General features: G+C 40.5%; 1 protein-coding gene and 1 long non-coding RNA gene across 4 annotated transcripts; one reads left to right on the plus strand and one right to left on the minus strand.

Moving 5' to 3' along the window:
- Positions 1-16,181: 16,181 nt before the first annotated feature.
- On the minus strand, positions 16,182-19,670 carry LOC128837658 (uncharacterized). Its single transcript, XR_008445010.1, has 3 exons — positions 19,499-19,670; positions 17,793-17,904; positions 16,182-16,235 (listed from the first exon to the last, which is right to left on the minus strand). It is a non-coding gene; the product is annotated as an uncharacterized LOC128837658 (long non-coding RNA).
- A 123-nt stretch (positions 19,671-19,793) lies between these two features.
- On the plus strand, positions 19,794-45,709 carry MAP9 (microtubule associated protein 9). 3 transcript variants are annotated; one of them, XM_054030375.1, is made up of 14 exons: positions 19,794-19,911; positions 20,138-20,303; positions 22,136-22,220; positions 24,197-24,580; positions 26,922-27,154; positions 28,830-28,941; positions 32,127-32,386; positions 33,325-33,383; positions 35,132-35,297; positions 36,731-36,820; positions 37,700-37,864; positions 38,338-38,483; positions 39,611-39,743; positions 44,778-45,709. In XM_054030375.1, the coding sequence occupies exons 1-14, from the start codon at positions 19,805-19,807 to the stop codon at positions 44,898-44,900; spliced, it is 2,229 nt and encodes a 742-aa protein (XP_053886350.1). In that variant the 5' UTR covers positions 19,794-19,804; the 3' UTR covers positions 44,901-45,709. The 3 variants fall into 3 exon arrangements, with proteins under 3 accessions (XP_053886350.1, XP_053886349.1, XP_053886351.1); XM_054030374.1 differs by having other exon boundaries at positions 19,795-19,911; positions 37,700-37,867; XM_054030376.1 differs by having other exon boundaries at positions 19,795-19,911; positions 24,272-24,580; positions 37,700-37,867.
- The last annotated feature ends 26,380 nt before the right edge of the window (positions 45,710-72,089 follow it).

Here is a 72,089-nt window from a genome sequence, read left to right on the forward strand (position 1 = left end):
AGTTGAGGATTATTAAAACTAATGTAATTTTCTCTAATAATCTCTGCAAATTTCACTAATTTGGCTCCTCCAAGTTACAGAGAATCCACCATTTACACTAGTTTAAACCTGTAAGTGATCCGTGCCCCATGCTGCAGAGGAAGGCATAACAACACCCCCCCACCCCACCCCCAGATCTCTGCCAATCTGACCCAGGGGAAAATTGCTTCTCAAAGCCAAATATGGCAGTCAGTTGGACCTTGAGCATTTTGGCAAGACCCACCAGCCAGACACATTGGAAAAAATTCTCTGTAGTAACTCAGAGCCCTCCCCATCTAGTATCCCATCACTGGCCATTGGGGGGTAGCCTGAGATGTGGAATTTGGAGTGGAATTGAATGACTGTGCAGGAGAGAGGACTGGAGCTGGAGCCAGCACTGGAGTGACAGAAGCTTGCTGACCAGGACAAATGCCACCAGGTCAAACAGGAGAAGAGGGTCAAGTCACATCCATGGGACCCAGGAGGAGGAACACAAGGGGATCAATATTCTTCCTCCTTCCCCTGAGAAGCTGAGATTATGCTGTGCCCCGACTTCCAAGGATGTGGGACAGAAAAAGGAACTGGGCTTTGGGGAAGAATGTTTTTGTTATGTGAATTGTTGTAATTTAAAATTATAGAAGGTATTGGCTGCCACACCACCCAGCATAGATGACTTGTGCCTCCCCATACTGCAGGGGCACAATCTAAAGGAGGACACGTGACCACCCCATGTGTTTCCTTTGGCCAGCGACTCCCCCCAATGCTGCGCCAGCTCAGGGCCGCTGCGCTTTCCCTGCCCCATATTGCCTGCAGGGGGACTCTGTCCTTCTCCCGCTGCGCCTCCCCCCCAGCATGCTTGGCTGCTCTCCCCGGCAGCTGGGCTGGGGTGGGGAGCAGAAGTTGTGGAACAGAGCCACTTCTCACGCAGCTCAAGTTGGCTGCTCTGGGATGCTACTCTAGGCAGTAAAGCAGCTGCCTGAGAGAGCCTGGCAGGAGCGTCAGCAGCAAGCCACCCTCCCCACCCCCACCCCTGCCTGGGCCTGGCTGCCACAGACAGGAGCCAAGCAAGCTGGAATCATGCTGTGGGGGTGAAGGGACCCTAGCTTCTTTACCGCATGCAGTAACTTCAGGGACCACTGTATTAAATTTATGAATGGTATATGTATGATTGTGTTCTACTCCATGGGAAAATTTGGTCCAGAGACAATGAGGCAGATTGTTCTCTGTTACTCTGGATTGACACTAGTGTAACTCCAGTGGCTTCAGCAGATTTACTCGTGATGTACTCCACTATAAATGAGAGCATCATCTGGTCCTCATGTGGCATCAAAAGATTAAGAATATGCAGGCTGCAAAACTATAGAAGTTTTGAGAATTAAGACCTGAATCTCAAAGAAGCTATGCACTTCTCATAAGCGCACTCAGAACCTCATAGGATCAGGCCCTTATTATCTGTTGAACATACTACTTTAGCATATTGGACTGCGGTTAGTTGAAAATGTCACACTGTTTTGTTTATTGACTAGAGTTCAATTTGGCCACTACAATCAGCATTATCTTTCCATGAGAGTTAAATAAACAAACACTGCAAATCATTAAGCATTGCCATTTGGGCATTTTTATGATTAATGAAGAAGATGGAATTTTGCCTCTAAAACCTGGTCATGCAGTTTTATAGATTATATTTTGATTTTTTTCTTCCTATAATATACATCTTTATTCAAGTCTTATACAGACTGTAGAGAACTGATGTAAAGACAACCTCTGGTAATCTCAAAACAAATCATCTAGAAAGAACCAGCAGGCGAAATGAAAGATTCAGTTAAACAAGGGCAGGATAACATTTTCAGCTTAATCTAAACTGAAGTTGATCCAACTAGACAGCTGCAAAACTTCAGATCAGTCAGTGGGGCTATAAGCTTAGTTACAAGATGGAAGAAAGGAATCACATTAAAACATGGAAGACCAGGAATGATGAACTCCTAAGCTTCTTTTGCAAATACTGAATTGGACTTAATGTTTAAGATTCTTTACTTGGATTATTTACTTTCAAAGTGCTTGGGGATAATTGCTTTTTTATAATGAATCCGATTGGAAACTTGTTTCCATGACCTTTTAAGCAGTGATGACAACACAGTGGTGGTGGTGGTGGTGATGATGATGATGATGATGATAATAATAATAATAATGGAGGAAGTCAACATACTTCTCAATCTGAGAAAAATATCATCATGTGGGATGATCCTCATAAAAAATTACACAAAATCCAGGCCATGGAAGCCTCTCAAGTGTTACCATTTTAGGGCACCATCCTGCAATCCTTAGAAAGAGTGAGTTATGTTGCCCTTTAGAAGCTAGCCCACAAAAAAGAGAAGGATCTGCAAATACCATCAATTAAAATGGTTCTTTAGAACCAGGCTTGTAAAGCTCTCTCCCCATCTGTATGATTTGTTATAATTATATGTGGTGTTTGAGACTTATGCAGCAAAAGTCCCATTGACTTTAATAGAAGCATTGCCTGAATAAGCACTACATGCTTGGGCCTTTAGTAGGTCCTTGCCTCCCCAATAGGTTATTGAGATGTCTTGAGATATTATTTTTGTTGTTGTGTGAGTGGTAGCCTTACCAGCCACTGGGCCAATGGCTACAATGCCTCTAAATTCCAGCTTTTCTAGTTTCTCTATTGTATAGGGAGAGGCATCGAAAGTGATTTTTAGTCACTGAAAAATGCTACTGTTTGAAATAGCAAAAAAAGTCAAAAGGCTGCATGTATTGCTTTTCAAAAAACAGTAATAGTTAATAATACTAATGTCTACAATAGTATTCTAGGAACCTCACACATACAAAACAATTCATATTCCTAGAATACAATACATGTAAAATTCAATCATATCAGTGCATCAAAACTAATAGCTGGCATCAGGAACATGGGCAGTTGGCCATTCACAATCTGCCTTCCAGATGTTACAGAGTTGCCACGCTACGAGTCTCCATAACAGAAGCTGAAAGGGTTATTTGGTGTGATAAGAAATGATTGTACAGGGAATGTGAAAGGTATGCTGTGTGTGGCTGCTCATAGCTTCATGATCCAACTCCTATCAAAGTACATGTGATTGCAATGGGAGCTGGATCAGGCACCAAACAGAATGTTGTAGTGTATTAATAAATAAGGGGGCAGTGTGGCCTAGTCAATAGCATACTGCACAGGGACTAAGAAAATCTGGGTTCTATTCCCAGATCTGCAACTGGTTTCAATATTCTCTTGCTCTGAAGGACTAATCCATGTGTGCACACACACACATGCATAAACAAAAATGTGTGGTCAAATTCTAACATTTTTGTGTGCGTGTGCACGTGCATAGGTCTAGTCCTTCACAGCAAGAAAATATTGAGGTACAATTGCTCAACAGAAATATTGGTGAATGGGAATACTATGAGAACTTTAATTTGAACCCCTAAGATCCATTTAGGCATTTATTATGCTCCTTATACTGATCTATCTGAGCATTTCCAACTTCATTTTAATCAGTAGCAGCAGCCTCAGACTCCTGGTAATGAATATGAATAATATTTGTCTAGCATTGTAAAAGTGCAGATATACTGACAAGGAATACATTTCGCCTGTTCGTTTTTCTCCTTGGTTTAAATTTTGTCATGCAGGTTTGTGTCAAGCGCAGACAACAGTGATATGATGCATGGTAGCAGGAGCTAAGAAAGGTAATTAAGAATGAGAAACCCATGTTGTGAAGTGTTTCCATAAAACAAGATTCATAGTGGGAAATGTTTTTGCTCTTGCCCTTGAAATGGAACTCAAAAGTATCAAACACTCAGAGATCCATGTAGTTCTACTCAGATATCTTTACAGTTTTCAGCAAGATTTCTTTCTAATTTGAATCTACTCTTTTTTTTTCTTAGATACAAATCAAGGAAAAGAAAATAAGTGCATCTGCTTGGTCAGTGTCAAGGCTGGATCCCCACTTTGAACTTTAGGGTACAAATGTAGGGGCCTGCATGAAAACTTCTAAGCTTAACTACCAGCTTAGCTCTGGTTCTGCTGCCACCATTTCAATGGATTCCATTCCTGGGAAACCTTGAAAAACCTTCACCAAATCCCTGGTGAATACAGATCCAAACCCCTTGGATCTTAAAACAAGAAAAAATTAACCATCCCCCCTCCTTCCTCCCACCAACTCCTGGTGAACACAGATCCAATCCCCTTGGATCTAAAACAAGGAGAAATTAACCTTTCCCCCTCCTTCCCTTCACCAACTCCTGGTGAATACAGATCCAACCCCCTTGGATCTAAAAACAAGGAAAAATCAATCAGGTTCTTAAAAAGAAGGCTTTTAATTAAAGAAAAAGGTAAAAATCATCTCTGTAAAATCAGTATGGAAATTAACCTTACAGGGTAATCAAACTTAAAGAGCTCAGAGGACTCCCCTCTAGTCTTGGGTTCAAAGTACAGCAAACAAAGATAAACACTCTGGTAAAAGGTACATTTACAAGTTGAGAAAACAAAGGAAAACTAACACGCCTTGCCTGGCTATTTACTTACAAGTTTGAAATAGGAGAGACTTGTTTAGAAAGATGTGGAGAACCTGGATTGATGTCTGGTCCCTCTCAGTCCCGAGAACGAACACACTCCCAAACAAAGAACACAAACAACAGCCTTCCACCCCCCCAAGATTTGAAAGTATCTTGTCCCCTTATTGGTCCTTTAGGTCAGATGCCAGCTAGGTTACCTGAGCTTCTTAACCCTTTACAGGGAAAAGGATTTTGGAGTCTCTGGCCAGGAGGGGTTTTATAGTACTGTACACAGGACAGCTGTTACCCTTCCCTTTATAGTTATGACAGTCAGGGTTGGATATTTTGCCATTTCTACAGCAGACAAAATCCTATTGACATTTGCAACTGGGATCTGAGCTTCAAGAACCTGCATGCATCATTTCTGGCTTATTTATTCATTGTACGAACATCCGTCACCTCATTCATAGTAGCATCATGATAATGGAAAACAGAAACACAAAATGATTTAGCTAAAGAACAACAAAAAAAGCGCTGTTAAAAATCTAAAAGGAACATCAGAAGGTACAGTATTTAAAATGAAGTTACCTTTTGTATTTAAGAATATTTTACAGTAATCATAATTCAAGGTAATAAAAATATTTTACAGAAGACTCTTAATTTTCAAATTATTTTAATTAAATTGACCACGTAATGCCGTGACACAAATACTTATCAGACCATCTAGATAGAGAGAAGGATGGCACAGTGGCTAAGCTGTTGGCCTATGACTTGAGAGGTCTGGTGTCAGGTCTCTGCTCTACTACACATTTCTTGTGTGACGTTGGGCAAGTTACTTACCCTTTCTGTACTTTAATTCCCAACTGTAAAACAGGGATAATGGCACTTCCCTTTTTCACAGGAGTGTGGTGAGGATAAATACATTAAAAATTAGGTGGTGCTCAATAATATATTCTCCCCCCCAACCCGTATCATGATCAGTTACTTCAACAAACAAGTGGTGTTTATGATCAATACTTGATTTATCCATTATGGGCCCAATTGTGCCACCCTTACTCAAGTTGAGTAGTTAGTCTCACTGAGTAAGGTACTATCTGCAATGTAAAGTACTACTCAATATGAGTAAGGGTGGCAAAAATCATATCCTGCATTCAAATCTAATTTTAAATCTTCTAGTGTAGCCATAATAGTAAGGAAGATTTAGAAGAGAAATAAGGACTGATTATATGACAAGCAGAGGCAAACATCACTATCATCAGGGAGCATTAGTCAGTCACCTTTTTGACCATAAATCCATTTAATTTGGCTTAGTTTGTCATATACTTTGTTTAATATACTGGATTAATTTTAATGGTGACAGCATGGCTCTCTCCTTAGAGCTAGAAGGTTTTGGAATACTGTCCATGTCTTTAATCTGAGGTCCCGTTTATGCCTCTCTGGTGATTCTGCAGGTGAAAGTTTGTGGTACCACAGCACTTCTGAAAGTGTAGGTGATAATCTGACTGACATTCTCCCTCTGAGTGAAACACACTGTAATGTTAAGATTTATTGCTCAGCATTTAATGGCTGATGTTTCCCCAGTAGTATTTAGCTCATTATTTTACAGTGCACTTAGAGATGCTTTGAGTATGCAAGATGTTTATGAAATGGTTAGGCTTGTCTGTGGTTTCCATGCTGGCCAAAAAGTATTGGGCCATCTTAAGTCCTGTTCTGCAACCCTTTACTCATGGGAGGAAACTCTGTATATTCACGAGACACTTGTCTATAAAGGGACTCCATAGATGAGCAAGGGTTTGCAGGACTGGACACTTCCGCTACACTTACAGAAAGTCTTTTCTGCTGTCACAAACTGTCTAGTTTAAAAGTGCCTATTACTGTGACTGATGGAAGTCATTTCTTATAAATTGCATTACTTAAATCACATCATGTACTCTTAAGAAAAAAACTGCAGCCTAAAGAAATATAGCCTTAAAGTATGCGGGGGGGGACCTAAATTAGACAAACATGAAAAACTTCCAGTTCTTTCCTTCAATATATCTAACTGCTGACCTTGAAAGCAGCATATACAATTCTAGTTTAATGATCTGATTCATAAAAACTTACATTTCTCAAAATCCTTACTTGGATTTTCTATACCTGTTTACAAGTGAGGATAAATATGTAGGATAGGAAGAACACCATGATGCTAGCACAGCTATTATATTTGATGCATGTAGACCCTTCTCCACAGATCCCCATGATACCACATTATCATGCTGATATCATGGTTAATTAATCTGTACATACATTCACTGATTTTGCTGCTCTGCACTAGAAACATGGTGATGAAAACCCCGAAAATAGTGTCTGTCACATAGAAAAGTCAGGAATTATGTTTTTCCACCAAGAGACTCACTATAGGAACGACTGAAGATAAAGTTAAATTTAAAGTTGTTGGTTTTGAATTTGACATCTTTCCTTAGTTTTGTTTTCAGATATGCCTGAAAAATTTTATTTGTGCCCTACTGAAACACAAGCATTTTTCTACACAAGGTGGGGACTCAGCTGAGGTGTTACTCATCAGATAATGACACTTTCTTTTAATGAAAAATAAAAAGGAGCTATGTGTTTGGCCTTGAAGTAGTTTTGTTCTGCAGTTTTGCAACTAATATACAAATTTTAATTTAGTTTATCATATAATGAGACTAGATCGCAATGAATATGCACAAGGTGACAGAGGCAAAGTTGTTTTGGCAACCTTTCAGTTGGCATTTCCTAACTTTTGTACACTTTGTGCAACATTCACATTTCTTAACATCATTTTTTGTTTAGAATAATTTAGGTGTCCAAAGAAGACAGATAAGTCTGTCTTTCTAGAACCAAGTTCGGAGGAGCCAAAATTGATGTTTAGAAGGGTTGGCCCCTAAGTCTTTCTGCCTTTGCCAATGTAGTTACAGATTTGGTCAAGGTATTCACATAGAAGCCTATTAGTATAATTATCTAGGTCAGTCATTAAATACTGCTCATAGTCTGGATAAACCTTTCTTTGAGAATGAATGACTTTTACTCAAAATAACTGTGAAGAATAAAAGGATACAGTATTATTGCTTCTGGAATTCTGTGATAGAAAAAGGAAAAGATTACAATTCACTCAAATGCCATTTTGTAATTCAACTAAATTTTGACATGGATCTCACCTCAGAAAATGATTATTAAGGAAACTATGACAGAGTGCAGGGAATTAGCACCTATTGGGAAGCTGGGGATGGGTGGACACAAGCCTGCCCACAGCTAACGTCTCCCTGACCCAGATCCCAAACAATTCTAGGGGACAATTCTAATGAGACAACAGAGATGGGTGTGAGGGTCACAGGGTGAAAATCAGGGATCCATAGGGGTTCACCGATCAGAGAACCCCAGAGAAGGGAGTTAACACCTAGGTATCACTGAAGGGACTTCATTACTGGTTCAAATGGAGACTGGATCCCGTTTCATACTCAAGACCCTCCTGTTATTTCCTCACACCTAAATTCCCACTCAGGTAAATAGATGCCTAAAGAATCAGAATCAAGCCCTTAGACACTTTTGTTGTGGGGTTTTTTTTTCTAGTGAAAAGAACCCATTACAAGTTTTGTATAGGCTGCAAAGACATTAACAGAGCAATACTTTCCCTGCAGTTGTTCTTGAAAGAGATCATGCTGCTGAAATGTTAGGAAGTGCTCACTCCTTTAAATACTGAAATAAATAGGTGGAATCCCAATTAATAAGGTCTAGTGACAGATAGAACATCTGAGTTATATTCCTATCTTTGCCACTGATTCATATGTATCACCTCACGCTAGTAACTTAACCTCTATATGCTTCAATTTATCCATCTACAAATTAGATATGATAATAGGGCTTGATCCAAAGACTTTGAACTCAATGGGAATCTTTCCATTGAGTTAAATGGGTTTTGGATCAAGCCCATAATGCTTAGCTACCTCATGAAAATTATAAAGCTTAAAACATACTAAGACACAAGTTTCAATACAAACACAAAGTATTATAACAACACAGACATGAGATTATGTGCAGTTCTATTTATTATAGTACACAAATATTTGTCTTCAGGAAGGATGCTGCAATGTTTTTATACACCAAATGAAAAGGAAGGTAACTAAGTGTAATATATCAAGGTTATATATATTCTGCGAGAATGGATTTCCAAAATCTGATGTGTTATAGAGGAAGGGTTATTTTATATGATGCAGGAAGTGGTGGGAGAGAGAGAGTGTAATGTTGTATATTTGATTGTCATGAAAAAAGTTACTGAGAGATTGAGTAGGATTTAGGGATTTTAAATTTATTTATATTTGAAAAAAATAGTTGGACAATTGGGTATGGAATTACAAAGTTAAATCGAACAGGAGTACTTGTATATCTTTAAGATTCAAGTCATGCAACAACAAAAATCACTTTATACAGTTAGAAATATGCAGCTACTTAAACAGTTTATGTATCTTAAATCTCATTTCAGGTTAACTTTCACCATAAGGAAATAATATATCAAAGCAAATTAAACACTGCTCTGTCCAACACAGATATATATTGTTTGACTTATGATATAAGAAGTGAAAAGTTATAATCTGTGTATCATTGTTCTGACAAAATACTGGATCTGATCTTGCAATTCTTACTCACATAAGTAACTCTTTCACAAGTAGATGTATTTAATTACACAAGCGAGAGTGGTAGGATCAGAGTCTTTAAGTAATCAATACACATCTAAAAATAATCATCACAGCAGATTGCATTCTGGTTGTAACACTCCTTTGCAGATTTGAATTATATTGTATTTGTGATGCATCACTGTATTATTTTTTCTGGCCTTAAAAGGTTCTCTTTTTCTGCTATCAGACATCAATGGTGATTCACAAACGTTTGAGCAACAGAATTCCTAAATACTTCAGGTCTGTTTATTTTGGTTTCATCAGTGTAGTTTCTGGAATCACTTGGAACCGTTTTTTGTCAATGCTCCATGTAAAAACACCTGATTAACTTGGGAGAGAAGAATCCCTAATACTTTGGTATAGTGTCAGAAGTCTCAGGACTCAGACCATTGTTAAACTCCTAATTTTAAAGTATTCACTATCTAGTAATGAAGCTCATATGCCTCCATTATGCTTCTGCATTTAGTTTCCATTATGTTTCCATAATTTAAAAATAAGCAAGACCTTTAAAATACATTTACATTTGTGTTTGGATCCTGCAGTCTTTAGGCAAAAATCCCATTCGTCTCAATGTAATTTACATATATCGATGGGAGTTTTGCCTGAGTAAGGAATGCAGTTCTGGAACTAACAACTACTACTTTATGCTTTGACAGACACATTTTCAATCCCTCAGTCCTGGGAATTCTGAACTTTTTATTCAAATATCTTCTACATAAATTATATAGATTATTTTTAAAAAATACTTCTGATTTCAGACCTCTTTGTGTGACTAGTCCTCTCTCTTCTTTTTAGAATATGAAAACACCAAGAACAGATATTAACATGCATTTCAGGTAAAGCTTAGACAGCGGTGATAATGTAAAAGAAACATGAACAATATAGACAACTGGCAAGCAAGGCAATGATTTTGTCCCTTTCAAATCTTTTGCTGCCACCTTCTGGAGTTTAAGAACAGTGTCATTGTTGGGTTTTGTGTGGGGGTTGTATTTTATTTCATTTTTTAGCACTATGACATATTTTTGTTTTCAGTAACAATTGCTGGCATTAGTACAGACAAACAATACATACATTCTCTACTTCAAAATTTTTGCCATTTTAAACATGCATGCACTGATTTTATGTTCCACTGAGAGATGGAATAGTGCAAATCCAGGATTTTAGGTTATGCTTATAAAATAATGAAATAAGATGTAGAGATTTATCTTTATCAGTTAAAACAGACTGAGTACATGAGGCATCAGAACTCTCTCATCATCACTGCTGTACAGTGTTGACTGCTGTCAATTTAGAGCCTTGTACTAATACCATCCATTTTGAAGGGTAAACTATTCCAGTGTATTTGAGTAGGGAGCACTAACTAATCTTTATCAATATAATTTATTTCTTCTATATAAAGGTATCAGTAGAAACTGAAGATTGTCAGCTCACACAATTGAAAAACAAAAGCAATATTATCTCTGAGAAGGTTTGGAACTATGGGCTTTTAAGTATTCTGTCAACATTTGAATAACAAATGAAATACACCTCTACCTCGATATAAAGCTACCCGATATATCCAAATTTGTGTTATAACGCAGTAAAGCAGTGCTCAAGTTCAATATAACGTGGTTTCACCTATAACACGGTAAGATATTTTGGCTCCTGAGGACAGCGTTATATCGAGGTAGAGGTGTATTACTCATCACCACACTGAAGATTCAGATGGAGATGAAATGTACTAATATTTTATTACAGTATAAACCCAATCCTGCAGTCCCAGTTCAGGCAGGCCTCCCATTGACTTCAAAAAGTTTAATACTGGAATTAAAAAGATTAGTGCAAGATAACTTTTTATTAGATATTAATGACATCACTGATTTTGCATCTTAAAATTGAAGTGCACAGTGCCCCAACTTCATTCCTTATGACCCCTTCTGTTTTCTCTCTGCCTCAATGCCCATTACTTTTAAGAGGTTCTAGGTGGTTAGTAAATGCTGCACTGGCCTCAAAATGTTTCTCATTAAAGCTTTTTTTCTAATCAAGTTTGTGCTATGTTAAAAAAGTCACTTTCTCAGGTACTTTTGCTCCAGTACGGTATCTGTTTGCAACCAGATAATATGGCCTACCCTTAATTCAAATAACTGGATATGAATGTCTGTTATTGTGCTAAATAGATTTGAGAAATTAAATGACTAAATGCAGCACTGTGAAAAACCATTTTCCCAGAAGTTAAAATAAGAGCTTTATCAACTCAACAGAAGTTCATTTAGGGGCAAGAGCCTGGCATACGCCCTGGACCTTTTGTGCCACTCTGGGTATGCCAAGGGGCTGAAAAACTGTCCTAATAGGGCAGTTGAGGATTCCTTAAGCACAGCTAGTTTAGAGCTCTTATAGTCAACAGGCAACTCAGCCTGACAAAGAAAACTGCTGCAGATAAAGAAACAAGCCAGTAGATTTTCTCCCTCAGACCCAAATAAAATTGAACAAAGAACTGGAATCCAGATTGATGGAAGGAATGCTCATCTTTGCTTTAGAGAAGCCTGTCTTCCACGGCCTCAGACTTGTAAATTGAATAGGGGCTTTTTACTGCAGCAGCTCAGCAACATGAGTGAGTTGCAGCACACACTGTTTCATAGGGTTACCATATTTTAATTTAAAAAAAGGAGGACACTCCATGGGGCCTCGGCCCCGCCCCAACTCCGCCCCTTCCCCAAAGTCCCCGCCCCAACTCTGCCCCCTCTCCTGAACACTCCGCCCCCCTGCTCCTCACCCTCCCTTGCTTCCCGCGAATCAAATGTTCGCGGGAAGCCTGAAACAGGGAGGCAGCAGGTAGGCTGGGGCGGGGCGCGGCCCAGTCCGGCCCCCCCCAGCCGAGTGGCTCCCTCCGGCGGCCGGCCCAGGCCAAGAGTCTCTGGCCCCGGCGTCTCCCGCTCGGCTCGGCTCGGGCCCTGGGGCGCCGGCCCTGGTTCCGGCCAAGGGGCTCCTGGCCCCGGCCGAGCACCGCCGGCCCCAGCGGCTCCGGCCCGGACCCAAGCCCCACGACTCCTCCCTCCCTATTTTCCCGGACATGTCCGGCTTTTGAAGATTTCCTCACGGACGGGGATTTGAGGCCCAAAAAGCTGGACATGTCCGGGAAAATCTGGATGTATGGTAACCCTATGTTTCATTAAAATTGTACTTCAAGCCCGGGCAGATGCTCTACAGTGAAGCAGAGGGAGACAGAGGGAAAGGAGATATAGAGATAATATCTTTTTCTTATTCTAAAAAAAAAAAAAATCTTGTTCACTACTACAGGAAAGCAATCCTTTCTGAAATGCTTTACCATTCACACATGACAGAGATTGTCCTGGAATTGTTCCATTTCTCCCAGGGGGGTCTAAATAAGGAAGTCATTCCAGACAGCTCTGCGGCCTAGGGAGGTGAGCAAACTGTCAAAAGAATCAGTCTTTTTGGAGCACAGGCACTAGGAAGCTCATTTACATAAGTTTTTCTCTCCCCGGTAACTCCATAACTGCTTGCCACACAGCTGGAGGGTTTGTTTTATGTTTGCTTCCGCTGCACAATAGCCAATCTACTGCATAGATAAGCCTGCTGTGAAGCTAGCATCTGTGACTTTCTATGGCTATGCAGTAGCACAGGTTGAGTATAGTTTCTACAGGATTGCCTTTTGAAATTATTCTGAATTTGTAAGACTCCATCCAAGTTAAAAAGTAAACCAGGAAGCTTCTGATCTCCAAGTGCTAGCTTTGCTTATTAAAGAGCTAAACCAGATTTCATATAAACAACTCAAATAAAATGTGACCATTCCAGATTTGGATAAGCAATCACAAATTCAGGGAGAAAAAACTGCTAATCTGCCCATATTGGAATGCCCATTAAGGATTAATATTCAGGATTTGGATATACCTGAAATTTGGATAAGAAAACAAACCAGCCTATAGCAAGTAGAGTGCCAGGTGTCTGGTTGATAAGGGGACCTGACAGTGTCTGATCAGATCTACTGACACCCAAAGTCTGGCTACTGCAGGTGGGGGAGGCAGGGAAGCGCTGGGTCATCACTCGCGCCAACCCCTACTCAGCTGGGCCCGCCTCCTACCTGTGTCAGGCAGCTACAGCCCAGCCCTACCTTGGCAGGCAAGCCGCTCCCAAGCCGGGCAAAGAGAATGCAGGGGATGAGGGAGAAAGCAGCAAGTGTTGGGGGAGGGGAGGAGGAAACAGGGGGTGGAGCCTTGGGGGTGGGAGCTCAGGGATGGGGCGGGGCTTGGGGGAAGAGGCAGGGCAAGGCCTGGGGGGAAGGAGTGGGTCAGGTCAGGGCCCCAAGGAGCAAGAGGCCGAGCAGGGGAAATTCCAGCACTGCTGATAGAGTGTCTGGTTTTAAATATTACGAAGTTGTCAACCCTAATTCCCACCTATTCTCAACAGAATGTACAGACAATGCATATGGTCCAAATTTACCCCCTTTCTAGTGACATGACTTCATGGGTACCTGAAATAACACGAAGTGCATTCTTGTTGGTTGTTATAACCTTAATACATATTCATCACAACTCAGAGATAGATGTAGGTTTCATTTTTAGAAGGTACACACTATACATTTTTAAGTGATTTATTTTGAAACTTTTCAGATTAGTTTTACAGCTATATCAGAAAATGAATGATTGTTTGATAATTTCATTTATCAAAGCTAATTGAAGCAGATATTTATGAAGTCATTAGGAGGTGAACTATCTCCAATTCAACAGGTTAATCATTAATATTTGGAGCATTTTCTTGCCATGCTGTATTGGGAAGAGAACATCACCAGACAGACATTTAAATTTAACTAAAATAACAACATTAAATATTCTGGATTATTTTCTTGAACAGAAAACATACAATATTTTAACAAAACAAGCATATGAATTTTTGAATTTAGTTAAACATTCAAGTTTTTTAAAATCAGGTTTCTTTTTGTTAAAATTGTTTTAACTAAAATAGTTAAATATTTGGATTTTTTGTAAAATATTTCAAATCGACTATGTCAGCCAGGTCAACATGAGAAACTTAAAATATTGGCTTCTGCAGCTAACTCAGTTGTCTTCACCTTCATTTTCCTGTTTGTTCATAATCTGGAAAAGAAAAACAAGCGTTCCTGCTTTTTCAGGTCCCAAATGATTTCTCAACTTGGAATGAATTAATCCAAAGGAAAAAAATATTCTTTCTACACTGGCAGAAGAAGCTACTGCTGTTAAAAGTGAGATTATCACTTCAACAGTCTCTGAATCCAAGTGCTTAAGTGACTTCCACCAGTTCACTGGTGTGATTTTCTTTAAAATATCATCAGCAAATGTATATTTCTTGAATGGTTCACCCTTAGCTCTGAAGTTTATCATAGTTGGTATTATGGAGGGATGATTGCTGGATGTCCATGTCATAGCCAACTCCTCTTCTTCAGCATTTAAGGTTTGACCCTGGTACCGAGTATTGAGAATATTTTCAAGAAAATGAGCTGAAGATAATGCTTGTCCCATTCATTTTTTTAATGCTTGTAATTTAACTGTCATTGCATATGTCTCTTTTTAAGATCTCACTCAGTTCCTTTCAAATTTCAACAGCGTCAGCAATAGAACAGCTATTTCCCTGCATTTTGTTCAAGGCTACAGAAATAGGCTTCAGGATACTCAGCATATGTTCAACATTTCTCTTAAACTCAATATTGAGAACTTTGGCTGTGACAGTGCCATCTATTTTTTCATGATTTTCTTCACAAACTGTCATCAGATTAGGCCAGTTCTTGATATAGTGCTCAAAACAGTCCACTACTGAGTTCCATCGCACGTCTTGTGGGAGAGTTAGCTTGGTTCTTCCCACTTTTTTTCAGAGCAGCTGCTGCAAAGTTGTTGTCACAGAAGTATTTTGCAATTTTAACATTAGCCTTTATTTCTGGAACAATGAAGTCTTTGGCTAGGAGGTGCATCAAAGGAGCACTCCAACTGTATGTTACTAGCCTGGGACTCGCTTCACTCTCTTCTAAATAATTTCTTCTCATCTTGGATACATTTGCAGCATTGTCTGTGACCAAGCTGCGTACTAGACATTTGAATTTTTTTTTTCATAGTTTGTTATAGCTTTTACTGCTACTTCTTTAAGCATTCTGCTGTGTGTGCATTTCCTGATGTATCAATTGTTTCTGTAAGGAAGACATTCCCTTCTTCTGTTGTCACACAAGCACATACAACAGGATCATTGTGGACAATGCTCCGCCCATCAAGACTCAGGTTAGCAATTTCACCCTCTAGACCTTTTGCACACTGCTCAATTTCTCTTTTATACACTTTATCCAGCAATTTGCCTGCGACATCTGCTCTATTGGGTGGACTGTATCCTGGTCTTAATGACTGAACCATGTTAATGAAGTGTGGGTTCTCAATCATACGGAAAGTAGAGTTTTGCATAAACAAACTGGGTAATTTTTTTTATCAATTACCTCTTTTTGTAATCTGCTTGTTCTTCTCACAAATTTATCTATGGTTGTTTAGGGATGATGGATATTTTTTTTTTCTTTTTGCTACAGGTGATATACATGATGTGACTGAAACACTATCATTGGCAGATAACTCTGAAACTATAGAAAAACTATACATAACTCTGAAACTTGAAGATGGATAGTCTTCAGAATCCAGAATCCTGGATTCTCGTAAACAAAATAACAATGACAATGAAGTTATTTAATTATTATTACCATACTGTTCATTTAGTATTACTCATTGCATTCACTGACACTCAGTACTACTTTAAAGGTGAAATTGTAAAAGGAGGATCTGCCTATTTCAGCTATTTATTTTTTATCACAACTGCATCTAAAATGATAGTATCATAGAGTAACAACTATATTTTTTGCTCAAACATAAGAATACAAGAATAGTCCAGAAGGAAGACAGGCAGCCCTTAAGAAAGAAGTATGAAATAAAAAAGTTTACCAACCTGAAGATCCTACATGTTCACACATGTTCCTTTCATCATCTTCAATGCAGCTTCCTCCTGAGAAGGAACACATCTCATGATGTGGTTTCATTTGGGCAATCAGGCCTTGTATTTCTTTGTTGCACTGTTTGCATTTTGCACGCATGCCTGTCTTACCCACAGGTAGAGGAACTTCATTAAAATATTCCCAAACTGGGTCTCTTTTATGGCCTGCTGCCATTATAGATTTTCCCTTCTAGTGAGAGATAGAGATAGCCCTCAAATCAGTGAAGGCCACACTCTGAAAGACCTCAAGACTTCTGGAATATGCTCAACCAGTTTCACTTTTGTTTCTACTGCCTGTCCCTTCCTTCTCACATTTATCTCCAGACTTCTTCTCCTTGTCCAGATCTATTCCGTCCCCAACAATCTTCTATTCATTGAATTTAAGGGCATAAGATACAGAGAGGGACAATAGGGTTGAATCTGTTATTTCTCACCTCTATATATTATTTATCTAAAACATGTTTGCTGTTAACAAGCATGTTATCTCTGGAGAGACAAATCCACAGTTTGAGAACTGCAAAACTAAGCATCTCTGATGGTATCTTCTAGACTGAGTACTGAGTCCCATTGGGTAGATAGAAAGATTAACCTAAATAATCTAAACAGAAGCCCATGGAGCCCCATAAGATTGGATCCCTAATCCATGAACTATTGGAACTCATTTACAAAACCTTTCTTAAACATTACATGAATATATTGTCTCATACTACAGAATTAGATTTTATAATCCCTATTCCATGATGAGATCTCTTTGAGTTATAATGTATCTTAATTAAAACTATCTTTAGATAGGTTTTTTCCTCAAAAAAGCATTTTATCAAAAAAATCCAATTTAAATTAAAGAAATGTGATTTGATTTTTTAAAAAAAATCATTGATTTTTATTCACCCTCGTCTGCATTGGAATTAGCCCTGATTTCACATGTCAACTTAAGTACATTGATGTAAACCTTTAATGTAGACAAGCAAAGCAACAGTTTGCACCAGTAGAATTTACCCCTACTTCTACTAAAAGCAGCTTTCCTTCTTTATACTATGGGTTTATGCTCATTCAGCTATATCAAAGACTAAAATTGGGACTAATTCCAAAAAAGTCAGGGCATAAGATACAGAGATCTGCATGTTATCATCATATGATATTAAGTAAAGCAGTGAAAATTCTTCAAAATTACCTGAAAATATTTATTTGAATTAAAGATGGAAGTTGCTTAGACTTTGTTGAGCCCCTTGTTGTTCACTTCCTGTGAATATTCTAGCAAATTAGTTTACTGAGAGGAATGTTTGCAGAAGAATTACATTTTAAGTGAATATAGAAGTACATTGGCAAAACCAAATGTTGAACTGGTATATATGATTGTTTTCACTAGAAACCTCATTCCAATTGTTATTCTAATTCAAGGAAAAGAAACAATCAAAATTTAACAACAGAGTTTTGAGTATCAAGTATTATTGCCTACACACTGTTTATGAGTAATCTACAACCAAAAATTATTCTATGATTTCAAATAACTAAATTTGGCAACTTTGTAAACTGCTCAGACAATTCACAAATATAGATTAAATTACTCACAATGTATTATACGTTCAAATCTAATATTAATCTTTAGAGTTCCATTTCAGCTCCAAACCTTTTCCTTGGCAATCACGCACTAGCACAACAGAGTTGCTTTCAAAACTTCACTCTGTATTAATAAACAAGAAAAAAAAACTAAAGCTGTGGATTCTGTCCAATTCATTATTTAATCACATTTTCTTCCTACAAAATATGTATATGCAGTTTGTTGGGAAGATTAATATATGCAAATATAATACAAATGTCTTTTAACAATATTAAAAATATCAGGTTCTTTGTTATTAAGATGACTGAAGCTCTGGGATGATTAAAGACAGGCTTATTCTAGAGAAAGAAGAAATAACAAACATTTAATCTGGAGGGAGAAAAAGTGAGTATAATAGATTTAATAAAAAGAGAATGACCAGTATCCATGTGTTTGTGAAGTTTTAAATTAAATGGTTTAAAGTGAAGTGCAAAGTTTTCTTCAAATATAGATGACTTAAGTATTGCTGCAGTGTTCCGAGGATTTGCCTGCTTGCTTACGCTCACAACAGACTGCCCTAGAAGAATTAATGCTCCTTTGCAAATTGACCACTTATTCAGGCATGAATTGTTTTTAGCAAAGGTTGCACTGCCACCGTTTTAGAGAAAATGGAAGCTGAATACTTAGGGGTTTGAGTCCCAAATAATTCAATGACATGTACCCAGGGCCAACCAGAGGATTCAGGGGGCCTGGGGCAAAGCAATTTTGGGGATCCCCTTCCATAAAAAAAAGTTGCAATACTATAGAATACTATATTCTCATGAAAAAAGAAGAACAGGAGTACTTGTGGCACCTTAGAGACTAACAAATTTATTAGAGCATAAGCTTTCGTGGACTACAGCCCACTTCTTCGGATGCATATAGAATGGAACATATAATGAGGAGATATTCTCATGGGGGCCCTGCAGGGCCTGGGGCAAATTGCCCCACTTGCCTTCCCACCCCCAGGCAACCCTGCATGTACCCATGCTTTCTGTCAGCCCTAAGAAAGGGAGGAGTTAGGTTCTGCCTTACAGTCAATCCTGACAAATCCCATTGACTCCCCCCACTTGTATAAAGCATCAATTAGGGTGAAGTTTGGTACAAGCAAGGCCTGTGCCCATTAGACCATACAACTTAAGAACCAAATGTTCAAAAACAGAGGTCCAAGTTTCATGGGCAAAAATGTATTTGCAACTACATGTTGGCTGTTGCGTGAACAATTATGGAATTCACATATGTGAATAGCTAGGTGTTTAAATGGCACTTGCATGCATAAACACCCACTTTGCCTCTACACTGGTTATAATTTCCAGTGCAAACAGAGATACAACTGTTTGTGCATTTTTCCATAGAAGCGTTGGGTCTCCGGCTGGAAATTTGGGTTTTGAGATATAAGCAGTTTGCTGTAATTAACAGAGTTGCAGTGCAGTTGCAATTTAGTTTAATGAAGTTGCACGGGCAGTGGGAGCACACAGGCCTTGCAGAACGTGTGAGGTGTCAGGATTCACTTGGAGAAGAGGAAAGGCATTCGGTAAGCGTTAATGGTTAAGACTTAACAGGGATGCAAAATGGAGCGTGTGAAAGGCGCAGCCAGTCATTCTGCTCAGCTACATTCTAGGCCAGCATCTGAACAACTCAGCCCAGGGCCGGACATGTCTGGATCGCCTCCGTTCTCTGCAGCCCTGAAGACACTGACTATTAAACAAACCCGGCGAATCTGCTGCAGAGGCGGGGCCCTGGGGCTGCCCCACTCCTCGCACCAGCCCTCGCCCGCCCGGCTCTAGTTCGGTTCTAAGCAGCAGGGGGGGAAGCTCCTGGACTCTAGGAAACGGCGCCAGACACATGGCCGTAGCCCCTTCCGGACTGGCAAGGGAGGGGGCGGGGCTTTGTCCCCTAGTAGCAGGGGCTCGGTCTATGCGGTCACTTCCGGTGTTGGTGAGTTGCTAGGTAACGTGTATGGCCGCGCGGGTCAGCTGGGGCTCAGTCTCCGCCTCTCCGGTCAATGCAGCTGCGACGGCGACGGCAGGAGCGGAGCGGCCGCTGCGCAGCGCCTAGAGCGAGCCCCCCTCGGACGGGCCCGCGCGGGCACGGGACAGGCAGCCACGGGAGGTGGGAGCCGTCTGTGGAGGGGCGGCCCCGGGGCTGGGTTTCAGTGGGTCAGAGCTCGAGTGCGCCCTGCAGCGCAGACCTGCCCGGGGCGGCGTGTCCCCCACGCCAGCCCGGAGCGGGCGCAGTCCGCCGCACGCCGGTGTCCTGCAGCGCCCCGGGGCAGCCCGAGCGGAGGGACAGACAGATCCTTGCTTTAATCACTCTGGTCCATTGTTTAAACCCTCAGGAGAGATTTGAGTTCACTGCATCGGAGAGCTGAGGGTGTGAAAACGAGGAGAACCTGCATAAGAGTCATTTCTCCAGACCTTTTCCCCACCATGTCTGATGAAGATATTGGCACCACTTTAGCGTATACCAAGAGCCCCAAGTTCTCCAGAAGAACCACTTTTCAGGTAAACTATTTTATCCCACCTTATCTGATAAAAAATCAGCCAACTCTACGCTCGCTAAACTGGCAAACCTCCTAGCGTAGGTACAGCTTATCCTAGTAAAACAAACCATGCTTTTACCAGGATAATCTATACCAGTTTGGCAAGTGAAGTAAAAGCACTTTTATGCAGATACAGTACAGTAGAGTTTTTGCCAGTGTAGAAATGTCACCAAAAATCACACCCTTAAACAATATTGTTATACTGGCTAAAATTTCTACTGTAGACCTGGCCTTTGTGTTACTAAGATTAGCAACAAAAACAACTCTGCTGTCAATATGCCAGAAAAGCAAAAACTTAGACACATACACTTTCCTATCTTAAAAGTGGAATTGACATTCTCATTTAGTTTCTGTGTGCTTCTTTAGAAAAATCATACTGAGGTTTTCTTGATCTCCTAAATGTACACAATAATTGTCCTCAATTAAAGTAAAACATCTATTTTAAACTAATAAAAACAAGGAACTTCAGACTACAAATCCTCGGTGGGTAACTTTTGCATGCAGCCAGTTTGATACAATAGCTTTGGTATTGGTCATGAAAAGATTTTAGCACATGCTTAACTTCTAAATCAACGGGATTTGTTATATGCTTGAAGATCAGCACATGCATAAATCTTTGCACAATCAGGGTTTAAGTTTTGAAGGTTGGAGGTGATGTTTACAGAAGATGAGTCCTGTCTAGTAACAAAGTACACAGCAGGTGACTGAGGTTTAGGAGATATACACACACCTAACAGGTTTCAGAGTAGCAGCCGTGTTAGTCTGTATCTGCAAAAAGAACAGGAGTACTTGTGGCAAATTTGTTAGTCTCTAAGGTGCCAGATGTACTCCTGTTCTTTTTACACACCTAACAGGAGATCTTAAAACCACCACAAAATATCTTCAAGACAAAGTTTTTCTTTTCCTCAGTCATCTGCTGTGTAGTTCGTGTAGTGTATATTTATTTGTTCCTTACTTACCCATCATCAGATCCTTTATTTTTGGCAGTAGATGATGTAGGTATTTTCTAGCTAGATTTTATAGGACCTGAAAAGATCTATGTGGCCTCTTTGTGAAAGCACATTAATGAAGATTATATGCACTTTATTGGAGGGTCTAACTGCTTCCAAGTTGCTAGTGGCTGGTAATTTTTGAGCAAGAAAACACTCTCTCTACTATTGACTAGCTTAGGAGGGGAGCTGCCTAATATGCTTGCTTTTGTGGATCTTAAATGCTTATCTCTCCCCATTCATTGTATAGGGAGTCTAGGTACCTAACTCAGGCTTTGTGTATTCCAGTGTTTTCCAAGGCACCTAAAAGTAAGGCCTTGTGACAGCAATGTAGCTCCTAAGTCCCTTTGGATCTGGGCTGAAGTGACTTACCCAATGTCACACAGCAGGCAATATCAGAAACAGGCCATGTCTTCTGACTCCCAGTCAAGCGACTTGTTAACTAGGCAAGTATTTTCCAAAGAGTCCACTCGGGAAGAGGGAGCACAAAGTTCAAAGAGGCTGGAGGTGTTACTCAAAAGATATATAAACTAAGATGCATAGACTTTTATCAGTAGATGGCAAGGATATGGGGTGGGGCATGAGAGGGTGTCCAATTGGTGGTGTTTTCCTGAAAGGTGCATCAGCTTTCAAAATGTTGGGAGACACTATACTACACCAGTTTGCTCACCCACTCCCCCTCACTCCCAAAGATTCAGATCTGTTACTGTCCCAAAACATTTTTTGTTAGTGGGAAGAATGAGAGTTGAACTTGAAATAATGGATCTTTCCTTTTGAATAAAAGTTATCTATTAAAATATTTCAGAATGAGCTACAAGAAGCAATTTCTGCTCGTGCAGCAAGACAGCAAACTGCTGAATACTCAGATGACTTTGACAGTGATGAAGATGGTATGTTAAATAGCAGCGGTTTTGTTTGTGTTCTTCCCCCTCTCACCCTTTGCTGATAGATCACTAAAAATCCTTTGGAGCTAATACGGTTTAATGTACCAAGATTCTACATTACAACTACTCCTAAATTATAAAGTTAGGACCAGAATTCCAGTCTATTGACATCAGAATGTGCAAGATTGGACCTTTGTTTTTCCTCAATTTAGGGTCTATATAATTAAGGATTTTTTTACCTTTTTCTACAGACAAAGCCCTAATGAATCAGTTGCCTCCCTGCTTGGGGTCCTATCTCTTTAAAGGAAGTTTGGCCTTTTAAATGTCATAAATTACATTACATTACATTACAGTGTAATTTTAAGACACTGCATACATGTGATACCTGGTTTTTACTCACCATATCTGCCAGATATTTTAGATTACACTGATGTGCAAAGGCCCAGACTTTCCTTTACAGACAGATTTCACAGCAAGTCCCTTTCTGCATTTGACACGTTACTTTGATACTTCTGTGTTCTTTAGTGCGCCCCCCCCCCCTTTTTTTTATCTGAAACAACTCAGATCAAATAGTAATAACAGGCAAGGTTCTATAAAACAGGTTTCTTAATCAAAACTATACTTCCGGGCAGGGTCGGCCTTAGGGAAATGGCGCTCTGGGCAAACTTGTATTTTGGTGTCCCTGGCACCCATGGGCACAGTGACCCCCCATTACCTCTGGCCCCTGTTAGTGCCCCCCATTGCCCTGGGCCCTGTGGGCTCCCCGTGCTCCCCACCCCCTGTGCAACTCTAATCCCTGCACTCCCCTCCTGCGCCCCTAAGCCCTGCACTCCCCTCCTGCGCCCCTAAGCCCTGCACCCCCCTCCTGCGCCCCTAAGCCCTGCACTCCCCTCCTAGACCCATGTGGAGAAACTGAGCTGGATGTGTGGAGCAGCTGCCATTGCTCCTTGCTCCCCCAAATGCTGCTCCTCCATGTACTCCTAGGGGGCTGTGAGGTGGGGACCAAGGAGCGATGTCAGGGTTCGTGCATCCAGGTCAAACTTTCCCCACCTGGGGTGAGTAAGGAGAGAGCAGGAAAGTAGCAGCTCCTGATGCTCGCTTCACAGCACAGCCCAGGTGGGGAAAGTGACCTGGATGCACGGAGCGCTTAGTATTGCTCCTCGCTCCCCTCCTCACAGCCCCTTAGGAGGACGTGGAGGAACATGTGTGTGGGGGGGCAAGCAGTATCTGTTCATCATCACTTCCTCACCCACCCAGGTTCCTACGCCAGGAGTAAGCAGGGAGAAATCTGGGAGCCCCTGCCAGGCATTGCTCCGCTGCCAGCCTGGAGCAGTTTCTGACTTTACGCCAGCAGCACGCACCTCTGTGCTGCTATGCGCACCCCCCTGGACCATGGCGCCTCTTGGCGGTTGCCCGGGTGGTCCACCCCAAGGCCATCCTGGCTTAGGGGTGTTGTACAGAACAGGGCAAAGACCATGTCTTATTTACGAAGTTTACAATGTAAATTTCTAGTGGACACAACTAGTGAGTGTAACATAGAGAGGCATGAGGAATCACAAAAGTTCCCGTAATAAGATCCCATGCTTGCTCATTTTATAGTATGTGTCCATCTTTATTCTTCTGCTTGAAATATTTTTTTTAACTTAACTCACTTCTTGTAGCAGTGGAGAAGTGGGTTTTTAGAAGGAACTTGAATCTGGTGATGGCAGGAATTAACTAATGAAGATGAGAGGACATTCTGTGCATAGGGTTCAGAATAGAAAAAGGCAGGCGACAGGACTGGGAAAAATAAGCAAAGTAAATCAAGATTGGTGAAATTGGGGCAAGATAATAGGAGTTAAGGTCAGAGATGTTGGCCAGAGCAGAACTGGACAAAGAATTTTCTTATGGTATAAAATATGAGATTGCTGTATCCCTTTTATACATCAAATACAAATCTAATATAGAAATTGATGAAAATACATTGTTTTTGGGTATTCTAGAAGAACTTCCTGAAAATAATTCAGCTGTTGAAAACACAAATAAGAAATCAGTTGCCTTTGATATTACCCTCTCAGATGATGAGACTACTCAGAAAAAGGCCCTTTTGAAAAGTGAAATTGCTGATGACTTGACTTCACTATTAGATGAAGAGAAACATCAACAGATGACAATTTTGAAAAGCCAAAACTTGAGTGGTGACAGAGAAGATGAAACAGAATGTTCATTCATTGAAAAATTAACTTATCATGGTAATGAAGGTGACTACTGTAATGAATCACATATGGCTGTACTGCAACATGAAAGAGAAGAAATTACTCAACATGAATTTGAAAACAAACCAGTACCAAAGCTAAGGGAGCACAGAATCAAAAATATATCATCAGGTAAAAAAAGGCACTTGAATATTGTTGCTGCTATTTGTGTATTCGTATTATAATATTTTTAAATGAATCTAATGTTGGAAATGAAAATAATGTTAGAATTATTTAGACTTCAGTATAGGTTGTGGTTTCAATATCTTTGATATTAAAGAGGATCAAGGTTTTAACTAATTTTTTAAGTGCTCCTTTTAATATTCTGCAACTGCCTGCCATAAGTAACTAGATAAACTGACAAATTCTAGGCAAATAGAAGATTGCTGAAATCATATGATAGACTATATCAGAAAGAGAGAACAGAGAGTAGTACACCTCTACCCTAATATAACGCGACCCGATATAACACGAATTCAGATATAACTCGGTAAAGCAGTGCTCTGGTAGGGCGGGGCTGCGCACTCCGGCGGATCAAACAAGTTTGATGTAACGCGGTTTCACCTATAACGCGGTAAGATTTTTTGGCTCCCAAGGACAGGTTATATAGGGGTAGAGGTTTATATGGTAAGCCGCACTCTGGGATTTTATGCTGTAGCAGTGTCCACAAGTGACATTACTGCGTGGCAAGCTTGTGCGCTGTTGATTCAGACCCTGGTTTGCCATGCACTAACTTGCCATATATCAATGATATTTTATCTTGAGATAAATCCATGGCCCATTTACTATTAATGATGGGAAAATGCAAACAGCAATGAGTGGTGTGTGATAAACAGTAGCAAACGCTTTGTAATTCCCCACTTCCACACACACATGGTGGCAGCAAAGCTTCAGGTACTTTAATCTGAAAATCTTTCTTTGGACAGACAAAATTTCAGACATCCTTTATCTAAAAAGCGAGTACACAGACACCTGCTTCTCTTTTCCAACAGGCAACCAATTTTAAATTATCTCATGTTTAGGCAATTTGATCTAATCTCTGGTCAGTGACTTCCTCTAATGAAGGATAAACTTGGCCTCTTTCTTTGATATTCTAATGGCTTGAGGACAAATTCACTTTATTTGCAAGTCTTTCCTCCCACTAAGAGTTTAATTAGTGTTTAAACAGTGTGGATGGCCTTGATGAGCCCTGTGCACTGAGATGAATTTCACCCTTGTTTGCACTATAGGGTTTATGAAATGATGTTTTAGAAAATGGCACTAAGCACACCCATTGTACTTAGGGTGACCAGATGTCCCAATTTTATAGGGACAGTCCCAATTTTTGGGTCTTTTTCTTATATAGGCTCCTATTACCCCCTGCCCCCATCCTGATTTTTCACACTTGCTGTCTGGTCACCCTAATTGTACTGTTACTTCCTAATGCTCAGACACCACTATTTCCATGGCTAGCTCTGGGTTTGGAAGTTCATTTTGGATATGGGTTAGCATGCAGAGAAGCACACCAAGCAACACATTTCAGTGTTCTCTCTCTTCTGAATGAATCTAGTCCTTGTGAAAGATGTTAGGCAGGATAGCTGTACTGCCACTGGCTGCCTGGGGACAGCTGTGGATTGGGGAAAATTAGTTTTTGCTTGAAAAAAGGCATTAATTGAGCACTGCTTTGAAGGCTCTGCAACTTGTCTGGGAAAATGCTGACTGTAGTGGCTGTTCCCAGGTTCCTTCACCCTGTTCCTTGACAGCACACTTTATTTCTTTGTGACTGCCGAGCCCTGAACTTTTTACAAAAGGACCAGTGATTGATGCATAGAAGGGGGCAAATATCCCAGTAATCACCTGGCCCCTCCCACCACCCTTCTCACTGCATTTATTTTTTTCCCCACACATTTGATCTATTCTGCCCTGAGTAGAGGGAAGCACATGGGTTTATGTAATGAGTCTAGTAGACTTATAAAAAGAATAGAGAAGGATCACAATGGAAGGTCTTCCCACAACAGTGCTGCATTAGACTGATGCTGTTTTTGCTGCCTTTATTAGGTTTATCCAGTCTATTAGGTTTGTCTTCTGGGCCCCAGATAAACACCCAAGTATAATACTCAAAGTGTATATCTAAATATGTACAGAGAACATAATAAATTCAAAGATGAACTTCTGGCCTGTGTCTTTACATTGCATTCAAAGCTTCAAAACTTGGTTAACATTTCTGAAGACATGTTTTTTAACTATCTCTCTCATATACTTGGCTGCATTTGTTCTGGTTTTGTTTTCATCTTCATTGTAGTAAGAGCCTCAGGACACTTCATTTTTTTAAAGTAATATATCATGGTCATTGACCTGCTGTGACTGCTGCTTATTTACTGAAGATAGGGATTCACCTGAAAATGTTACTCAAACCTAAACTGACAAAATAATATTCCAGACTGAATAAAATATCTTTAGTGGATAATATTGAAATAACAATATTTATTGTCAGCTGAGAATGTCAGTATTTCTGCACTGGATGATCATTATAAACCATCACCTCAACCAAGAAGTGTCTTAAGAAAGAGCAGCCATGTAGAAGACAAAGATGTTGCCAGGGCAGAAGATAAGGCTTCTTCTAGTTACAGATTATCTTCATTTTCTGCACCATCCTCCCTGACTAGACTGAGTGACAAAATAACAACATCTGAGAAAAGGGCACTTGCTGAAAGCCCTAGTCCTGAGGTAAGAGAATTATTGTATCTATTATATTTGTGCATAGTTATCTATTATTTTTCTTCTATGTATGTTTTACCTATTCTAGACTGTGGAATAACATAATTTACATTAGAGGCTTTTTTCCAAACACCCTTTTTATTCACCTGTGATTGTGATACCATTTTCCATAACAAAAAAAATAGGGGGTGGGGAAAGGGTGAAAGAGGTACATTTAATCAAGTTTTCAAGCAGCATTGCTCCTTGGATTGAAAAAGTGGAGCTTCTGTGTTAAATAGTCTCCTACATCTGCAACTTTGAGCATTCTGTTGCCTTGCTGTATCTCTTTATTGATCTACAAGAAAGTAGTTCTCAACTATAGGTCATTAGTATTGGCAGAATTTGATCTTTATTTTTTATAATTTCAATGAATAATATCATTGTTTATTTTAAAGCATTTTTCCAATTTTTATTGATTTAGTTTTTCATAGTTTGCAAAATTATGGGTTTTAAGCAATTTTTTGTATTTACCTATTTAAATTTTCACTGTTGCAGGAAATTATGGATGGAGTCAAACAATGTGGTGGGGGGGTCAGACAGTAATTATCTGATCACAGTAGACCTTAAGGTTCAGAACATTAAAGCTTTATAGCCATTAAAACATAAATTGTCAACATCATATGTCTAAATATACAAAACAAACAACAGCATTTTTTTTTTACTTTACCTATCTGTAAATTTTTATTATTATTGATGGAAATATTTGTAGTGGATTTGTGTGTGCACAGTGAAATTGACATTTACCAGTAAAAATCTAATCCTTCCAAGCCTAGAGGTATGTTGTTATAAAAAAAGTTCTATCCCTTTTCATGCACGTTTTTCTTCACCGATGTAACATGACTAATAAGTTGTATGTAAAGATTTCTTTATGCTGTGAACAGAGACCTAAAGATGACTGCATTAATTTTGTTTTCTCAAAATTGGTGGATGATAGTGTGGAAAGAAGGTCATGGGGACAGAATCCTTCCTCCATAAGATAGAAAAATGCTCTAGGCAGTACACCTAGTTACCATGTCAGCATGCAGAACCTTTCCACAGAGGAAGGGTAGTGGCCTATGTTGAGTCTCAAACTGACTAGTATATATGCTACTTATCAGCAGTATTCAGAGGAACAGCAGCAGGTTGAACACTACTTCTTGTTGCTATGTCCTGCCATAGGGAAAGTGCCTAATTGTGCCTGCAGGATTCTTATAGCAGACGGTACAGCTGACATCATCTTTGCTATTCTTTGGCCATATCTACTGCTCCACATTTGGGACTAAGGGGGCGTTACTAGCAATGCCCACCAAAGTCCTATGCTGTATCTCCCCTGTGTGGTTGTTGCAGGCACAAACTAAAAGGTTCCTAGTTTGCATTAACATCACGTTTTTTCACGCCCCTATAGTCCAAACTGTGGGGCAGTATAGACAAGCCATCTGTTTCATTATTAAGGGCAGGATTTGACCTTAACGTGTGGTGAGTTTACCCCCTTTTTAAAATCTGTTTGTTTACCTTTACATCTCCTTTAATTTAAACAGTAGCCATATTTTTCTTAAGGAACTTTAAATAAATATTGCATAGAAAACTCTGTTTTAGAAGCAAGTTAACTGATCTTGATTTGGTGTGAATTGTTCATGTTGCTTATCCTGTCACTTTCTGCTTTAAGGGTCTATGGCTAACAAGCTCTCCACCACCGTTCCCTATTCATTTTCATTCAGCTGATGAAACATCTGGAGACTCCAATTTGTTAATGTGTGGCGAAGGCTCTCCTTCAAAAGGTAGAAATCAATATACTTCATATAGAAGCATTATACTTGAATATGTGCAACCAGTGAAATAATATAATTGCTTAGTATAAGCAACTTTTAAGGGCCTGATACTACTGTCCGTGATGTCAGTGTAGTCTGTTTCCATTGATAGAGGTGGATCCAAACCCAAGTTTATTTTAGAAATCTGAGACTAGCTACAATATGCATCTCCGCTGTATTATTATGTATTATTGGTCTCAGTTTGTTGCAGAGGAGTAATCAATAAGGTTACATCTACACTACGCACCGCTCTTGGTGGCCTATAGCATACATACCCATGTAGCCCCCCTAAAATAAATAGTAGTGTAGCCAGTGGGGCATGACTTAGGCGAGTAAAGACATACCGAAAGGATGTGGATAGGTATGTGAATACATACCCTACACATTTTCTACTTGCCCAAGCTGAGCCTTCCTATCTACATTGCTATTTTTAGCAGCATAGTGTCCTGCTGCCTTCCTGCTTTGGAGCCTCTCTCCTCCATGGAAAGACTCCCCCCAGTGGGGGGAAGGTTCTGGCAGCGGAGAGGCATCAGCTGCCTCCCTCTTGCCAAAGCCTTTCACTGACATGTGTAGCTACACACCTCAGTGTGAACACAGCCTACTTTTCCCTGGGGTGTGTAACTACATGTACACTTCACACTGCTGAAAGTGGTGTGTAGTGTTGATATAACCTAAGGTGGCTTCTGGAAGTTTACTGTAGTTACATTAACAAATTGAAATCATAACTGATGTTGTTTGCAGGTTCTTTGTTACAAGCAGTTCTGAATAGTGTCAGAAAGCATGATACATAAGAACTAGATAAACATTCTTTTTAGGGAGACAGACTAAAGTTTGAGAAATGAGCTCCTACCTTTGCTCATATTCTGTGTACTTAACACTGTCTAAACATCTTTGAGACTTACTTAAACTACTGCTCCTGAATTTCCCTCTCCATTCCAGCCTAGTTACTTCCTTTAATTAATAATCTCCATCTGCCTTCAAATGTCCCTCATCCTCCTTCACCCCTTCCAGGCACAGATCTATCTTACCAACTGACTAGATAAACTGTTGGTCACCATTTCATGTATAATGGGAGGATGGTCTTGTGGAAATTACAATGTCTGCATTCTGTTCCTGGTTTTGTGAACTTGCTCAAGTTACTTATCCTCTCTGTATTTCTGTTTACTATTGCTTAAATGGGGATGATAAATATTTCTTTGTTTCTGCATTGTACAAGACACAGACATACCGAGAATCCATGCCCCAAAGAGTTTACGATCTGTAAGACTGACACAGATAGATAAGATGCACAGGCGGACTCATAGAAGAAATTAATAGAGTTTAAATGGGGCCCTGCTGTGCTGTGTGTTATAGAATATGTATAAAAAGTAGTTGTCCTTGCCCTGAAAAGTTTACAATGTAGACAAGATGGACAAAGGGTTGAAAAAAGGATATAACATATAAACTGAGGGATGACTGGAAAGTGTCATGTAATATCTATATTTAATTTGTACTCTTGGGTTGAAGAATACATTTGATGTGAGTTAATGCTTGTGGGCATTATGGTAAAGCAAATCTTTTGGACAGCTTTGAACATGGAGAGGATGGTGAGCCCTGTTGTACTTGATTGGAGAGTTTTTCCATGCATGGAAGGAAGAGATGAAATAGTGAAGATGAGGACATTTGTGGAGCAAAGGAAGAAGGGCAAATATGACAGACAAACAATACTGAGATGTAGTCTGGGGCAGATTTGTTCAGGGCATTGAAAGAGAAAAATGAGAAATGTAAACTTGATACTGTAGTCTATAGATGGGGGAACAAGTGGAATGGTTCTAAGAGGGAGTGCTATAGTCTGATCTGGCAAGGAAGATATCACAATAATCATGGTTGTCTTATAGCATTTTTCAACTAGAGATCTCAAAGCACTATGGGAAGATGGTACTGTAATCTCCATCTTCCAAATTGAGGCACAGAAGTAAAGTGATTTGTCCAAAGTCACACAGTAAATCAGTGGCAGAGCTAGCAATAGAACCAGGTGTCCCAGCTTGCAGTCCAGTGCCCTGTCCACTAACTCCATAGGACAATGGCAAGTGTTGCAGTTTAATTAATTTTTGTAAAACTCCTCTAATATCTATAATTGGAAAGTGATATGCAAATAAAATATGCAAACTTTACTTAACCACAGGAGACAGAAACTTGTTTATATAATAATGCAGAAATTGTGCACAATTAGAGTTCTCATTAGTACACTGGACTTTCCAGTGATTTAGCTTTCACACCTTCAAATTAGAACTTGTCCAAATGTTACCTTATAGAAGCCTTATAGGATACAGAGATCTCCAATTCATTGTCGTTAGATCACTCTCCAAATTGTAGGCCCAGCTGCATAGCTGCAGTGATCTTGTAGCTAATTCCCTGTCACTTCCTCCTTTCAGAATTCCACCAAAAATGTGCAAAGGAATGTAACTTGAGAGTTACTATGGCTTCTCTTGATATTTGTCTTTATGTTTTACAGGTATAGAAATCCTATATTTATCACAGTGTAAATTACATTAGGAATACCTGTTTAAAGCCTTTTAAAAATGAATGCGAATTAATGATTATTCCAGTGAGGCATACATTTAGTCTTTGATTTGTATTTTTTAAGTCCTGCATAAAAAACCGCCATCAGCTACTTAGCAAAATTTTCCTGTTCCAAAGGGGAAAATGTGTATCTGAGTCAGAAATAGCATATAAAGTGTTTTCTGCCATTGTTTTGCAAAAACCTCTGTAATACTTCAGTGAACGCCAGAGTAGCTCTTGATGTGATCCAAATGTTTCTTGCTGTTATTTCATGTGTTAGAAACTTGTCTGGATCTGATCAGGTGACTAAAGTTTACAGTTTTGCTGAACTGTTTTATCTCAAAACTGCTGCAACTTGCCTTAAAATAAAAAAATACATTTGTTGCAGCAGTAATATTAACTTGTAATATGATTTTATGTATACTTTTGTAAGTCATTAAAGTATACAGAAGATAATTTGTCTTGTATCAAGCTTAATGAGCTTTTTCATACATGAATATTTTAAGTACTGTATAGAAATATCTCAATTAATGAACCACAAACTTTTTCTTAAAAATTACATCTCTTGATGTCTCATTTCTCAACTCCCATATTGGTTTTTTGACTTGCTTTAGCCCAGGATCAAACAGTAGATGATGACTGCAGGGATTTGAAATTGGAGAATAATGGCAGAAAATCCCCATCCGTGATAGAACTAATGATGACTACAGTGTATGAGAAAACTAAAAAACTACAAAAATCAATTGATGACCAGCTTGAAGAAAATTTGCAAACATTGGAAGAGAAATTCATTGCTGATGGCATAAAGGAAATGTCACTGAATGATAAATCTGAAGACATGGCGGAAGTGAGCACTTCAGAGGACTCGGACAAGGTATCTTTTAAACATATAATTTTGTATCATAATTTATAATAAAGACCTGGAAGCCTCAATGAAAAGTTATCATATGAAACTTGTTGGTTCCATCTTGTATATGTACAGATTTTAGTTTATAATAGAATCAATATTAGAAGCCACCCATTACTGCCTGGTTTCTGATATTGATTCTGTTATAAAATAGCATCAATTTTGAGAAGATGAGGGGAACATACATTCAATGAATATTTAAAAACAAATAAAAGGTACAAAACTTTGGGCTTGTTGGCCTTATTTAAATCCACGTCAAGAATTTAAAATAAACCGGGTCAGATCTTTAGGAGGTATAAACTGGCTTAGATCAGTTGAGGTGAATATGCCAGCGGAAGGTTTAATTTATGATGTTTTAAGTGCTGTTCACACCAGTGATTTGTATAATGCATATGGTAAGTGTTAGCTATAGTACAAGGCAAAAAGAGAATATACTTATACTTAGATTGAAAGCTTTTTAAGGCTGGGACTGTCTTTTTGTTCTATTTGAGCCCAGCATGCTGGGGTCCTGGTCCATAACTAGGACTGTTCAGTGCTCTGGTAGTATACAGTTACTATTAATTACTTGTATTATCTACTTTCTCTTTCTATATTAAGACACTTTTAAAATGTAATCCCGACTAAATAGTGATGTTTCTGTGTAAAGTACTATAATGGAGATTATGGTATACTTTATTTTGGTTTTTATTTATAAGGTCATGCTGGACTTCATCTTGGCTACATTTTGTTGATTATAATAAGCACAAAGAATGGCAGAAAATACTTGTTCACCTTCCTTGCATTCATATTTTGCACTCCTGTATTTTACGAAGCCTCTGATACAACATTTCCAGAGTATATGCTGCAGAACTGGTTTTGTTGTTTGACAGGTATAATATTTTTATTTTTCCTTTTCGGTTTGTTAGAAACAATTTGAATATAAGGAGACACTTGCACAAAAAGTGAGACCTTCTTCATCAAGCAGGTAAGTAAACAATACCGATATGTCAATGTTTACAATCTGATCCCATCTGATATGATCTCTTCAGAAAGGTAAGATACGCATGATCGACACACACTGGCCACTTATTCATCACACCCATCATCACCCTGTCACCAACACTTGGCCTTCTGTGGAAGGGTGCTGGAGGAGGGGAGGTGCAGCTTTTTTGCAGGGTGACAACCCTCCACATCTCCACTGGCAGATCAGACCCACCAAGGGCCTTTGTCAAAATCTTCATCTATTTGTGCCACGAGACCCACAAGTGACTCTAGCCCATGGTTTTACTCCTGGGAGATTTCTGCGCCACTGCACATGTGCAGAATTTATGTCCCCCACAGATTTCTTTGCTTCCCTGCAGAAAAATGACTTTCTGATGGGGAAGCAAAGGGAAGCCACAAGAACGGTCACGTGACCCTCCCCAGCAGTATGTTTCGGGTGCCCAGGGAAACCAGCGGAGAGGAAATCACTGTGGGGCAAGAGGCAGGACTTGGCAAGGGTGGGGGAGACTTGGTTGGAGGGATTGGATATGAGGGGGTCTGGATGCACAGGGGTTGAGCGGATGGGACCAGCTCCCTGTACAAGGATCCCTCCCCCAGCTGCAGGAATCTCTGCAAACTCTTCACCCCCTCTGCTTCCTGCACCCATCGCTCCTCAGCTGCAGGGGGAGGGATCCTTGTACAGGGAGCTGGTCCCATCCACTCAACCCCTGTGCATCCAGACCCCCTCATACCCAATCCCTCCAACCGAGTCTCCCCCATCCTTGCTCCTGGACCACCCTGATGAGCCACCTGGATCCCCACCCCACCGAGCCCCAACCAGCTGCTCCTGGATCCCCACCCCACTGAGCCCCACTCCTCCAGCATGTAAATCCCCCACTGACCCCCCAAACCCAGACCCTCCCTGCCGAGCTCTATCCCCCCCCCCCAGACACAGACCCCGGCTGAGCCCCAACCACTTCACCTGGACAGACTCCCATTACTATGGCACCCAGAACCCCCAAACAAGCCCCTGTGCATCCAGATTCTCCCCTGCCCCCCCACTGAGCCACCCGCACCCAGATTGCCCTACACAGAGCCCTCTTAACCCACACCTGGATCTCGCCACACTTGGACCCTACTTTGCTGAGCCTGTCTGCCCACACTTGGTGCATCCGGCACGTAGGGGCAAGGCCCTGGTGTGTTTCTGGGGCAGGTCCAGTCCTTGCTCTGTGTCAGGGTTGGGTGCAGCCTCTCTGCTGAGTCCATGTTCCGGGGGGAGATGCACAGTGATCTCCCACCTCTGTGCAGCCAGTGGCCTGTGCTTCCCCCACATTTATTTGATAAATAAAATTTGCAGAATTTTTAATTTTTGGCGCAGAATGCCCTCAGGAGTAACAGTTTGTACCTGTCTCAACATGTTCTTGTTAGATTAAAGCATATAGGGCTTCTAATACTTTTGAACTGAAATTATTATGTTTGTGGAGTTCACATTCTCTATTGGGTTGGCTAGCAGAATTTTTGTAGGTCCTGCAGGTTGTTTTAGTAGTGATAAAATCCATGTAAAAGCAGAAATGGACAATTCAGGCTGTCTCCTCCTCTTTGTCCCCCCACCCCGCCAAAAGATATAACCTTGTGAAAACATGATTATAAGCAATATCTTGAAGTAACTTCAATGAGAAGGCGCTCTACCTGGCATCCACTATAAGAAACTGAAAGCTTATTTTGATATATTTATGAATTGATGCTTCACAGGTCTCTGTCCTCTACATACTTGAAGAAAGCTGGGAAAACCATCCCTTCATCTACAACTACATCTTCTCAATACTTGGGAACATTAAAGGTCTTGGACAATAAACACTTACAAAAATATAGTGCTGAGCTTGACAAAGCAGATAGTCTACGAGCAGCTGTTTATCAGGTAAATTTTGGCATATCAAAAGCCTGCATGAAAAGATCCTACCAATAAGAATAAAAGCCTGTTAATTATACTCAATATGTGTATGCACCTTTCTTAAATCAAGACTTTTTTTATTCATAAAAAATTATGCTTCACTACAAAGGGTGGATTCAGATGAGAAAGAAACAAACTTATCTCTATTTTACTGTTGTGGCAAAATGTTTTTAAACACAATAGATGATCTCCATTATTATATTTGTTGTTTTTTATTTTTAATATGTATCCTATACATTCTTTTCTCTGTATTTTCTGTTCCAAAGGCACATTTAATGGGAAAGGTAAAAAGAACTTGATGTCAGATCTTACATTTTTCCCTGGAGCAGCATAATCTAGCTGAATTCTGCTGCCCTCTGTAGTAAAAATGAGCATAAATCTCAACTGTGGTCATAGCTGTCTATTGATCATAAGTTATTTCTGCATAAGGAAAATCATATTCACTTAACTAAACAGTTTAAGGGTTCTAAATGTCATGTTGTTTCAAGTATTTTGTGTTCATTGACTCATAGCCACTTTCTAAAGTCAAATAGTCTTCATTAAGATATTTTAGCTTCTCAGTACAACATACTAAACACATGAACAAATGTACAAAATTTGACCCTGATCCTGAAAACTCACCCACTTCTAAAACTTTGTGGATGTCTATAGCCCTTGAAGCCAATGGGTTGAGGACTTTTCATTGCAGATACTTCTGAATTAGACATATAATAGGTTAGAGTTTTTTACTAAATTTTGGGATCCTGTAGATCCTAAATGGCTAAAATGTATTCTGTACTTTTAAAACAAAAATCACCCAGGGGAAACTTAAAATAGTGGTTGTAGATATTTTGTATTAAAAGGTTTATTAGCTGCAGCTCATTCTTGTACATGTATACATGGGGATGCTTCCTTCGCTCCCCAACAACTATTTTTCTGACGCCCTATTGAAGATTTTGAGATGTAGTGTTATATTGCTCTGCTCTCCCATCCCTCCACCCCCCCAGGATTTTAACATTGGAGGTAAATCAACCAGTTAGCTTCTCCTTCTTTCCTGCCCTTCCATGCTCACATTCTTTCTTTTATTTCCATACTGAAATCTTTTTGTTAAAATAGAGTTATTAATTTCTTAAGTTTTATTCTTAAAAGTTGAAACCTTTGATCAGAATATTTTTTGTGCTGCAGATCCTCAGAATGTGGTTTAAATGACACCTCACGCATCCAAATGGGCTTATTGCTATAGTAATAGTTTGCATATATAAAATGATGATTATTTCTGTTTTCATATATAAAAATCCTGTCAGCATTGCCTATGGTCATTACATCAGATGTTGCTTTATCAATAACACTCAGTTACTTTGGTACAAGATCTAGTTACTGCTTAAAACTCTTCAGCTACAGCTTTTTCCTTAATCTTATAGGATTGGTTGGAAAAGAAAAGAGTCTTTCTACTGGAACTGCAGAGAATTAAAAGGAACAAAGCAGAAAATTTAAAGAACGTAAATGAAAAGGTTTGTTTAAATTTAAATATTTGATTAAATAGGAGCTAGCCAACTGCTACTCTCTAAAGTAATGTCATTACAATATTTGTTGTGGTGTATTTAAAAAAGGAAAGAAACACAGAAATGAAATAGTGGAAATCCCCTTCATTGGGACCACTTTGCAACCCCTCAACCATCAACAAGCATCTCTAAATCCATCATAGCGAACCACAAGAAGATTGCTCCAGTTTATGTGGAATGGAGCTGATGTAATAGCTCTTATATGTCCTAATCCTTGTGGCTGCCACAGGGAGTGTGGCTAGGGAAAAGAGGGGTGTAGCTGGTGCTTCCCTGCACCCTTAGAATCCTTGGATGCCATATAAATTAAAGCTATCTTTGCAGCTCCCTTCATGTTTCACTTTATGCTTCTTGACTGCAGCCAGCAGTCTGGGTCCATCTTTGTATTTTTATTATGATGATTATGGGATAGTCTGTATTTCAGCAATGAAATGTAAAGAAGTCATGTGTCTGAAGATTTTCATGCTCTGTCTTGGCTCTTCTGTATTCAACTGTACGTAAGCATCTAGATTTAAAGCAACATGTATGCAATTATATTCATCTTCCTTAGGAAAAATGAAGAGAATTTATTATTTAAGAACTGTTTTTTATACACAGTCTTCAGAAGTGAATCATAGTAGTTTTTATATCTATCAATCTTGTAGAAAACAGTCTCATATTATAGGTCACAAAAATTTGTCATGCTTGAGCAGTAGTTGAAATCACAACTGAACCACTGATTTAGAATGTCTTCTGCAAGTCAGTTTTCTTTCATTTGTTTCTTTGGCTAACACTACATTTGAGAGTTTAGGAAATGCAACATTTTCTGAAGTATAAACTTTTCTTATGTAGAAAGAAGCTATTAAGAAAGAAGAAGCAATTGCATCTTTTGAAGCCTGGAAGGCAATGAAAGAAAGAGAAGCAAAAAAGAAACTAGCTGAAAAAAAGAAGCTTGAGGAGTTGAAGAAACGGAGAGCAGCAGAACAGAATGAAGAGAAAAAAGAAGAAGCTCAAAAGGCAGTGAGAAATCTATACCTGACATACTTAACTCAAGAGAGTCCTTAGTAAAAATGTAGTTAACAACAAGAGATGGACCCAAACCATACCCCTAGAGCTGAATACCCTGATCTTTGGGAGAATTCATGTCTAGACTGTCTTCTTTGTAACAGGGGCTACTCTCTCATCCTATGCACATACACACATTTTTTCTATTGACATTTAGGTTTTTTTTAATGTGAAATACTTTGTTCCCTATACATAAAGTAGTTAATCAACGGAGTAACGTGTTGGCATCAGAAAGGTTTTTCTAAGGAGCTGGGAGTAGTAAATTCTTCTTGCTCCTTGTAGCAGTATCATTTGTGGAGCTAAAACCCTGTGAATGAGCAATCCAAAGGGGGATGGGTAGGAAAGAAAAAATATCTATAATGTAAGGGAAGTTTTGGAACAAAGATGATATGCAACTTTGCTAATGAACTTGAGGTCTTCTTTAGGCATTTGAAAAATGGAAAGAAAAGAAAGCAGAATATCTAAGAGAGCAAAGTAGAAAGGAAAAACGAGCTGAAAGAATCAAGAAGAAGAAAGAAGAGGAAGCTATTGCAGAAAAGAAACGAGACAGCATGTCTGCCGTTGATAAATGGTACTGCTACAGAAGATTTAGTTACATAACTGTGTATGGGCCAGCACTTATGTATAAGCATTTTGCAGAGAATATTTGGCCTGAGGACCTGAACCTGCAAGGGGCTGAGGATCCTCAATTCTCACGGAAATCAGTGGGAGGGAAGGGTGCTTAGTTCCTCACAGGGTCAGGCCTATTGTTCCCAAATGTGAGTGTGGTAGCTTCATTTTCGTTCTCATTTGTCCACCTTATAAAATTTGGCATACAGCTTCTATTCAGTCTGCTAAATTGAAAGTCTCTTCTCGAGAAAAGCCAATGATTTGAAAAGTATGAATGTTGCAAATCAAAAGTGAGGTACATTAGATAGCATGGAACCTTGTACTACCAATCCCATGCTTATTTAGTAACACTGGATTTAAAAAGCAGGCACTACAATTTGGGGTTTTATATAATCTATTGTGTTTCTTGGAAATCTAACAAATGTCTGGACAACCCAGGTATATTCACCAGTACCAGTAGGAAAAACTATTTCACTAGGAGGGTGGTGAAACACTGGAATGCGTTACCTAGGGAGGTGGTGGAGTCTCCTTCCTTGGAGGTTTTTAAGTCCCGGCTTGACAAAGCCCTGGCTGGGATGATTTAGTTGGGAATTGGTCCTGCTTTGAGCAGGGGGTTGGACTAGATGACCTCTTGAGGTCCCTTCCAACCCTGATATTCTATGATTCTACATGAGATACATGTCTGCTGGATAGATTTTTTTTCTAATGTCACCAAGAAGTGTGCTTTATGCTTTACAGAACAAGTGAGACTGATTTCTACCCTGGAGAGGTGATAGTCTAATTTTAGAGATGACACAAAATGTGAGGAAAGAGAGAAGGAAAAACAAGGATTACAATAACACTAAGGGGCAATGCAGCTTATACATGTGCATATCTCAATGGTTCAGAGGGTTTGTGCATATGTGGGTGGCCTTTGAAGATTTTTTTTAAGTTTTTTGTCTGTAGTTTATTCTTAAACCATGTTATCAAATTTGTCAGTAGACATAAATGTCAATTCCTGGTGCTGTTCACGATGTTTGATTAACCAATCACATTTGCAGCATTTTTTTAATTAAGTGAATAGTATCTTATATTTCTCTCCATATTTAGGAATGAGAAAAAGGAAGAATTTGTAAAACAAAAGAAGACAGAAAAAATCCAAGAGAAAAGACAGCAAGAAATAGAACAGGTTGAAAGGGAAGAAAAAGATAAAAGGGCTCTGGAGGAATATGAAAGATGGCTGGTAAACATATTTTTTCACACTTTACTACATTTATCCTTGTGTTTTTTAACAAATAATGCGTGTGAATAACTTTTGAATTATAATCGTCAATGCTTTTCATCATGTTATGAAAGTGGCCAGGTGATGGCAGTAGTATACCTTTTTATGCAGTTCCTCTGAGGGTTATTTTAGCAAGTCTCTTAAAAGTGCAGTGTATACGACATCTGGCATACATGGGATATAGTCTCCCTATAGAGTGTGTGCCATAGAGTTCTTTGCATTTTACAGTTAGTGAAAGTACAGTCTTCTCTTCTCCCATTCAATGTCAGGAAGAGCCACCTCTGAAGGGCCAACTCAGCACAGCACAGAACCAGCAAAGGCTAGAAGCAGCACCAGCTGCAAAAGTGAGTGCATTTAGATTCAAGGAAACAGTTTTAAATTTGGGGAGTTGTATAAATCAAAATAAATAAGAACAGTAACATTGAGGATTGAGATTACCTCCATTTGATAGGAAGGGGTGACCTCTGATGTGCTATTGTGGGAAGAAGTCATTAGGAACCTTTCCAGTCCCACAAAAACCAACAAGTCAAGATTTCTTTACTACTGCTCAGGGGAACCCGAGGAGACAGATAGCTAATGCACAGGAACATATACTGTGCTCTCAAAGGGTTTGATTTGCTGATTAGGAGAATGTCTAGCTTCTTCTGCCCCATCCCCACCACCACCACCTGTGGTGATGCTGTCGGCAGCATACTGAGACATCAATCCTGCAAACAGATAGTCCCACTAAAGTGAAGAACCTACTTACATGCTTAAAGCTGAGTATGTGCAAGTGTTTGCAGGATCAGGGCCTAACTGGCACGCTTGTTGCTGCTCTTCTGAACGGGAGCAGATTGTACCCCACCTCACATCTCCTCTGTCCATTTTCTGAAATCTTGCCCTTGGCTGTGCCTTAAGTCTCTGTATTTTGGAGGTCACATCAGCCAATGTTTCTGTTCATCCTTGCTCTGCTGGCTAGAGCAGTATTTAGGCTTATATAAAAACAATGAGAATGTAAAAATTTCACTTTTTTTATAAATTTAGGGAAAGAACACTTGTATGACTCAAGTTGTCAATTTATTATCTAGGCAACTAAGAGGATTTTTGTATGTACCCAGATTATTGGTGTCAGTAGTTGTAAGAAGGTAAATAAGTAAAAAAGTGTTCTATTAGAAGACAAGTAACGTAATGAAAATCTATTAATTCTTCCCACTAGCAATCAGTAGGGAAAAATAGTTTTGAGAATTAATTAAATCTTTCAGCTCATGGAGCAAATGGCAGCTTTTATGGATAGCACAAAACAGGAATTTAAAAATCCTCTCTAAATACTTCAAAAACATAAAAATATAATAGAACAGGGAATTCTCTTGTTACTGAAGTGTCATACTGTGGCATAAAGTTCACTGATTGTGTGCATGCTTATCTCAAGGGAAGGTTATGGACAGGACTTTTTCCATCCTGGAATGTAAAACTCTAGAAATGGAGACGCTGAGTTTCCGTTGTTAACACTTCTAAAACTCTAACATGAAAAAGATAACTTTGTTTCCCCTACAGTTAGTCCAGTAATTAAAATTCTGTTTTTGTGATATTATTTACCTCTTAGCTACTCAATTTAATAGCAATAGTGGTTTGATTTCCATTTTGTTATACCATGGAGTCATATCAATACCTGAAATAGATTAACAGATGCATGTAGGGATATTAAAATATTTGCAAGCATATATACTGACACCACACCTGGTTCTAGCTGGTGAGTAGTGACATTTCAAGTAAGCACTCTTTCCAAACTACAGATCTTGGAGATTTGTATAGTATAGCAAGTTTATGTATCCTCTAAGAAGCTTGGCCCTTATTCTGAGGGTTAGCACTGCGCAACACCCGTTTTTTTAACATTATTCATCTAATGATGCACCTTATATGTTTATATGCTGTAGGAGTTGTGGTAAATTGAATTAGATGGGTTTTACAGATTTGTTATTTTTTTGTGTTAGAAATAATTTGAATAATTTTACAGATTTTAAGACTCGTTTTGAAAGATTTTATATATTGGAAATCTAGCCTAGTAGTGGTGTAGTAGTGCTCAGCAGTGTTGAAACATGGGCTTTACTACTATTCCTTTTATCTTTCTCCCTAATGCTTCATTAACTGCATAAAACAAAATCGTTATGTTGCAACCACACTGCTGTGGGGTATGGTCTTGTCAGATGTTGTAAATGAAGAAAAGTTGCACTGACTCAGTTCTGTTGAAGCAAGTGTGCAAAAACAGCAGTGTGAACATTGAGCCTCAGCCAGCAGCACAGGTTCTCAAGTCCAGTTAGCCCCCGGGGCTGGAGCTTGTGTGGCTAGGCCAAGTCTCCTCTGGACATGCAGTATTTCTGCTGCTATTTTTAGCATGCTAGCTCGAGCCCTGCTAACGCAAGTCTGTCTGCCAGGCTCGGAGTCTCGCTCACAGCTGCAGTTTAAACCTACCCCGAAACAGGGTCCCTGAAACAAACATTATTTAATGTATGACTGGCTGCTGCTGCTGCTGTTTTGTTTCTTACTGTATCTCTTCCATAATTCTGATTATGCTTCCCACAACACCTGTGTGTACACAACACTCTTGTTTATTATTTGGGGAGGAGGAAGGTTTTTGGTAAGTTATTTCTCATGGGGTTGTGAGTAGTGGTGAGGATTACTTGTGCAGCTAGCCATGTTCGAGGGGTGGGAGAGATGATAGCAGAAGGGCTCTCTTGGCAGGACTTGCTTATCAAATTCTCTCTTTAAAAACCAGCCAAACAAAAACACTCAAACTGTAAAAAAAAAAAAAAAAAAAAAAAAAAAAAGTCATTAATTGCAAATTAAGGTTAGGAACTGAAACCTCAAGAAATGCTTAATTAAGCTGCCGAGACTAGCTTTAATGCTCATCCTGGAGTATATGCTGTGCAATTGGGTTTTTCCTTAAACAAACATACTATGCAGCATGTACTCAGTAATACCGTGTTACATATAGCAAGGTGCAATTCCTTAGTAAGATATTATTTGTTAAGTACTGGCCACCAGTGATACGATAAATTAGGGTTACCATATTTTAATTTTAAAAAAATGAGGACACTTCACGGGGCCCCAACTCTGCCCCCTCCCCTGAACGCTCCACCCCCCTGCTCCTCCCCCTCCCCTGCTTCCCGCGAATCAAATGTTCGCGGGAAGCCTGAAACAGGGAGGCAGCAGGTAAGCTGGAGCTGGGGTTGGGGTGGGGCACGGCACGGCCCAGTCCAGCCCCCCCCGGCCGAGCAGCTCCCTCCGGCAGCTGGCCGGCCCAAGCCAAGAGGCTCCGGCCCGGCGTCTCCCGCCCGGCTCGGCTTGGGCCCTGGGGTGCCAGCTCCGGCCCCCGGCCGAGCACCGCCAGTCCCGGCCTCCCTATTTTCCCAGACATGTCCGGCTTTTTGGGATTTCCTCCTGGATGGGGATTTGAGGCCCAAAAAGCCGGACATGTCCGGGAAAATCCGGATGTATGGTAACCCTACGATAAATCCTTTTTTTTTTTTTTTATCATTAGATATCAAATACCAGTCCTAAAATTTATTTCTGTACTCAGTACAGATTCCAGAGTGACTGCAATTAAGTTAATTCTGAAATACATCTGCAGTATGTGTGAATATATTCCAAACAGTGTGCACTAATCATATATTTATTCCATTTTAGAGTATGTTCCCATCCTAAACTCATATGCAGCTCAGTATTTCAACAAGAATATAAAATTTTGCCTTGAGAGTACAAACTCTTTGCTCCTCAAACCACTACAGTGTTCCCTTAGAAAATCCTAAAGAAGTAACTTGCAGCTTGACTGAAGATCAAAAAGCTTAGGCTTTGTCAGTCAAATGAAGGTTTGCGTTGGAGTGGGGAGAAGAGAGCAGCAGCAGCTGGTAGAGGCAAAAGTTAAGTCAACTAGTCTGGAACCTCAAAGCTTATATTATCAGTTGGGCCCAAGATATTCCTTGCATCTCTCCATTGATTTCAGTGGAATAATTAGATGTGAATCTGGCCAAACCAGACTGCCCATCCCTAATTCAAAAAGCATTTTAGAAGGAGTCAGAGTTTGGGAATTCATTGACTGCCCATTTTGAAATTTCTGTTGAAAACCACGGTTCTCTGAAGAATAAATTATAAATATTTTTCAAAGGAACAAACTAAAAATTTCACATAACGTGAAATTATTTTTGCAAACATGCTGCTCAACATCATTGTTCTAATTTCCCAATGCTGTGTTTGAAACTATAAAAAAAGTAATTAGAATCTTATGACACTGTTAGCATGACATTAAAACGACAGAGATTTGTTATAGCTAAACTGTTAAAAACCTGTTTTGTTACAGCACAGTGCCCGAGTAATTTAGAAAGCACTGAAAGGTATAGACATCAAACGCCATCCTTTTTTATTGAAAACCGTATTTAATATTGGAATTCAAGAGTCCTATATTTGAGGCATTAAGATGCGAATAGTCAATTGAAGATAAATACAGAAATTAGCTTGCTATGCCTTGTATGTTGTGCTCTGCGTTTGGGTAATGCACAGCATAGCTCAGCTCCAAGCATCCACCTGAACCTGGGAGAAATGTAAGTCGGTAGCATGGATGTTGCACTGCTCATGCTGTGCAGCTATATTTCTATAAGGGATGCTAGGAAGAGCTTCCAAGCACAGCTCCCTATTGCACATTAACATTACCTCTATATCTTCTGTATAATACAATTCCAGGATTGTCACTCAGACTTTGTGTCACTATGAAGTGTAGACAGTCTGAGTCAGGGTGAAGAGAGCACTTTTTGTTTAAAATATCTCCAGGTTCAATCATCGCTGGGATTTGTAGTCTGTTACGATCCAGTGTTTAAGTTCTCAGCCATTTTCATCTTTTTTTTACATTTTATGAATTGCACCCATGAAACATCATGGACTTTCAACTAATATCTTTTGTAAAATAGTAATAATTTAATTTTCTTTGATACAGTACTTCTCTGACACAACTGCCTCTAATTTTAGGAAAAGAAAGAGAGGAGAGACCAGATTGAGAAAAAACAAAAGAAGCTCCAGGTTATCCTTGAGGATGAAACCCCTCCTCCATGGAGTCCACCTGGCAAAGCTGTGTCCTCAAGGAACTACTGAGATGTCCATTGTCCTTTGTGAGGAAAATTCATGTCCAAAGTTCTGACATTGTCTAATCATCAATATTTCACAACTGACTTTAAAGTGAATTGATACTGGCTCTTGCATCCTTTCTTTTGTAGGGTGATTATTTTTAGACTCCTCAGTTGGAACAACTGGTGTATGTGCTAAATAGGTCAATTGTTCTTTTCCATTACATTTCAACAAAAGATTAATTTGTGTAATTTTTTTGCATTTAATTTCTTGGTTAAACTTTATCAGTTGGCCCCATTTGGTGAAAATTCATGTTCAGGACATGCAGGGCCAGACTCTAACACACCCTTCTTCATATGAGTAGCACTTTACCCCACAAATGGTGCCATTGAAGTCAGTGGGCCTGCCTGTGGATTCAGCCTGAGTAAGGATGCCAGAATCTGGCCCAAAATGAGTGGTCAAGCAAATGCTAGGTATGTTCCTATACGAAGTGCAGGGTGAAGAAGTAGAAAATATTTTAAACCATCATTCAAACATAGCTTCAGAGCCAAATTATTTACAAACTGGTAAACAATCCCTGAAGATTGGCAGGGGGAATAAATGCACTAAGCAAAAGGAAAAGAAAAAAAAAACAATCCTGAGGCTTTTACTGTATGATGAGACTTGCAATGTGCAGTTGTACAGAATGCATGGATAACTTAGACTTTTGTAACAGCACAAATATCTGAGGTTTTTTTCAGTTCGAGTTTAAAGGACTAATAATGCTAGCCCCAGAAAAGGATCATTCAGAATGGTCCTGACTGTATTTAACTGAAGTAAACTTTGTCCTTGTTGAATCAATGGTGGCAGGTCTATTCTGTGAAGAGGGCCAAAGTATATTTTTATGATCCATGGGCCTAGCCTATAATATTAGGACTATATGCTACCTTGAGCTGCTACCTTGAGCTGCAGTAGAGCTTCTACTGATGTGCAAAGATTGATGCTAAGATATGAGCCTTTTGTAGTAACTAAACTTTTTAAGGCTAAATTCCATTCTCAGATACTCAAGTATGTGCACAGTAATTTCATTAACTGTCAGTATAACTGGAATTATTCCAGAGAATATGAGAACAGAATTTGCAGCCTCTCATAGCTGTTTTAGATTGTCACAAACTCAGAGTGACAACTTGGTAATGGTAATACCCCCTCCTGCACCCCAAGCCCCTGCCCCAGCCCAGAGACCCCTCCCAGAGCCAACCCCCAATACCCTCTCTGGCACCCAAGCCCCAGCCTTGAGCCCCCTCCCAGAGCCAGCGCCCAATACCCCCTCCTGCTCCCCAAGCTCTAAAGCCAGCCCCCCATACTCCCTCCTGGAGACAGCACCTCATACCCCCTCCTGCACCTGAACACTCTGCCTGGAGTCCCCTTCTGCACCCAAACTCCCTCCCAGAGCTTGCACCCTTCACCCCCTCCTGCACCCCCAGCCCTGAGCCTCCTCCCAGAGCCAGCCCCCAATACCCCCTCGTGCATTCCAAGCAATATTACCAATAACAGTAATATTACCATATCAACCAACAAAGAACTCAGAGTGTTCAACCGGCTGTGTCGGGTTGATGTGATACAGAAAGATTTAAGAGTTTAAAATTCTTCCCTCCTGCTGATTTTCCCCTCCCTGCTGAATTGTCTCTTTTCTTTGTTCCCCTCTGCAAGAAATCTAAAATACTCTGGGCCATGCCCGTTGGCTACATTGTTGCTCCTCATATGCTGATTCCAGAATACATACATAGGCTGTATTTGAGAAAGACACATACACTGTTGATAATGCACTTTAGCACTCCGTAAAACTTTTTCTTCCATCTCCCACAGATACCGAAAAGTAATGCATACCCCAGCTTCATTAGACTTCCACCCTAATACAAAATCTTAACAGTGACCCTAGGAGTGTTAAGGCAGAATAACTTCATAAATGTGTGGAATATATAATGATCAGATGTGCTGATCTGTTTATGTAAAAGCATAGGAGGTCACTGTTAAGAGTTTATATTAGAAGGTGTGTACGTCTTGCTTTTGGGTATCTGCTGGAGATGGAAGTGAAAGCCTCATGGAACATTGGAGTGCATTATCAATAGCTTTGGAGGCAATATGAAGTTTGAAAGGACTATCTTTTTAACTTTTTATTTCCTTGCTCATGTTTTGGTTGGCTGGAATGTGTCCTGTTACATCCTTAATTGTCACTAAATATAGTTTTGTTTGCTAATTTTTATATTGGAGGACAGTTTTAAAATACAGCATACTATGGAAAGGAAGGATAGGTATCTTTGATATTAGATCGTACGCTGTGTCTATTTTTCTCTTCCTCTACATATTTTGTGTGAGTTACAGTTTCCTAAATGTATTAGAAGATTATGTTTTGCAGTCCATAGATTCAAAATCCATGTGTGGTTTCCTCCTCGGGAATTTGGCAAATAAATCTCTGGCTACAGTTAGTTATGATTACATATGGAAATATGGGGAGATGTTTAACCATAATGCCCATTTTTTTATTTTATTTTTAACTGAGTAATTAGGGAAGTAAAACACGGAAAAATCCTATAATATGCAATTTATATAAGATGCAGTGCTCTCTGGGAGAATATACTCAGGTGAATTTTATGTATGTATAACGCCCTATTGATTCCCTCAAGAACAAGATTTGCTGATCTCGGGAATAAACTTCACAGTGAGCAACATTTAGGAAAATGAAAAATATACAGGGAGCAGGGTTGATACATGACCACATCAAGATCAGAAGAATTTGAAGTAAATAATGCACAACCTAGACTAGCACATGACATTTAGGATGCTGGCTTATCTAAATAGTTTTGTAGTGTTCAGAAGCATGCTAGGCACTTAACAGAGTAAGAAAGACAGCTCCCTGCCCCATATATCTTAATTTTTTTATTATAGACATGACCGTACAACTGAGGATAATAACAAAAGGAGCAGAAACATGAAAAATTTATGGTAGTATCACATGGTATTCAGTTTAGGCAGGAGCACATCTTTATTTCTGTTTTGTTCTTTTAATAAGTCTTGTAGGTGATGTGATGGTGGAGAGTTTGTAGGGGGGATTTAAGTAGGAAGGTATAATGGCTGATCGCTCAAGAATAACAAAACATACTTGCATATGTTCTCAGCACTTCAAAAACCAAAGGATAACAATGTGAGGTAAAAAAACCCATAGCATCATAGCTATGTTACCCCAAAAATAGGCTTTGGAGTGCCCATCGCCCCCTTAATCTGTCCTTTTCGAGGTATGGGTCTCCAGGATAATTAAGGAAACCGCTTGGAGGACATGGGTATAACCTTCTGATAAAGTGCTTGACACAGGCAGTATTTTTTCCAAATCAAAGTATCTTTTTATTTAATATAACTAATCATCTCTACTACAGTGTAATCTAAAAACATGAATTAGACACAAATCCCTTGTTGCAAGTTAAAGAGCACTCAAACTGCAATAGCAAACACCGTAAACGATTCTAAGCGGTGCGTTCTGCTACCGATGGTCAGTCTGTAACAGATTGCTAACAACAGTTCTTAAATTGTACTCTAGGTTTTACATAGGAAAATTACAATTAACACACACGCACATCTCAAACATGCACATACAAAAACTGTCCTCCTCTATACTATAATTAAAACCTAGCAAGCTTACACTATCCATTGATTCCAGCTGTTTGTCTGCTGCTGTTGCTGCTCTGGTCAGTCAGTCAGCTCTGGTTGATCTTTCAGCTTTTCACTTCTTTCTAGTAGTTCTTCTCACTAGCTCCTGACTTCCAATCTTTGTCTACTGGTTGTCTGCTTTTTATACTGTCAGACCTCTATTGAGAATTCTCGCAATCTAAACATTGTCTCATTCCTGTTTATTGAGCATGCTCAAAACATTACCTCATTCTTGGCTATTGGACAAAGCTGCTCCAAACCATCCAGGCTGGAGCTGTTTGTCCTCTCCCTACCCTTATACTGCAGGTGCTCATTGCCAAGAATTGTCTCATTCTGCACATACTCACTTGTGTTGTTTTATCTCAGAGCCAGGATTACCTCGTCTGACCTTACTTCTCATGCTCCAGTTCTCCATTATTTTGTGGCCATACCTCATTTAGTAACCACAAAAACAATGAGGAGTCTGGTGGCACCTTAAAAACTAACAGATTTATTTGGGCATAAGCATTTATGGGTAAAAAACCCACTTCTTCAGATGCAACATTTAGTAACCTACATTCTACTGGGCATGCTCAGCCCAGAAATACTTGTGGCCATACCTCATTCTACTTGCAGCACTGGTCATGTGACCTAAAGCATCCAACGGTATGTGACCTACAGCTTCTCAGTAGTGAAGTGACTCCTGCTTATTCAAGAAGGAAGCTAGGAATACAAAATGGAGATTAGGAATACAAAGTGGAATCTGGGGAATTTCTCCAGTATCTACTACAGAGAGCACACTTCTACCATTGATGAAAGAGAAGTATTATCGACATGCAAAGGCATCTATAGTCTGTCAAGTTCAGCGTTTCAAATATTATGGTGGACAGTTGTTAGTCTTGTATAATTTATCTTCTAAGTGCTAGTTCAAGTTACAGGTTGACATGTACTTGGCAAGAAAAATCTGATAAAAGTATAAATAAATGTACTTTAACCTGTATAAAATCTTCTCAATTTACCTTAATTAGGCAAATATTGTAAATATATTTATTGTTGTACATCATAGGGGAAAATATTTTGATATTAAATTTTGTTTTGATATAGTGAAATCAGTGGTTTCATTTGAAATCAATTTATGAAATCTTACAAGAAACTTTCTTTGTATTTAAATCAGCTGAGCAGTTTCAGTGAACATAAACCATTCTTTCACAATTGCTAATATTACAAATAGAACAGAGGGACAAATCCAGGTTTCAGATTTGGAGGCAGAACTCCCCTTTCATTCCATCCTTCATGCTAGGAGTCTAGGGTTGTTTGGCTCATTGACTCAACCTTCTGTTCCAATACAGAGAAACTGCTGTGGAATACCAGTGTTCCAAAGTTACGCACCTGGCATATGAGCAGCATCTGACTTATATTTTCCCCCAGGTATATTATTCATCAGTTAAGCTTCTAAATTGATCCATTAAAAGTAGAAATGAATGACCAAGTTAAATTATAAATGCTTTCCAAGCCACAGCAACCAAAAAACACCATGGTATACTGGCTCTGTGTCCCTACCAGTGCAAAGGGAAGGACAGACATTCCCCACCCTTTTTGCTCCAGAACTGGGGATCTGCTCAGCAAAGGAAAGTTTATTAAAATCAACAAATGCACTGAAGGATAGAGCAGTGCTTGGGACAACCTCCTTTTTTTGTTTAAGACTATGGATAATAAACATGCATATTTATCCAAACCCCCCATTCTGGGTAAGGAAGATACTATACTGACACTTTTCCATCTTTCCCCTAAACTCTTCATAGATTTCATAGCATTTAAGCCCAGAAAAAAATCACTAGATCATCTACTCTGGCCTTCTGTATATTACAGCCCATTAAATTTCAGTCTACCCATTTTGAGCCCAGTAACTTGTTTGACTAAAGCACATTTGTTCTCTTCACTATTCTGCCAAGCAATAGCTCTAGCTATACTGGTGTGATGTGTTTTTCTTGACAAATCTATGATTAGCCTAAGCAAGTACGGCTGAGCAAACTGCAACCAGTACTAATAAAGCTGTGTCATCTTTGTAGGCCCACAAATTATATATAATCCATAAAATGTGATTTCTTGGGTCTCCTAAATACCATAATAATGCTTTCAAATGCTGGTGAACTGAAGAGTGAGGGCTACTGGGTGGCATCAGCTTGTGCTGTTCTCAGTTGGGGAGGATCACACGAGTAGTTATGGGGTTTCCTGTTATATTTTTAATCAAGGCTTCAACTGGTGGTGGCAGGACTGGCTTACCAAAGAGGCAAAACAGATGGTAGCAAAATTTTTATTAATTTCTGCCAGTGTGAATGTGGGCTGATAGGGTGGACAGCTGGTGGTTTGCTTAGGGTCAAAAGAACCCCAAGAGTTACCTCCAGCGTGTGATGGAATGCTGCCTTTGGCCTTCCATCAAATACTTTTGGAGCAGCAACATCTCCACCTTTGAGGACTTAACAGTTTAAATACAATCTTATTTCTTCAAGGAGTGGAAGAAAGTGTTCATGAAAGTCTTCTAGAGCTAGAGCGTGAGAGGTTGCCATAATGATGGATGTTAGCTAGCAAGCACCATTTACATAATGCAGAAGAAAAAAATTGACTTGAAAAGATTCAGTTTTAAGTTTTTAGAGGGTTGTTAATAAACATGTAAAAAGTAAATAAGATATAAATTCACATCTCTCTGAGCTGTTAACACTTTCTAGGTCATATCATTTTTCTGTACAATCTCCACTTTCAAACTAGTTGAAAATTGCAGGCAGTGCAGAATGCAATTGCCTGTGCTTTTTAAGAATGGTAGAATGAAGAGACCTATGCTCGGTGTATTGGCTAACAATTGAGTTCTGATTTTAAAATATTCGTTTTGATCTGCGAAGTCCTAAATAGTCTGGATCTTGTCTGACTGAGTGACCACCCCTTTCCCTGTGGGATACTGAGGCATCTGTGATCATCCAAAATTGCTTGAGATAATAGACCTCAATTTAAATAAGAGAGATTTGGCAAATCTGGCAGGAGGCTTTTCTTTTAAGACTGCCAAAAGAGCAAATATTATGGGTCAAATGTTTTGAAGTTCAGTATCCCAAATCATTGTAACCAGGGGCATCCTTTTCGAACTCTGTCTTCATTATGAATAACTGCACATTTTTGCTCGATTTTTTTATTTTCATTGAGTCCATACTAGCTTTAAAAAAAAACAGTTTGTAAGTTGCGGGGGGGGGGGAGGGTGTTAAGTAAGATTTTGGTGCCCACATTTTTCTTTAATGGGTGCTGGGTGCTAGTGATTGCCTACCTGTTCTCTAGTTGATTCAGCATCATATTACCAGTGAATTCAAGTCACTGTTTACTTGCTCATTGCACCAGTGAATTCAAATGAGTACAATACATTTGCTGTGTAGCACCAAGGGTTACAGGTTTTGGGTCATACTCTTGAAGCAGGGAAGAATAAGTATTGATGAAATGTCCTGGTACCGCAAACTATATTTCTTCATTGCGATTTGCTCATTGATGAATGAGTTGCTTGTGTTATCCTTTATTTCTGGGTAGATTCTGACTGGAATGCTTAAAACACAGCCACATCTATAAATCTCCTCTGCTCTTTAGAAAAGAAATGTCATGTGTGGTACCTTGCTTTTCCATCACATTCCCATTATAGGCTAATCACATTTTTCATTAAAATAAACTTTCCTGTCCAGCCTTTGGATGACAACACATGACTTGGATGCCGAAGTTACTTCCAAGCACCACTGCTCTCCAGAAGCCTGCTCTGACTACAAATAGATCATTGCCTTGCTTAACTGTTTCAGTGCCTTGGTATGCTGTCAACATTCACCATTGCTACCATGTGGGATTACATTTCCCTTTTCCATTTAGATCGGTACCACTGCATTACAGAAAGAGGCCCTGGGCTGTGTGTTTCTTTTGAGCAAAGGGGTCATGAGAAACACAGGAAGAACTAACTTGTTAGATACCAAACTATTCCAAAATATCCTCCAGTCGGTTTCATCCTCTACAAGTAAATACTACAGGATTCTGAATTGTCTCTTTGGAACAAACTTCCTTAGCTGCACTGAGTGCCTGTAAGCTTCTTAATAGGTGCCCTGTAAATAGAAATTGTAATTGCAGATAATGCACAGAAGGCGGTTTAGAATCCATTTATATGTATCTGGTCATAAATCTCTGCAGTTGGATAAAATGATTAGTTCCATTTTGAAGTGGCTCTACCAGACACGGGATTCAAATTCCATTCTGTTACCCTGGTGCAACCACACTGATTATTTCTTTTCCATAACAGAAGCATCTCTTTACTGACAATTGTGGGCAAAATAGTGGCAAGACTTATTCTCAACCTGCTGCTTTATGTCATGGACACCTCGCTTCTCCCCATGTTTTTTATCTAGGTATAGCACTGCTGGGATGATTTTTTTCTGCTCAGCAAGGACTTGATCTAGCACCACCGTAGTCAGGGGAGTTTTGCCATTGGTTTTAATGGGAGCTAGCTAGGACCTCAACTGCAGAAGTTCGGGAGCAAAATGAAAACACTTTCAGTGTCTCAGGTTAGGTTAAAGTTGTCCTAGTCTAAGAGGGTGAGGCAAGTTTAAATGCATGGATGCCCTTACAAGTTGATCAGTACTATTATTATAGTTGTATTGCAGTATAACCTAAGAGGCCGAGTCCTGGAGATTGTTAGGTGAACCTGAACAAAAAGTCACTTCCCCAAAGAGATTGCAATCTAAGTATAAGTCAAGTACTGGGTAGACAGAAAGATAGGGGAGCACAAGGAAACAATGAGGTGATAGTGGGCTGCATGATAGGCAATGGTCTTAGCACTGCAGCTGCAGCTCTGTTGTGCACAAACTCTCTCCATCTTGGTTTAAGTGGTCACAGCAATGAGTCTTCTTGACTACCATCTCACCCCCCACAAAACACAGCCTCCGAGATCACCTTCCCTGCCTCTTGTTTTGATTGTGTTCCCAAACTCCCCTTTTCAATACTTCTACTGGTTTCCCCTTCTCTAGTGCCTCAAGATTCTTATCCTTTCCTCTAACTTTGAAAAATTCTGCCCATTCTCATTCATCAGTATTATCCAACAACTTCATATTAGATCCTTCTATTCAAGGAGACCTAGTATTTGTCCTTGGTATTCTATTGCAAATAGTATTAAACAGCTATGCAAAATCAATTAATTATTTAGGCTTTTCTTTACAGTGGTGGTAGGTGAAACAATTTGTTACATTTCTCTAGCAGCAAAGATTAGCTTCTGCTTGGGGGGAAAAAATAAAAAAAAAAGGAAAAAAAAATTAATGGAGATATCCCATCTCCTAGAAGTAGATGGGACCTCAAAAGGTCATTGAGTCCAGCCCCCTGCCTTCACTAGCAGGACCAAGTACTGATTTTGCCCCAGATCCCTAAGTGGCCCCTCAAGGATTGAAGTCCCCCCTGTAGAATGTCAAGGTTGGAAGGGACCTCAGGAGGTCATCTAGTCCAACGCACTGTCCAAAGCAGGACCAATCCCCAGACAGATTTTTGCCCCAGATCCGTAAATGGGCCCCTCAAGGATTGAACTCTCAATCGGGGTTTAGTAGACCAATGCTCAAACCACTGAGCTATCCCTCCCTTGTCTTGTTCCTATGCATCAACAAAAATGTTGGAATCTCTCATTAAAGAACTACTGTTTGCAAATGGCTGTGAACTTGTAACCTGCTCAGAGCAAGACCAGCAATCTATAAACTTTGGCTTGCTTGACAAGTAGCATTTCAAAGGTGAGATTATGTGCAAATAACACTATGTCAACAGTAAGTGGAAACATCAGGATTAATAGTTCAGTGCTAAATGTAGCAAAGTGCATGTTAAGTGTTTTCAGAAAGCCTACACACAGATTTGCAAGTTAAATTTATTTCATGTTACAAACTCTCAAAAGTTTTTTATGATTCACTTTCATCTTTCCACCCCAGATCTTCAATAATTGTATGTACTGGTTAGAATAGTCGTAAGAGTATAAGGATCTGTGATATATAGTGAATTCTTCTTGTTGGTCCAGCAGTAGCTACATATTTAAGAAATATCCTCAGTGCTATAAGATAATCATTTCTGTGACCTCTGCTATCTACAAACTACATATATAACCAAGACCATTAAATGGGCAGGAAAAATGAATATGGAATTTCACTGACTGATAAAAGAATTCTGAGCCATGACTATAATACTCAAAAATCATTGTCCTGAACTTAAGATGTTCAGAACAATGCACTGGACTGATTACAGTAACTGCTGGGAACCTCTTAGTTGTATCACGTAGGAATACAATTCCCTACCACCCCGGATTGTGCAAGGGTGTCCTGCTCAGGTGGGAGGTTACAGGGTTGGAATAACATGCACAGCCATCATGCTTCTCCTCTGCTGGGGTGGGGCACCGCAGGGCAGGGAGAGGAGAAAAAGAAAATGGCCAGTGGATTTGAACATGGTCCCTCTGCCTATCTGTTATTCTCCAAGACCCTCTGCATGTTGGGGAACTCAGCGCTACAGCATTCTGGGGTCCTTGAAATGCTGCCCTCCTGCAGTAGAACTACACTGGTTTTCCTGAGGGCAGAACCCTACTTGTCTGTGGAGAGAAGTGGCTGAGGTTTGCCTTTAATGAACATTAATATTTTACAAAGGGGAATATTTTGTTGTCACAATAAAATACTCTACAGGCAATAACTATGCATTACTCATGCCTAGTTGCATTGGCAATACCTGCAGCATGAATTAGCTCACACCAGTTCACCCATTCTTATCTAAAACTGCTTAAACATGCTACTGAATATTATCGCAAATGCTTGGAAAAAGCAGGATTTATGGTTGTAGCTGCATCTGAAAGTTAAATAGCTCAGGGCCAAATCCTTTCTGCCCTGAGAAACCTGAGCTCCACCCTGCTGAGTTTCCCACAGCCAGGGCCGGCTCCAGGGTTTTTGCCGCCCCAAGCAGCTCCTCTCCCCTGCCCCCCCCCCCCCCCCCCCCCCCAAGCCGCGATCGCAATCTGCGGCGGCAATTCGGCGGGAGGTCCTTCACTCCGAGCTGGAGTGAGGGACCCTCTGCCGAATTGTCACCGAATATCTGGATGTGCCGCCCCCCTCCGGAGTGGCCGCCCCAAGCACCTGCTTGTTAAGCTGGTGCCTGGAGCCGGCCCTGCCCACAGCATACCCTCTTCAACAGGAGGGCTTAAGAGGTTGCAAGGTTTGCAGTAGGCAGTTCCTCCCAACCCTACAGAACCTGGCAATCTGCTGGGAAGGAATTCATAATCTGTATAAGCAGAAGCAATCTACATGGACTTCTACTCATGCATATGGGAAACAGGAATTGTAACACTGCATCAGATCTAATCCAATATCCCACAGGGCCAGTGGGCAGCTCCAGACTCCCACCATGCTGAGTGGCCAAGCAGCCAGGAACCCGAACCCCGAGTGGCCCGGCAGCCTTTAGCACACAGCTGGGCCACAACTGTGTACTAATTGGGCCACGGGCAGTCCCTAGGCCGCGGATTGAGAACTGCTGCCCCAGCCTTAGCCCACATGGCTTGTGGGCCCCTGCAGCAGAAAACAAACCGGAAATGAGAGGGAGTAAAATTTTAAAGAACAAAATAAATGGTTAACCTGATGTGAATTGTTATAAACGTGCATCCTACTTAAGAAACTGGAGTAAGGTCCCTGTGAAACCAATCTAGTGAACAACAGTGGATACTCCATTGCTTCTCACATGGAAAAATAAGCTTGGAACATGCAGCATCCTGTTTTACTTGATTGAAAATCATTTTGGACTAGTTTTTATGATTGATTTATATGATAGAATCTTTTGTCAGTGTATTTTTGGCTACATGGTATTTTGTGGAGTTCATTGTGAAACTTACAAATAAGGAAAATCAAGAATAAGAATAATTTAAAAAAATGTTAAATTCATGGGTAATCAAGGGATAGGTATGGGGCCTAATGACATGCCCTAGGAGAAGTTAGATTCACTAACCTTTTCCTCTAACTTCACATAACCCACATGTGGGAATATAAACCATTTGAAAGGGGTGGAAATAGCAAAATGATGGAATATATTATCTCAGCATAATTTGTTTTGAGTCTTTTTTATATAGATGATTAAAAGTGGGGAAAGAACTAAAGGGATTAATTAAGAACATAAGAACATAGTACTGGAAGGTATCTCTGGGTCATTAAGTCCAGTCCCCTACTACCACAGGCACCCATGTCATATACTCCTGTTCATAAATTTATCAAGTTAAATTTATGTATAAGTGTTGCAGCATTGGGTCTCTGAGCAGGAGATAGGAGATAAAAGGCCTGATATAATGCTCATTGGAAAGACTCCATTAAATTCAGGGGCTTTGAATCAGGCCCGATGTGGCTAGCTGGACAAGTGAGTACTGGAAGAGAAGGGAAGAAACAGCAAAGGGAAGTATTTTTAGTCTATCCCAGGAAAGGGCTAAACTAGACACGCAACAGAGTAAACTGGGCAAAACAATGGGGTCCCGAGATTAGAGAGAAGCAGACAATTGTCTGAGAGAGAGTCCAAAAGTTATAGGTAAGCACATGTCCTCTGTATCTGAACACTCCTGAACATATTTTCTTTTTAAGACCATTACTCAGGAAGCTCTGACAAGTAGGACACCTTCTGAGCTTATTTATGTGCAATGTTTTCCTGCTATTGAATGCCAAGGTCTCTCCAATGAAGAAAAATTACCCTAGAAGAGCGTCCACAGTTAAAACCTGCATTGCTTTTAACAGTTCTGTCAAGAAAAGATTTATGTTTCAGTGCTTCCTATGATGCCTTCCACATGCTATCCAATGGATAGGTTGCTAGGAACAGATTCTTCATCCGAGTACTGGGTTTATGTTAAAATGATCTGGAAGGGAAAGGGTTATAAATGGAACCAGATTATAGACCATTTTAATCGTTCTCCACACTATGTGTTTTACTTTCTAGATCTCTACTGCTGAAGTAGGATGCACTGCAAATACTCAGCTGCCACTTTCTTTCCAGGCCCTAGCCATCCTCCTCCCTACCAATAGCCAGTGGTTGTTCTCCTACACTGTTCCTGCCCCTTTCCCTCATCCCCACCTGGTTCCAGGCAGCATGGGACAGAAATGGGACTGCTGTGTATGTTTTATGAGTATTATATATTTGTCTGATTGTTGTAAGGAGTTTTATAGGTTTAATTCAAGAAGAGGCTGACTGCACATAGTCAGGGAAAAGTACAATGGCTTCAACTAGGCATCCATCTACCCACCAACAAGATGATAAGGATGATGATCTACCTCCAGCCTCCTGCTGAGCTCACTGGACCAGTTTGTCCAGGGGGAGAACTAACCCTGGGAAACTGAGAAGACAAAGGACTTTTGTCTGAATGGAAAGTATCTTTCTAGGGAGGGGAGGCAGTTGTGGCCTTTCCTAGAAAGAAGGGAAGCTGTTCTCACACACAGAGAGAGTCTCACTGGTGGGTCTGAAGAATCACAGAAATGTAGAACATATTCAGTCCCTTACAGTAAATTAGGACTAAGTATTATCTAGACCACCTCTGTCAGGTGTTTGTCCAACCTGCTCTTAAAACCCTCCAGTGACAGAGAGCCCACAACCTCCCTAGGTCATTTGTTCCAGCGCTTAGCTACACTTACAGTTCAGAAGTTTCCCTAACGTCTAATCTAAATCTCCCTTGCTGCAATTTAAGCCCATTAGTTCTTGTCCTGTCCTCAGTGGATAAGGAGAACAGTTTATCACCCTATTCTTTATAACAATCTTTTACGTACTTGAAGACTGTTATCATGTCCCCCTAGGAAGCTAGGCCTTCCTAGGCTCCCATCACAAGGTGGAAGAGCTGAGGTAAGTCAGATATGTGTAGTCCCTTTGTTGTTTTAAAATCCTTTTTCTCTTATGCTTTGTTCCTACTGTTAAGATTAAACAATACTTTGATTTTAAAAAGGCTGTATGTCACTGCTGAAGGGAAGAGCCGCAGGTACCAAATGCAGTTGGACCTGCTGGGGTAAGCACAGTCAGTACACAAGATACTGTATCCAAGCACGCAGTCTAAGAATAAGAGAATCATGTGATTCTGCCCCAGGAGAAGTAAAGACACAAGGACTGGCACCTGAAGGCTAGACAGGAGTCAGAAATGCAGCTAGCTCTGCAACATGATACACCTCACCTCCTTACTCCCTGCCCATACCCATCTACTGGTGCCTCCGTGCTAGGTCTCCTTCCTCTTAACACCTATTCATTGCTACATCCTTCCCACTCCCTATTCCTCCTCTCTCCACTATGCTCTCTACTATTTCCCTCCCACTTTCTCTTTCCCAACCTGCATTTTCACCTCTTCTGTGCCATACTCTCCCCATTGCTGCTACATGTCTGCTTTCCCAAATGCCGTCGCTTCATCCACTGCTTTTTTACTGATCCTTCTGTCTCCCGGCTACCGCCTGTTCCTGCCTCCTCCTCTCTTTTTTGGCTCCCTTTCCATTTACCAGAGCTGCCAGTCATGAAGGAAGAGTCCTGTGACATCTGTTAAAGCTAGAGGAAATAAAAAAAGGAGGTGTCCTATGTTATCTGTCTCAGAGAACAGAAGGAGAATCTCTCTTCCTCCTACATGGTAGGAAATTGGAGGCTCCTGCATCCAAAGTCCTGACTGTAGTTGCTGGGGAAGAGATGCGGAAACTATCTCATCATTGTCTGGGAAAACTGTACTGAGGCTGAATTTGGGGAGTGATTGGTTATTAGAAACTCCTGTTGCTTTTAATCTAGGGCTTAGCTAAAGGAAGTTATATACTCTTGCCCTTTTACTTGATCTTGGCTGAATGAAGCCAAATTATGTATGTTTCTGTTGGACTATAACTATTGGAAGTCCTGTTATAGCTGAGTTTCAGCCCGAGGGAAGGAGCAGACTCTAGGCCATGCATACAGCTCAGGAAGGATTGTGCAAAGGTGTCCTTTGCACTTCCTTGATGCTGGGCTGGTTGTGTGCCACATAGAGCTGTTTGTGAATTTTTGATGGAAAATATAGTTTCTTCATCAGGAAACAGAATTAAAATATTTCATTTTTGGTTGTTTTGACCCAAATGGGATGATTGTCTTTTGAACTGACCTGCAATGTTTTGTTTTTCAAATCAGTTCAACAAAACATTAAACTGCTTTTCCCTTGTGGTGTGTTGCCTTATGGGTAATTCAGGTCCCCATTCTCTCCTGGACTGCCCTGGAGGACTACATCTCCCATAATTCAATGTAGCTTTTTCCTTTGGCCAAGCTGTAGTCCAAACGGGGAGAATAGGGACAGTGGGATGCCTTATGGGAGATGTCATTCTGGAATGTGTCACTTGGGAGAATGCAGATTAACCTACTCGAAACAAGAGTTTCAGATCAGTTCAACCAGCTGAAATAGAATGTTTTGATTTTTGGGACTGTCAGTATTTTGTCTTGATCAAAAATGTCAAATTGAAACTTTGGAATTGCATGACTGTAGTGGGGTGGCTGCCCCACTCCTGGAGAAAGGGTTAAAAACAGCCAGGCTAGGCTGTTTGGGGAAGCAGCCACAGCTGGGGACATGCCCCAATCAGGCCACAGCTGGCCCTATAAAAGGGCTGTGAGCCAGGAGCTGAAAGAGTCTCTTTTGAGCCTTGGAGGGAGAAGGACCTGATTGCCTGGGAGCTCAGGGAATGGAATGGAATGGAATGGAATGGAATGGAATGGAATGGAATGGGGCTGGGGCTGGGGCTGGGGCTGGGGCTGGGGCTGGGGCTGGGGCTGGGGCTGGGGCTGGGCAAGGCAAGGCAAGGCAAGAGATGCTGGGGAGTTCCAGCCTGGTAAATACCCAGGCTGCAGGCCTTGCTAAAAGGCCAAAACAGGTACTGAGGTTGCAGAGGCTGCAGCCTGGGCTTAGACAGAGACAGCTGGTCCGAACCCCTTGCTGATGATGAGTGGCCATTATAGACTGCAGTCTGCCCCAGTGGCTAGATGATGACTGGCAGTAGCCACTGAGGCAAGGTGGATTTAAAGGGTTGGGGGTTCCCCTGGGAGGGGAGACCCACAGAGTGGTGGTACTGCTGGGGCAGAACCTGGAGGTAAAGGGCACTAGGGTCTGGGAGGGACATGGGGCCAGCGGCAAGCGAGACACTGGCCTGCAGAGGGTGCTCTGTATGCTGTGAAAGAGCTAATTCCTGGATGACCAGCAGGAGGCACAACACCGGTGAATCTCACATCGCTACAATGACAAATTTTGAAATTTCAAGTTGTCATCACAATTTGTGATGAAAAATGTCGACATGTCAGAGTTTCTCACAGGATGGAAATTTTGTACTTTGCTGAGCTGTACTGCTGACTCACTTCCCCCTGTGTACCTTAAAGCAAGCTGAAGGCTACCTTAAATTACATCAACTACCAGTGAGCCAAGGGACCATTACAGCACCCGGGGATCCTCCAACCATGTCTTCTTTCCTCTGGCCACACCCTATGATAATAGCTAGGGGAAGCGATGTAGACCACTGGAGGACTCTTTTTTTTAAATGCTGGGGCAATCCTCCAGGGGTTGACTATGCCAGTTTATAATCCAGAGTCTGACAACAATGTGGTGGAACGTGCTCGCACACCAGGATCTGGACCAAGATGTTAATTCTTTTCTGCATGTTAATAACAATGCTCACCAGAAAGATCTTTACACTTGACCCCTCTGCTTCATTATTTTAATGGTGGAGAACTGGTTAGTCCCTGAACAGGCAAAAACAGCACCTCGCTGGACACTCTTGTACAGATTTTAGTAATGGATCAGTGAAAAATGAGCCCAAAATCTGAACATTACTCTGGCTTGTGTGCTAAGTATCAAATAACTAGTAAAGCAGGTGATATTGCAAGCTTACCCACTTCAAAACTTGTAAGGGAACTGGTTTTCAAAGGGACCAGCCTTCCATTACTAGGTTATAACTATATTTGATGGCTATGAAAAACTTACACTTCTGGTGACAATAGTGTCTGGACCCAATTCTGCTCGTCCCCTCATTATCCACTCCCAGTGAAGTCATTCGGCATTCTTCACTCAGCGAACTTACAAAATCAGGCCTTGATCTGCAGTTAACTGGCATACAAAGTAGCAGCAAAGCCTTCCGTAAGTGTTTAAGCAAATGTGATGGCCACACTGGAAATCTTAATTTTTTATAATGAACTTACTATTTTAAGCAAAAATAATACACTAAATATGAGAGATGTAGAGCTAATTTTATGTTTATTTTATTCTAAAAGTATACTGTGCTCAACCTTGTAGTATCCAAGCACCTGTCTTTCACTGTTTCTTAATTCCCTGAAACATTAAAATACCCATGAAAAATGAAGAGAAAAGAGAACCCAGTACAAATACTAGCTAGCCCTCACTTATTGCTCCTGTTCCCAGTTAAGTACAAAAATGTTAAGTTCTGCATATATGAGTCATCTCTGACCACTGGAGGGTGAGGTTGGTTGTCATTTTCCCTCCCCTCCTACCTCCCCCCCCAAAAAAAAACGCTTATTTTTTTTTTCCACCTGGGAATTCAGTGTATGGACTGATGGCAGGATATAACCCCTAACAGATACACTTGCCAAGAAGAAACATTCTTAAAAATCCAGTATCTTGAATAGTGTTTTGTTTCATCTCTGCTTATTAAATTGGTTAACTCTTTACCTGGAGGGTTTCAATATAGGGTATTATCATAGGAACAAACTACTTTCTCAAACCATGTTTTACACCTTCTAGCAGTAGTTGTTTGGATGGCAGGTATAGAAGTGTTGCTGTACTTACATTTGGTATCTCAAGTCTTTCTCTACCTGTGTGTCACTTCTCAATAATTTGTGGCCTAGAATAGGACACTGGGCTGTTCGCACACTTTTTAAACCTAAAGGATTCTGATTTCACCCTACTTACTTAATTTAAAAAAAGGACTCCATCCTCAGCCAAATAATGTTTAAATTGTATTCTCCCTACCTTGTGTGCATTTCCAAAAAGTAGCATGTACTGTCAGATAAAATCAGATTTATTGGAGAATCATTAACTTTTCATAGGCTTGGCGATGTACCCTTTACACTTGAAAAACAGACGGTATGCTAAAAATACACTGCGCTACAAAAAACATTCTCCCTCACATGCTTCTGCACCACCACGTAACACACTAGTGCACCTTCCTAACCTGCCACTTACAGTATGCATCAAATGGAAGCAAAGGCCAAAGAACATCATTCTTCCTAATGTCTTCTGTAGCTTTTTATGCCCATTTAAAATAGGGATGGGGAGGGGAAATCTTGTCAATACTATAAAACTCAGACATAGAAAATAACTCCTTTGAATGCCCAACATATTTCAGAGTTTGAGGGGCAGTTCATCTCAAGTTAGTTTGCCACTGCAATTTCATCAAAGCTAATACAAGTCATTTCATCCTGGCTCTAAAATACTTTCTAATGCCTTTCCACTTCACATCAGGCAGCACAGCAATAAGCTGCCTGCTTTTCAAGGATGTGGTATGACCTTGCCAAGTGAGCAGTCTATGCTTGGAGCCTGATCTTCTACCCACTGGGGTTGATAGTTTTGTTTTTGACTTTAGTGGATGTCCTCAATGTTACAATATGAGTTGCAATAGAATACCTCTAGGTTTGCTGGTGAAAAATTGTTTTTTTGAGGGGGGGGAGGGAAACTTCCCACTTCAGAGAAAATCAATAAAATTTCACCAGGAGCTCAATCTTAAAGTCCATACTTCAAAGGTGAAGTAAGTCAATGACAAAACTCTATGTGCTTCAGTTAGGGACAGATTTTCACCCCAGGGGTTTTGCTTGACATAGTAGCTGAGTAAAATATGTAGGGTTTGGCCCCAGACAAATCTTGAACAGTTTCACCAGGCTGCAAGGGTGAGGAAAAAGTAAATTAGAAGAGTTTGGTGCTTTATAGACAGGATTTTTTAATAGCTTTGGAAGTCGGAAATGTGCATCCAAGGGCATGAGTCCCATTGCATGAAATCCTATGAAATAGGTCAAAATGAACAAATGAGAAATGTTGGTTAACAATGTGTTTAAAAAACTTCCCTTGTGTCCCTATTAAAAAACATTAAATAAAGCACAATGAGGGGCTTGTCTGTTTTTTTTTTCCTTTCCTTTTATTTCATCAAATAAACCAAAAAGGTCTAGTGAACAGTCAGCTTAGAGTATGGCCCTTTTATAACAGTTTCATATCTTGACTTATTCATTCAGCATAAAAAATTCAAAAAATAACAGACGGAGTGCTCTGAGAGAGCTAGCTTGTGCAAGCTGCCAGCTAGTACTAAAGTGGTTCAGCTGAACCAAGAGAAGATTCATCTAGCCTTTCAAAATGCACAATAGCCAATCATGCTCTTCAGGTGAAGTTGCTTTATAAGATTTAATGGTTTCTGATATGAAAGCAGAGTTTTGAATCTGGATAAATCAATAGTACTTAGCTTCTTTCTAATAGTCTGTCAGTATCTTAGTCCATTGGTCCAGCCCTGTTAAAAATGTTGCCTTCTCTGACCCTGTGATCAACAGCTCATCAAGAACATCTTTGAACATTTTTTCTTCCTAGGCAAGTGATGTGCATCCGATCACAAATCACACTGTTTCACAATAAATAAGCTTATGAGAATGCTGGGAAATGGTTCAATAATCCAACCAGACACATGTAAATCTTAGCATGTTTATCCAGATGTACTTAGTTTTATGCCCTTGCAACATCTGCATGCTTTGCTACAGCACCCCTCCATACAGCGCTCTGGGAACATTCCGATTCACCAGTTCACAGAACCCAAACTCTTCTGTTTTTATAATTGAGAAGTACATTCCCTGTGGTGGTGTAAAGTGGCACAAATTACACTACAGTTCTAAGTGACAAGTGAATGCACCTAAGCTGAGTTAGAAGACCATGCAACACTCAATATTTCTGTCAACTTTCTGTCCCTAAAGCAGCTAAATCTGATTGTTTTGTGCTTTTAGGAGTAGTTTGGCATAAAAAGGTCACCTGATGGGGCTCCTATCCCTCCAGCATTTCTAACCTCATCTAAATCCACAAGACCTTTCTTGTCCACCTTTGATACCATTTCCCCTACCCTCAAGGGCCACACACAGTTCTTAATTATATGCTGGCAACATATCCCTATAGTTCAGGATGTAACATCACAGTAGATTGGAGCACAACTGAGTATTGCACAAAACCTCTTATATAACATCAGAAAGCTAAACAATTACACATACTAACTCTCATAGTGACACTGGACAGTACTCACAGAGGTCTGAAATGAGACAGTGGTTACATGATTTTGTCCAAGGTCACAAAAGGCCTGCTTCTGCCTTCCACACATATGCTTGCTCTGCTTGGAATCCTGCTGAATTAAAGTGACCATTAGCATAGTCAAGAATTGGAGGCATACTAAGTGAATGTCACAAATGTTAGTAGAATTTGGGAATACCGACTCCCAGTCCCCACTTATATCCACTAGACCATACTCCCTCCACTCTTCGGGTGTGAGTGTGTGTGTGGGGGGGAACATCCCATGTGGAATGCCTAACAATAGCCCTAGAACTAGAGAAATTGCCAATTTTTCTAACTACTGCAGGCCTGTAGCCTACTGTAGCCTATCAAAATGGATGTTGAAAGCAAATTTTCATTCAAACATCTTAACCTTCAATAATCACCAAAATCCTAAACTCCTAATTTTTAAATAATACAGCATTTACTTGCAAAAAGACTCGTATCTTATTTGTGTGATTAATTTGTAGAAAATAACACCTCAATCTGTAGCTCTAGGGTCAAATTTTCCTGATATCTAGTACCACGAATTGTACAATATGTGCAGATTCAAACAAGAACCTATATGCACAAAAAAAGCATGTATGGATACAAGTGTCCATTTGCATACACAGATGAAGGTTTTGCTCAAGCAATGGCTGTGCATGCAAATTTTGATGTTTGTTTAGTTGACTGACTTTGAAATGTAGTCTTTAAAGTCTTCCTGTGCATTTCTTTGCTTCTCCTGGTATCAAAGCTTTTTATTTGTTTTGCTGTTAATTGAAGCTTGCAGTCTTGCTGGTTGCAAAGAGGACCAGTAAAATACAAACCAGCACACTGTTGTCTTGTTGAGTCAGCAGTTAAATAACATTCAGAGTAACAAGGTTGAACTGAACAAAGCAATGCCATGTTAACATCAAAACCTATTTGCTTATGACCATATACTGTGAATGGGTTAGTTACTTAGGAGCTATGTGACCTAGAAGGAAAAGAAGAGTCCAGTACAGCTAGATTACCCTGATGTCTCCAGATATCCCTTTCACTTTCATGGATGTTCCATAGGAAGCTCCTGCTAGAAAACACACATCTTTCAGTTTCAAAGAAGGCAGCTAAAAACAAAGTGGAACAACTTTGTCTCACTATCTGACACTGAAGACCATTTCAAAAACTCTCTACCCAGTGCAACTTCTGTGGCATTTAACAAAATAACTAAACTCTGCTTCTAATTTGATCTAATGGTTATATGATTCAGAACAAGATGTTGCTCCAAACATGTCTGTTATGGGGCCGGCTCCAGGCACCAGCTGACCAAGCACGCGCTTGGGGCGGCACCTTGGGGCAGGGCGGCGCTCGATTTTTTAATTTAAAAAAATTTTTTTTGATTTGGTGGCGTAGCGCTCGGGGGGGGGCAGGGGCTTCGGGCGGCGCGGCGCTCGGAGGGGGGCGGGGGCTTCAGGCAGTGCGGCGCTCTTCTTTTTTGCCTGGGGCGGCGAAAAAGTTAGAGCCGGCCATGGGTGTATTTGACCACTGAAGCTCCCCCTGGGGGCCCCACTCACTGTCCTACTACATGCCTCACCAAGAAGCAACCGGCCAAGAAGACAAGAGCAGCAAAGGTGGGTATTGCAAACTTGTCTAGAGGAGCTAGCAAACTCTGGAGCAGCCTGTTTTGGAAACCACAGAGACCTGGTCCTCTAAGGGCTAGAGGGGCTAGCAACAGCCAATCAGGGCCCTGGTAGATAAAAGGAGCTGCCGGGGCTTAGCAGTGTAGTTTCTATTTGGGAGCAGGTTAGTGCTGAATGCTCTATCTTGCTGGCCAAAATAGTCTAGACAGAGTTGATGGCTGGCTGGCTGAATTTATGCAGCGGGGATTGCAGAGAGAAGAGCATGAGGGTGTTGGCCTTGAGATAGGGCTAGTATGAAGAGGCTCACAAAGGGCTGAATTTAAGGGGCCCAGAGCCTGACCTGAAGACCCTACTGAGGACAAATAATGTTCTTTTTTGGTCACTGTAATATCCTAGAAGGAATTTGGACTTTGACTTGGCTGAAGTGCTAAGCCACGAAAGACCTACCAATGTTGGCTGGCAGTCTACAGACACACCAGGGCCAAGACAAGGATTGTGGTATGCACTCAGCTGCTTAAAAGTTCTTGAGATAAGTGCCCCTTTATAATGTCTTCTATTTTCTTAACCTTCTGTATCAGAATTTTGATATGAAAGTAATAACCTAGTAGTTCCATGTTTTGGAGAATGAGAATAACTTTCCTTATGCAGGATCACAAAAAGCTAGAATTTATTCTCTGTAACCCAGGCACCATTAATCTACAGTTGGACAAACAGTGTAGGATTTGTATGGGGAGATGACTTTGTAAAGAATAGGCATTTTTAAAGGCAGTTTTGCTAGCCAACATTGTTTGAATTAGGAAGAAACAGGAAAGGTAACTAATCTAAACCTTTTGTGTGTCTTAATATGCATGAGGGCTCTTTTCCCACAGAATAATTCTAGAACTTTCTGCCTTAAAAGGTACTGGCATAATCTACCATACTGGGATCAATATGGGGTGGGGGAAATAAAACTGGAGAACAGCATGTGAGGGTGGTGGTGTTAGCTATTTAACTATGAGGGTTCTTGTTCAAATGTACAAGCTTATTTTGACTGCAAAACTCTAGTCTAAGGCAACTTTCAAGTGCCTCCTTCTGTAGTAACTATGGCAGAGGTGGGCAAACTACAGCCTGTGGGACCCTCCTGCCTGGCCCCGGAGCTCCTGGCCCAAGAGGCTTGCCCCTGACCCCTCCCTTGCTCTTCCTCCTCCCCCCACAGCCTTAGCTCCCCCTGCCGCTGGCACAATGCTCTGGGCTGTGAGCTCCTGGGGCAGCGCAGCTGCAGAGCCTGGCCTGACTCAGTGCTCTGTGCTGCGCGGTGGCGTGGCTGGTGATCCAGGCAGCGCGGTAAGAGACAGGTGAGTTTGGGATGGTGGTCAGGGGGTGGGGTTGTGGATAGGGGTTGAGGTGGTCAGAGGGCAAGGAACAGAGGTTGAATGGGGGCAGGGGTCCTAGGGGGGCAGTCAGGAAGGAGAGGGAGGGTTGGATGGGGGGGTGGGGGCAGTCAGAGGTGGGGGTTCTGGGGGCTCAGGGGACAGGGAGTGGGGGGGTGCATGGGACAGGGATCCTGGGGGGGGCCATCAGGGAACAGGGGGGGTTGGATGGGGAAGGAGTTGGGGGGGGAGAGGCTGTCAGGGGGTGAGAAGCAGGGGGTGGGGCTGGGCCACATCTGGCTGTTTAGGGAGGCACAGCCTGCCCTAACTGGTCCTCCATACAATTTCCAAAACCCAATGTGGCCCTCAGGCCAAAAAGTTTGCCTGCCCCAATCTATGGAGAAACAGTGAGCTTGTGCACGCTGCAGTGAATGTTCTCCCAAATTCTCTGCCCTAACTTCTTATCAATGCCTAGGGCTAGAAAGGATCACTTTGACAGCATAGTGGCAGTGACCTTGGGATTTCTTCACCTTCCTGTGGAGCAAGGATCAGCTCTTAGGCTATTTATTTGGTTTTCTGGTGTCTGCAGATATCCCCTCAAGAACACTGATCAACACTGTGGAGTAATTCAAAAAAGAGGCTGCACCCAGTGCATTCTGAAACAGAATTATGGTCCCTGTGTACTCCTGTAATGGTCCCTGCACTCATATAATGCAGACACAAAGCCTTCAATTATGTACCACGCTATCAACTAGTTAGCTTGACTTTTGGGAGCTCCTGCTATTGTGGAGATGCAAGGATTGGTGGACACTGTCTTCTGATTCTGGCTTAAGCACTGAGAAACATACCTTTAGAAGTGCCCAATTCATTGTATGCAAGGACTTAATTCTATCTTTATTTCTGGGCTATGGACTAGCTAGAGTATAAATTTAGGATTACGTACTACTTTCAAATTCACAGCAGAAGTTTCTTTAATGTCAATGAGAGGCCTGCACAAAGATCGGGGTAGAATCTGGCTTCTGTTTAGCAACTAAGTATTTATCACGTGTTCTGAACCCTTCAGCATCCTGCAGAGTGCAAATGAGCTCACTTAATGATCCAGCTACTTCTCTACTCTCTCTTCCTGTTAAATCTTCTTTTGTTTCCTTCCCTCTTTCTTGTCATTCTTTCATTTGTTCTTCCTTCTACACTTCCTACCCTACAACAACTCCCATTACCTGTGGGCTTCACTTCCATGCATTTCAGACACTAAAATGGTCAGGAATTAAATAGCTAATATTTTCATTAATGTCCACATTGGGCTTTAGAATTACTGCTGTAATGAGGGTAGGGAAGGTCAACCTCTTAGTCATTTCTTTCAGGTTGTCTGCATTTGCAGGAAAACAGAAATGCATTAGTTCCCCTTGGTTCATATTTGGAACATTATCTGTGCAGGTGGGAGGTCTAGGAGCCTTTCAGATCTGCAGAATCTAAGCTTTCCTGTAAATATGTTCTACAGGATTTAACTATGTCAGGTGGACCAAATGTTTGCTGTGCCTGCCCTACAATAAACGGGCTCTGTATAGCATCGATGTTGGAGGCTACATTTCTGATGCTGGCTCCTGTGCAAAGTGCAGTCAGTTTTTAATACCATCTGTAGTTTTTAGAGGACTACAGCAAATGAATCCTTATGGCAAAATCTGATGCAACCCATTAGCTTAATAAAGTCTTTAGGCAAAACATTATTCTGTTACACTGGTGTCAAGCAAAATTCTCTCTTGCAGATGGCATTAGTACAATTTTGCACCAGTGAAAAAGCATATTATGACCCTATATGTGGAGGGAATCTAAAACTGCCACCATGACCAATTTGTGTTTGTATCTTCAAAACAGAATGAGACTTTGTCTTCTGCCTCAGAGTATAGGGAGAAACACTTGCTTCATAATGTAATAAAGCATGGTAATATACAGGCATTTTGGGGAGGATTCTGAATGTTGGGATAAAATAAACAGTAATTCCTAGTCACAATCCTAGGATGATTATAAAATGATGAGCAACACTAGACTCAGAGTACAGTAATTAAGAATTCATTTAAAAATGAATAGCTTTTTCAATCAAAGTTCTTGATGGGAAGAATGACACCTTGGAAGAGAACTATATATCGTATTAATTTTGAATCTGAAACAGTTTTGAAGCCACTTTCTGAGCCTCAGATGAATGATTCCTCCTGACCTTTTGAATTCCTCATCTTTTTGATAAACCCCCACTGCAACAAGGTCTTAATATCCATAAATGACTACCTACCCCAGGTGCATTCATGTGAAACTAAATCATCTCTGCAGAGTGACTTACAACAAAGCTCTGACATGTGGGAGTGAGGAGGTGGCTCAGGGCACTGATAACGGAACACTAAGGGATTTCTATGCTAGTTCTCCAATTACAGTCATGGTCTATAATTTACTGTTCAAAAAAGTCATTGCTCAGTGGCCTATATGAATTGAGTTTGATCGTCTCCGTTTAGCTACTGGTGGGCAGGTGTCCACACACAAATTATCTCAGTGAGCACCCTTGTAGGTAGTCTTAATAAAGGGGTAAAACCTGATTTAGCATAGAAATTGAATTACCTTCCTCCATGTGATTATTTGATCACATGGTCATGTTAGCCAGGATGGTTCCACTGCTACCGCTTACCAATGATGTACCTCTTCTGTGGGTAAGTTCAACTTCCTCTACTCTAAAACAGACACACTTCACCAATACTAAAATAAAACTAGAACTTCCCTGTCTGTTGGTAGATTGTTGGTTAATTGGGTACGTACCTTTGAGCTAAATTTCTGGGGGGAAGGGTTAAGTTCAGCCCTTATTATTAAAACAACATACAGAATAATAACCTATTAAAACAATCCATCAGATAATACACACACTAGATTTTCATGTGTCTGACTATCCTCCCAAATGTCTTCTGCTGGCGGGGAGACTCTATTGAACCTATCCAAGTGTGCATGGGTATATTGCTTTCTAGTGACTGCTGCATCTTATCAAGAAGAAAGAAGTGGGGAGAGGGAAGAAAGGTGGGGAAACAAGAAAAGAAGGGATGGAAGGGAGATGAAGAAAAGTAGAGGGGGTGAGGAGGTACAATATCTCTGATGTTGCAATCCCTTGACGTCTTCACAGGTATCAGACACTGTATTTATGTCTCAGTGGGAGTACAGTAATTCTGATACTAGATCAGACCCAAGGTCTATTTAGTCCAATATCCTGTTTTCAACTGTGTTCCGAACACACTGTCTCAGAGGATGGTGTAAGAACCTCACAGTAGGCAGATGTAGGATAACACTGGTCTACAATTTTTGAGAAGTCGTCTGCTTCAGAGATAAAATGTGCTATTTATTATGTATTTTGATGTGCTGAATTCAAATATGACAATTAAAACAACTAATTGGCTACTGTTTCTAAGATATTTAAGATTTTACATTTTATGTCTATGTATATTGTGTAGATAGTAGAGTTTTAATCATAAATTGTAAAGCTAGGTCTTTTCATGTGTTTATGGTTGCTTTACATGATATTTCACCTGTCTTGTTTATGTAACACTTTAAAAATCAGCAAAAGGGTTATATAAATAAAATTTATTATGAAACAAAAGGCAAAAAACTATTATGTACATAGTTTAGTCCTATTCAGTGTCTACTCGGCGCTTCTTGGCTTGTCTCTTGTATTCATTAAATGGAGCATCTCTTGTCACTGTCCAGCAATAGTCTGTAAGCATTGCTGGGCTCCATTTGCCCTGATAGCGTTCTCCATTGTTGCAATGTCCTGGTGAAATCGCTCGCCATGCTTGTTGCTCCGCAGTTCGGTGGAAAAAAATCTAGATGAGAGTGCAAAAAATGTATCTTTAGTGACATGTTGCAACCAAGGCTTTTGTATGCCTTGAGGAGGTTTTTCACCAACAACCGGTAGTTGTCTGCCCCATTGTTTCCGAGAAAATTTATTGCCACTAACTGGAAGGCTTTCCTTGCCGTCTTTTCCTTGCCACCCAGTGCATGGTCAAATGCATCATCTCGAAGAAGTTCACGAATCTGAGAACCAACAAAGACACCTTCCTTTATCTTAGCTTCACTTAACCTTGGAAATTTTCCACGGAGGTACTTGTGTTTTGTCAATAGCCTTGACAAAGTTCTTCATCAGACCCAGCTTGATGTGTAAGGGTGGTAACAAAATCTTCCTTGATTCAACAAGTGGTGGATGCTGAACACTTTTCCTCCCAGGCTCCAATGACTGTCGGAGTGGCCAATCTTTCTTGATGTAGTGAGA

This window comes from Malaclemys terrapin, chromosome 5, assembly GCF_027887155.1.
Source record: "Malaclemys terrapin pileata isolate rMalTer1 chromosome 5, rMalTer1.hap1, whole genome shotgun sequence".
NCBI classification, from domain to species: domain Eukaryota; kingdom Metazoa; phylum Chordata; order Testudines; family Emydidae; genus Malaclemys; species Malaclemys terrapin.

What these genes read in the sequence shown, in the direction of transcription:
- MAP9 (XM_054030374.1), top strand. Translation starts at nt 19,805, where the DNA reads ATGCAGCTGCGACGGCGACGGCAGGAGCGGAGCGGCCGCTGCGCAGCG. An exon ending in AATCAAAAATATATCATCAG is followed by an intron (nt 24,581 to 26,921) that starts GTAAAAAAAGGC and finishes ATTTATTGTCAG; the next exon opens with CTGAGAATGTCAGTATTTCT. An exon ending in ATGTCTGCCGTTGATAAATG is followed by an intron (nt 38,484 to 39,610) that starts GTACTGCTACAG and finishes CTCCATATTTAG; the next exon opens with GAATGAGAAAAAGGAAGAAT.